This window comes from Oryzias latipes, chromosome 22 (assembly GCF_053564925.1).
Source record: "Oryzias latipes strain Hd-rR chromosome 22, Olatipes_Hd-rR_3.1".
Taxonomy (NCBI): Eukaryota; Metazoa; Chordata; class Actinopteri; order Beloniformes; family Adrianichthyidae; genus Oryzias; species Oryzias latipes.
In genome coordinates, this window is record NC_136258.1 from 20,709,859 (window position 1) to 20,781,947 (window position 72,089).

The 72,089-nt window shown below is 37.7% G+C and overlaps 1 protein-coding gene and 2 long non-coding RNA genes across 5 annotated transcripts; 1 reads left to right on the top strand and 2 right to left on the bottom strand.

The window, feature by feature from the left end:
- Positions 1-13,984: 13,984 nt before the first annotated feature.
- On the bottom strand, positions 13,985-14,365 carry LOC105356920 (uncharacterized). Its single transcript, XR_910965.3, has 2 exons — positions 14,243-14,365; positions 13,985-14,164 (listed from the first exon to the last, which is right to left on the bottom strand). It is a non-coding gene; the product is annotated as an uncharacterized LOC105356920 (long non-coding RNA).
- Positions 14,366-26,795: 12,430 nt separating this feature from the next.
- Positions 26,796-30,287, bottom strand: LOC144989000 (uncharacterized). The gene is made up of 3 exons (XR_013653119.1): positions 30,176-30,287; positions 27,014-27,068; positions 26,796-26,915 (listed from the first exon to the last, which is right to left on the bottom strand). It is a non-coding gene; the product is annotated as an uncharacterized LOC144989000 (long non-coding RNA).
- A 1,906-nt stretch (positions 30,288-32,193) lies between these two features.
- On the top strand, positions 32,194-53,661 carry ppp2r5ca (protein phosphatase 2, regulatory subunit B', gamma a). 3 transcript variants are annotated; one of them, XM_023951437.2, is made up of 16 exons: positions 32,194-32,235; positions 32,316-32,357; positions 33,438-33,588; positions 43,397-43,596; positions 45,978-46,088; positions 46,227-46,319; positions 46,415-46,545; positions 46,628-46,687; positions 46,838-46,946; positions 47,192-47,245; positions 47,368-47,538; positions 47,858-47,985; positions 49,852-49,953; positions 50,084-50,156; positions 51,227-51,343; positions 51,667-53,661. In XM_023951437.2, the coding sequence occupies exons 1-16, from the start codon at positions 32,209-32,211 to the stop codon at positions 51,799-51,801; spliced, it is 1,704 nt and encodes a 567-aa protein (XP_023807205.1). In that variant the 5' UTR covers positions 32,194-32,208; the 3' UTR covers positions 51,802-53,661. The 3 variants fall into 3 exon arrangements, with proteins under 3 accessions (XP_023807205.1, XP_023807207.1, XP_011488603.3); XM_023951439.2 differs by lacking the exons at positions 32,194-32,235; positions 32,316-32,357; positions 33,438-33,588 and adding an exon at positions 38,030-38,548; XM_011490301.4 differs by lacking the exons at positions 32,194-32,235; positions 32,316-32,357; positions 33,438-33,588; positions 51,227-51,343 and adding an exon at positions 38,192-38,548.
- The last annotated feature ends 18,428 nt before the right edge of the window (positions 53,662-72,089 follow it).

Consider the following 72,089-nt stretch of genomic DNA (forward strand, 5'->3'; position numbering starts at 1 on the left):
ACTAACAAAATGGTTTTTTAAACAGAATTTTAAAAATTCAGAAAGTTGTTTTTAAGTTTCCTACAAGTTTCCTTCAATGTTTGGCACTTGTTGGTTGCTTTTATTTCTTTCTCCTGTCTAGTTCATCCAAAACCAGCTTAACTGAAGTTTCAAAACTGCAGATCACTCCATGTTAACAAGTTTATTATTTAGTCTTTTTCCCTTCAGATAGTTCTGGCATGTTGAGCTTTGTAGCTTTGCCAGCAATGAAGTCAATGGTGGTGAAGGAAATAAAAACTTCTTTAGACTCCTTACACATTTATCAAGAACAAAATATCAAACTATTTTCTTCAATAACCAACTCCAAATAATTGCACAATACAAAACCATAATATGTATATACCTGTCAAAAGTGCCCCATAAAGTGCTAAAGACAAAACATCATAGTTGGAAATGATACACAAAGCACATGTTCATCTTGAGCGCAAAAAAGAAAATCTTTTCACATGGCAAAGGTTGAATTTACTTTCTGAGTGGTAATTCTATTGCAGGACAAACCCCTGACTAACTAAGATATACACTATCGGCCACTTTATTAGGTCCAGCTTGCTAGTACTGTGTTGGACCCCTTTTTGCCTTCAGAACTGCCTTAATACTTTGTAGCATAGATTCAATAAAGTACTATAAAGATTCATCAGAAAGTTTGGTCCGCATTTACATGATAGCATTTCTGCAGATTTGTCGGCTGCTCATCCATGATGCCAATCTCCCGTTCCGCCACATCCCAGAGGTGCTCTATTGGGTTGAGATCTGGTTACCATTTGAGTCCAGTGAACTCATTGTCATGTTCAAAAAACCAAACTGAGATGATTCCAGCTTTATGGCATGGCGCCTTTTCCTGCTGGAAGTAGCCATCGGAAGATGGGTAAACTGTGGTCATAAATAATAATAATAAACTTTATTTGTATAGCACCTTTCGAGATAAAAATCACAAAGTGCTTCTGAGTAAAACATGATAAAACACAGTAAAACATGGTAGAACACAGACTAAAGGAATTAAGAAAAAGCTATTTTAAAAAGATAGGTTTTTAGCTGCTTTTTAAAAGAAAACTCAGAGTCTGCAGATATGAGGCTGAGGGGAAGGGAGTTCCAGAGGTATGGAGCCACTGCTGCAAAGGCTCTGTCACCATCATAAAGCGATGGACATGGTCAGCAACAATACTCAGGTAGGTTGTGGTGTTGTTACGAAGCTCAGATGGGGCCCAAATAACATATCCCCCACACCACCGCAAGCCTGAACCATTGATACAAGGCAGGATAGATCAATGCCTTTATGTTGTTGACGCCAAATTCTGACCCTACCATCTGAATGTTGCAGCAGAAATGGAGATTTATCAGACTAAGTAACGTTTTTCCTATCTTCTCTTGTCCATTTTGGGTAGCTTCAGCTTCCTGTTCTTAGCTGGCAGGTGTGGCACTCAGTGTGGTCTCAGTGGGGTGCTGCTGTAGTCCATCAGCCTCAAGGTTGGACTTGTTGTGTGTCCAGAGATGCTCTTCTGCAGACCTCGGTTGTAACCATTTCTTTAATGTTACTGTTTCATTTCTATCAGCTGGATTCAATCTGGCCATTCTCCACTGAACTCTGGCATCAATTAGGCATTTCCGCGCACAGAATTGCTCCTCACTGGATTATTTTCGGACTATTCCCTGTAAACCCTAAAGATGGTTGCGGGATAAAATCCTCCTAGATCAGCAGTTTCTGAAGTACTAATACTAACCTGTCTGGCACCAACAACCATGCCACGTTCAAAGTCACTTAAATCACTTTTCTTCATCCTGGATTGAGTTGCGCCATGTGATTGGCTGATTAGCGAGCAGTTGGACAAGTGCCTTATTGGCCAGTGAGTGTACATTAACATATACATAATGCCAGAGGAAAGTGTATGGTACTGCACAACGTTGTAGCTGTGTGTATAGGTTGCCTCCTATCTTGTGTTACTGACCCTAGATCAAAAGAAAATCCCCATACCATCACAGTTGTAACACTCAGCATTAAATGAGAGTATTTACAAAAAAATTAATCAGGGATCTACTTCTTTAACTGAATGTGATTGATTCTTTTTCTCCATTTATACAAAACAACTCCAACACAATGAGGTTTCCCAGGTAATTATGATATATTGAAATATATACATATATTTACAACATCACCTTTAGTAGAAACCACCACCCAACTAGAACCAGTCTTTTTCTTATTTACATAGTACTTTAAAGTTTCTTTGGCGTCTTTTGTCCCTCTGGACAAAGCAGTCTCAAAGATAGTGGGGCCTGTGACGCTCCGTCCGCCTTCTGATGGTCAACGACTTCTTACCGGATCAGCTGTGATGGAAATCGTGAGACTTTCTGGTGAAGGAAGACCTTAGGAAGTGTGGCAGAAAGTTCCGGTATATTCCTCACCTTTTTTAATCCATAGAACCATCCGTTGCTTTAATCCATCCTTCAAGCGGCAGTCAAACATCACCCCAGCCAGTTTGGTCCCCTTCCTCGCCTTGGCTCCATCTTTCTCTCTTTTGTGCTGTCATTAGCTGTCATCAGCCACACACCTGAATAACCGGAAGTCACCAGCAGGAAGTCTCTTGGCTGCCATATTTGTAGTCCACAAAAACATAATCCAAAACCAAATACAAATCAAACTATTATAATGTGCTAACCTGGAAACTTAACAATGACATACTGGACCATTAATATTGGTGGATAATTTGGAAAGTATTTACTGTTTTTTATCCCAACAGCGAAATGACAATCCTATATTTGTGTGGCAATGCTACATAGGCCCCCCCTCCAGCTGATGGCTAATCGGGATTTGCTCCATGATACTTTTTCAAGTTTACTACATGTGCCACATCTTCTCTTTGTGAGTCACCTATACATACTTTATAATTAATAGGTCCCAGTTTTCTTATACATGTTGCTGGCCCTTCTCACTTAGGCGCTGGCTTTGCTGATAGTTATCTGTTGCTTTGGATAATGGATGTGACCAGACCTAGACTAAGTCACCCGTTGGGAAGTGCGCATCTTTCCTACGGTTATTATAGTACTTAGCTTGTCTTTTCTGGTGCAACCCCATTCTCCTTTTAACCTCTTCCGCCATCGTCTACTGTCCTTCAACCAGAGAGTATGCCAATCTCTGATCAGGAGATTGCGGTTTGTGGATGAGTCTCTCCAGTGGTCCGTGGATAGTTCTTCCTAAGGCCCGCTCTGCAGGTGTCTTTCTGGTGGTCTGTTGACATGCTGCATTTATGGCGAAGTGGAATTCCGGAATACATTGGTCCCACGTGGTATGATACTGTCCAACAACTGAGGCAATCATGGTCTTTATGGTTTTGTTGCAATGTTTTGTGAGAATGGTCTGAGGATGATAACTAGTGGTCAATTTAGGAATGACCACCCCTGTGGTACACAGTTCTTTGATGAGATGATTAGTGAATTGGGGACCCTGGTCTGAGACCAGGTATTTCGGTACCCCCTGGTGGGTAAAAATATCCTTCAGGATTTTGATTAGACGAGGTGTTCTAGCATCTTTCAAAGGGAACATTTCAACCAATTTGGTGTAATAGTCCACCACCACCACCAACATAGTATTAGAGTTTTTGCTTCTGGTAAATGGACCCATGATGTCGATTCCCAGCATTTCTCCTGGACTGTGCACTGAGGTGGACTGCATTAATCCAGCTGGGTTGATTTTATCAGCCTTCATACTTTCACACATGTGACATTTCTTGGTGTACTCCCACACATCCTTTCTTATGCCGGGCCACCAAGCAACCTCCAAAACTCGCAACAGGGTTTTTAACTGTCCAAGATGTCCCCCTAGAGCAGGGGTCGGGAACCTTTTTGGCCAAGAGAGCCATAAATGCCACATATTTTGAAATGTAATTTCGAAAGAGCCATACAATAATGTAGTGTCCCTTCCCCACACTGAGGCACGGAGACTTAACCTCTTTTAAAGTTCTTTATTCCGATTACTGCAGACCGCAACAAACGCCGTTCAATTAATTCAGCAACTCCTGAATCTCTCCCGCCGACACGAGAGAGCTTCTCCCAACTTTATATTCCCCTGCTCCCGCTCCAGCCCTCCCATTTCCTTATTCGGCCCATAGCTGAACCCCATTGGTCCAAACTACCTAACAACAGGCTGAGCGACAGAACTGAGGGCCAATCAGATCTCTGCTTGACGCGTTCAATGAACTCCAGAACTTTTAACGCGGCCCAACAGCCATCCAACTCAGTCCGCGACAATTTGTTTAAAACTAAATATACAAGTGAATGTGTGCATTTGATTTAATTTCAACATTTTTAAAGTACAATAAGTCTGTGGATTCTTTTTAATATTGTTATTCTGTTGCTAATAAATGATGAGTATTTCTCGTGGTAGTTTTGCTGATGGTCTAGTCTGGTTGATACGTGGTGAGTTTCTGCTTCATGCAGGCGTTGAGACTTTAAACGTCATCGTAGGTCTGAATGTTCTGTAGATGTGAGAAAGACTGCTCACATGCAGACGGGGAGCCAAACACACACTCACACGCTGCAGTGAGTGACGGGAAGCGGGTTTTACGTTTTTACAATCCCTGCGCGATTCACCTGCTGCCTGTCCCCACAACACCTCAGCCCCACCCTCTGCTTTCTCCCTCACACATCCCGTCCCCGCATCTGCGCGCTCTTTCTCAGAGACGGGAGCGCGTAGTTTTAGGCACGGCAATTCACAGGTTTCCAGCTGGTACAAACTCTGTGAAATAATAGATAATAGTAACTGATAGCGCTGGCGCAGATTTCTCTCTCTAAGCACTGCTACAACTGCACGCCTCTGGCATCGCATCGCGCCCGAGAAGGACTGGTCTAATGAAAAAAAAAAAAAACTATAATTAAACATTTGTCTGCGAGCCACATGTGACCATCAAAAGAGCCATATATGGCTCGCGAGCCATAGGTTCCCGACCCCTGCCCTAGAGGGTTCTTGTGGAAATATGTGAGAAATTCTGCTCTCAGTGACTTTGGAACTACCAACTGGTACTTCATGCCTTGGTCTTTCCGAGGAGCCCGCCGATAAAACACTCCTTGACAGGTCTCAAAACCTATGCGGCCTGGAGGAGAATGGTTAAGGTGGGACTGGCATAGGTCACATACAGTAGGGTCTTTATTTTGTTCTTGTGTGATATCAGATAAATTTGTAGGCAAGTCTGAGGAAACTTTACCAGAAACTGTTGACCATTTTATGGTTAACTGTTGGAGTGATTTAGGACATTCTGTGTGAAATGATGATGATGCAGCAGTATTAGCAGTAGTCCAACACGAAGGAAGTTCATCAGGCTGCAAAGCATAGTAGAGATGAACACCCGGCAGAGATGAATGAACATTAGAGTCAGTATTTACAGAAGGAGAGTCTTTGGGAGGAATGAATGCATAAAATACATATCCACGGTCTGTTTTCAGGCCGTAAGTGTTTTTGGCAAGATTAAGAAGGGCTCCAGACTTTGTGAGAAAATCCAGACCAAGAATCAGAGGGAAGGCCAGATGTCCATCATCCATTATATGCATGTCCAAAGGCCATTGTCCTCCATGCAACTCAACCCTGATGGTTTTCTTCCCCAAAGCCTGGTGAATTGTTCCGTCTGCCATTACAAAGTTCGTTCTTTCCCCCTGTTGACCTGACTCCTTCTTGTGAGCGATGGTTCTCCATAAACCGTCTCTGATTAGGGTATAAGTGCTACCAGTGTCTAACACAGCCTCACACCTCACACCTCTTATGGTAATGGGAACCACCAAAAGTCTTGGGTCCCGGTCTCTGCGATGGCTCGGCTGTCCTAAGGTGACACCAACAGTCCCTTTTGATGTTGTCTTTTTATCAGTTGGTCTTCTTGTTGGTCGGTCTGAGCTAGAATGCACCTTCTGCCAGTAATCTCTAACTCCGGTACAGTCTTTCTCCACCATAGATCCTATTTTCACCAGCTGGGAAACTGATGACACTGTACCACGTAGACATCCAGCGACCTTTGGATTTATGTTATTTAAGATTCGACGCACTATTTCTTCTTCGGACATGTCTGGTTTCCACTTCAGGCATAATGCTCTGTAATCATAAGCAAAATCCCTTATACGAAATGAAATGAAATATCTTTATTTGTCATTGTACATGTACAACGAAATTACAGTGCAATTTTTTTCCGGTGGAATAAAAAGTCAAGTAAGAGTAGAAAACTAAAAACTGCGAAATAAGACAATATAAGAAAGATATGTTAAAAAATATACAACAAAATATAAAAGGAGGTTACACCTTCTCCGGTTATTGCACACTTCCCTAATAAATAAACTTTACTTAGCAGCGTTACACTGATCAGGCTGTTGGATGGTTACTCTTAGTTTCTCTTCCACCTCGTTCATGTAATCAGTGGGGAGAAAAGCAGACAGAAAGGCTTCCTTAAAGGTTAACCAGTCAAGTACATCAGCTTTTGTGGCTTTCCACCAACTCAGAGCTGGCCCTTTTAAAACAGCAGAAAGGGTGCCTAATAGCTCATTATTGGGTAAAGGTCTAAGATCCAGGTAGTTCTCACATTGCTCGATAAAGCTTAGTGCATCATAATCAGTTTTGTCGCCAAATGTAGGGAAATCCAACCGAACAGGAGGTTTGGTGTAATATGGGGTTGCACCAGATAGACGTGAAAGCTGTGAGTAGTTTGGAGTGGATGGAACAACGGGACTTGCTGGAGTGGAAGTGGCTATGGTTCTCTGGGCTACAGGAGAATTAACAGTTTCAAGTGACTTTATTTGCTGTCTCCAACGCTCATCACGACGTAGCATACAGTTTACAATATCCTTTTCAAACCGCTCAACACTAGTTGTAAAAGCTTTCTCTAGTTTGGCAAAGCTAGCTTCCACATAATCTCTGAAATGGGTTTCTCTGTTGAGGGAGCTGGTCAAAGAGTCCCTGAATCTGTCCTCCAATTCTTTTATGTTATCTCTTAAAGATAACACCTCCTGCTTTAAATCAACATCCCCCAGTTGTTCTTGCTGTCCCCCTTGGTTAGTTAATGTAATGTTAGCTCCTTCAGACACAACCCTTTGCTCCTCATCATTTAACTCAGCATCATCATGCATAGACAACTCATCCTCATTTTGTAAATAAAGAGAACTTAATAAAGATGATATTTCCCCAGCTGAATTTGACCGATGAGTGACAAAAGGTCCAGCAGTAAAATCTGGATCTACAGCAGACATAGCATTTGGTGAAATCCTGGTTGGCAACATTTCATCATGACTTTGTTTCTGTGAAGTTGCCATTTTAAATAAATACAAATGCCCCCAAAAAAATCAAACAACACATTCACTACATTACAAATAAGTCCCCATACTGGCCACCATATGTAACACTCAGCATTAAATGAGAGTATTTACAAAAAAATTAATCAGGGATCTACTTCTTTAACTGAATGTGATTGATTCTTTTTCTCCATTTATACAAAACAACTCCAACACAATGAGGTTTCCCAGGTAATTATGATATATTGAAATATATACATATATTTACAACATCACCTTTAGTAGAAACCACCACCCAACTAGAACCAGTCTTTTTCTTATTTACATAGTACTTTAAAGTTTCTTTGGCGTCTTTTGTCCCTCTGGACAAAGCAGTCTCAAAGATAGTGGGGCCTGTGACGCTCCGTCCGCCTTCTGATGGTCAACGACTTCTTACCGGATCAGCTGTGATGGAAATCGTGAGACTTTCTGGTGAAGGAAGACCTTAGGAAGTGTGGCAGAAAGTTCCGGTATATTCCTCAGCTTTTTTAATCCATAGAACCATCCGTTGCTTTAATCCATCCTTCAAGCGGCAGTCAAACATCACCCCAGCCAGTTTGTTTCTCCTTCCTCGCCTTGGCTCCATCTTTCTCTCTTTTGTGCTGTCATTAGCTGTCATCAGCCACACACCTGAGTAACCGGAAGTCACCAGCAGGAAGTCTCTTGGCTGCCATATTTGTAGTCCACAAAAACATAATCCAAAACCAAATACAAATCAAACTATTATAATGTGCTAACCTGGAAACTTAACAATGACATACTGGACCATTAATATTGGTGGATAATTTGGAAAGTATTTACTGTTTTTTATCCCAACAGCGAAATGACAATCCTATATTTGTGTGGCAATGCTACACAGTTCCTCCTCTATGTTTCACATATGAGACCCACAGTGGAGCCATCATTTCACCTTTTTGACAATATTCAAAATATTCTGCATAATAACGCACAGCCTTTTAATATTTCTTCCATAACACCTTTTTCCAATCTCCAATAGGTGTGTGTTTCCTTGCCCAGAGAAATGTCTTTGTCTTATTCTGTCTAATGCCTTTTCTTGCTGCAACTTGTTCTGCCAAGCCCACAGCTCCATGTCTTCTCTTCAGAGTTAAAACACAGTCAAGCTGTTGTTGTACCATGAGATATCTATCACATAAAATCTTGGCCTGTGATTTAGTTGTGACTTTAGGTTTCCCAAACTTCTTCCTGTCAGTTCAGCAGTTTCTGATGATGATGGAAACTTTTCTCACTGATACCATGACTTTCTTTGTAGTAAGAAAAACCCACACTTTTTTTTGTTATCATGTTCTGTTGCTCTTCCACTATTATTTGCCTTTTTCTGGCCCTTTTTGGAAAGAAAGTACACTACTTTTAACAATCCAATGCTGCTCAAGTGTTGCTCATGATGATTTGGTACCACAGTGTGTTCCAGTACTGCTCTTTTGCAGTCAGAGAAGACCAGAGTCATGAAGAAAAGTTATAACCTATAGAAATGACCAGCTCTGAATGGTTGATCAGCTTCTGCTGTTACAGAACAGCTTTCAATTTTGAATCCATTTTATGGTTCTTAGAAAAGAACCTTTGTGTGACATTCTGAAATGTACACTGTAATTCACCTAACAATTGGACTTTACCATCCTGTACTGGAAATAAAAAACCACTAGGATATTTGAAGTGTTCTGAAACTTTTAAAATCTTGTGCAAATTTTGATTTTAATGTTAAATCAACCACAATGAAATGCTGGATCAAACTTGTTTAATATATTTTTAGAATACTAATGCATTCAAAAAAAGACAATTTATGTCAATAGCATTTTTTGGAACAAAAAAAAACAATTCATTTTAATTCAATTTTATATTTGAATAGCCCAATATTAACACAGTAGTTTTTTCAATGGGCTTCATATCAATAATTGTATAAGAACATGAAATAAGTCATAAATTTAATAGGTAATTACTAAACTAAACAGAATAAGCTAACACACAGAGAAAAGTTTGACAACAACCAAGAAGTCAATGTGACAATCAAAGCACATTTGACATTTGTATTTAAATCAAGCACAGATGCTGAAACAAACAAAAGACATATATTTATCACTTTAAAGTAAACTGTGATGAGATGAAGGCAGTGATGGTAACTGCAGCTGCTATAGATTAGCTTCAACGTAAACCCACACTGAAGCTTGTGCGTCAATCGTCAACACAGGACAGACATTTCGTGCAGCTTCAGTTACAGAAAGCTGTTGTGACTCATGTCCTCTCAGAAACAACAAAGTTGCAAAGCCATCATGTCTGTAGTAAGAAAAAATACTATGGACCAATTTACAGACATTCCAATTTGGACTCCCTCAAAGTGAAACACATGCAAAAAACTTCACAAACACAATCTAAATCAAACACAAAAAATAAATACTTTCCAATCTTTTGGCATAAGTGTCTTTTTATAAATCTTTTCAAGTTAATTGATGCTATTTCAATACGAATAAATGGTAGAATGTTTGTCTGTAAACACAGCCTGCAACTCAAGCTGTAAAAATAGTATTATGTGTTTACACTGGTTTAAAAAACTGCTTCTAGATTATTTTGTTGCCAGTATCAAAACACAATTTACTGCCAAAACTGCAGAATTTTTCTCCATCTGGCCTTTGAGCTCCCTGGCAAGAGTCAAATTCTTTAAATAAATTTCTGTAGGTGGGAAGAAAAAGTTGGAATCCAATCTTGTAAGTCTAGATCAACTTAAGTGACATTTTGTGACATTAGGTAGTCTTGAGAAGTGGAACCAAAAGGTCAGGATGCACTTAACCTTGTGCAGTGGCAGCTGTCGCATCCTGCTTCTTATAACTGAGTAAAGGCAATAGAGTCAGCACCCGTCCCACAAACAAACTGATCTGCAGAGATGCAGAATGAATGTTGCAATTACTCTTCTTCTTTAAAGTTTTATTAGGATTTGCTAAATTCAGAAACAGAAATTTGGAGAACAAACTGAGAGCAAATCAGCTGAAGCATGATTTACAATGAAAAACATTCAAACTAAAGTCCCAGTGTGATACTTTAGGACCCCTTTAAAATTTTGGAGGAGCTTTCTGTCCCTGGAAGTACTTAAATATCATATGTTTGGTTTTAATGAGCTGATGCTTAATGAAACATTATTAACTGCCAGAAATATTAGAATTTTTATAAAATGTTACTCAGAAAATTGAAAGTTCATAAATAATTTGTTCACAAAGTTTAAAGTGTTCACATTTATCTGAAGCTACTCAGTCAAATTTTACCGAGCTAATGTTTTAAGAACAGAAAAGGGTAAAGTTTATAAATATATGTCACAGACATTTATTTTTTGTGCTTGTAAAAATGCAAATGTAAATGTATGCATCTAAACATTTATGCATTAGTCTACTTGCCCCATCACCACCTCTGCAGGCTTATTCACTGCTGGACCTTTGATCCTAATGACATGAATAAATGAAAAACTGTTTTAAAAAAAGTCACCATAAATTAGGAAGTGATATGTAACAAATCTATTTTAAGCCTGTAATAATAAGACAAATACATTGTCAAAAAAATTAGATTCTGAATGTGTCTTTTAAAGACAGTTGTTATAAAAAAAATCAATGCTAAACAACAATTGAAGGTAAAGAAAGAAAGAAAAGCTGATAACTTTGACATGAAGACAACAAAACCATGAAACTAACCACCAAACTAAACCTTTCTTTTATGTCAAATTGTACTTTTAAATGAGGTTTTCCAACATGATTCAAGTATAAATAAATAAGTATGAATACCCAGGCTTTTCTGACACAGATTCTGCAGCTGCAGGAGTCAAACCTGCCTTCATGTCTGTCTGCCTTTGGACATTATTGAGTCCTGAGGCAGAGTGTGGACATGTGCAAGTCCTACCATTGGGCACATGAGGAAACTGCAAGTTTAAATAAGTGTACAACTCATACATTATGCACATAGCTGTAAGGTAGCTGATGTTTAAATATGAAAAAAAATTCTTGCAGTTGTTTGACATTTTGTTTTGATGTGTCAAACAAAACCTCTAAGATTGACAAAGCAGACGAATATTAACATTTTGAGTAAATGACATCCAGTTCGCATTAAATTAATACTGTATAAGATAAGTACCTGTTTTATTTCCTCATGTGGGAGAAAATGCAGATGTTTTCCCCCAGTAGCCTAGGGAAAAGTACGTTTTTTAACTTTAATGAAGCTTTCTTTATAAAAATAAAATACATTTTTAAAAAGCGCCTTCATGCGTCTTAGCTCAAAGTACCGGTACTTTACAATTACAAACAGACAAAAGACACAAAAAAAGATAAAAGATTAACACCCACCAACCCACCTCTTTGCCCCCCCCCCCCTTCACACGTTCGGCCCACGACCCGACACACAATGCAAACAGGCACGAAAAACGTCAGTAACAATAAAAAGACGTATGGCTCGGCTCTGCTGTTGGGAAACAATATACTGTATCAGGAATCTCTTCTATCAGGAGCCAGCTAAGCCACATAACATCCCCACAGCGCCAGACAACAACAGGGTCCACTCTACAGTGGTTAGGTGTTGGACCCCAGCCGAGCACTGCAGCAACAACCCCAGACCAAACCAGCAAACTCTAGTACAAAAAATACCTACCGGTATATGGAAAGATGAATGAATAAGTCCTGCACACAGAGGACTTTTACAAAAATTTTTTACTTTGGGCGAAAGTGGCTCAGGTGGTTGAGCAGGTCAGCCAATGATCGAAGGATTGGTGGTTTGATCCCCACTCCCTCCAGCCAAATGTTGTTGTGTCTATGGGCAAGACTCTTCATCTTCCCTGCCTCCACTGGTGTGTGAATGCGTATGAATGTCCCGATGATAGGTGCACGCTGGCATCCACACCTCTGTCAGTCTGCCCCCGGGCAGCTGTGGCTACATCTATAACTTACTATCACCAAGCATGAATGAGGACTAAATGAATAATGGATACACATTATTAGCACTTTGAGCATCTGGAAAAATCTAATCAAAAATTATTATTGTAATGATCTACATTTGAGCTGTGTAAATGGATGTAATGTGAACTATTGTAAAATAGTTTAATGGAGCTTTAAGCTTTAATGGACAAATTTTAATTTCATAAAGGCCAGGGTGGACTTAAGGCAGATATAATGTTGTATTTAATGTGAAAGTGAGCTGTATTCATACTAAAAATAGTTAAATATCTAATCTAACTATCCATCCATTCTTTTTTATTAACCTGCTATGTCCCTTCCAGGGTCATGGGGTTGCTGGAGCCTGTCCCAGAGGCTGTTGGGCAAAGGCAGGGTACACCCTGGACAGGTTGCCAGTCTGCCACAGAAATGCTTTCATGACATCAAGTATCCTTCTTTTGTCTATCCAAGGGTAGCAGGCTGGAAAGAAAAAAAAAAGAAGTAAATAAACTACGCAGTTCAAGAGGTGGGGGTTCTGTGAACAATTTGCTCAAATTGTGGTTAACATACACAAACTTTAAAGCCTCCCTGCACCCACTGCTCTCAGTGCAACACACACGCAAATTAATTAGCACTAACATGGAGATTAATTTTTATTTTAAGTCCAAATTCTTCCATGGAACCGATCAAAGTCCAAAAACAAGGTTACGGAAAACCTTTTCTTTATTATAATTAATAAAATACATGAATACAAAAGTCACTTGGTGAGAAAATCTGTTTCTATTAGTAAAAGATGGAGATGAAATAAATTAGTATTAACCAAAAAATGTTCTAATCTAAACAGTAATCTTTTGCCTTTTTCTCTCCCAATGTGTGCAGACAAAACACATTTAAAAAACAAAGATTTCATTTCATGCTTAAACATGTATGAACACCACTCTAGCAAAAAAAAACACGCCAGAGACCTGCGAGACAGCAAACCTCTGCTTCACAGCACACTCAACCAAAAACACAATAACCTCAAATGTACTTGTTCCATTATAGTACCTGACATTTAGTTCTTAACCTTCTGCATTTAAATAAACAGTTTGGAGATTACCAACATCAGTGCATGGGAGAGCAAGCATGAAAAGAAAAACAGATTGGTTAAACAGGGAGGAAAACAGAAAGAGAAACAGAAGAGCTGCGCTGTTAAGCTCAGCACCCTGGCTGGCAGACTGAGGCGCTAAAAACACAATAAACAGCTGCAGGGGCAGAACGGAAAAGTGAGTAAATGAGCTTAAAGACTAAACACAGCTCAAAGCTCCTGCCTTTTTTTCCCTCCTTAAATCATTTTCAAGTCATTGCTTTCACCAGAGTATGAAACAGCCTGAACAGCAATGATACACAGCGATCGCTGTTTGATTATAGAGCGGCTGTGTTAGGTTTGTGGGACTCAAAAAAATGTATTTAGTTAAAATAAGCCACTAAATCAGGTTTAGGCTCTTATCAAGACAGTTATGTTGCTCTGAAAAAGCTAAACAACTGTTTTGTTTGGCTGATTTATCAACATTTGTTGATTTTTTAACATGATTACACATTTTGCGTTGACACTTGTAGTGTAGACACTTGCTGCAATATAAACTGCTAAACTGTAAAACAGGCAATAATACTGAACAAAATAGGATACATGTCATAGTGACGATGACAAGGCAGACCCAGATGCTGGAACCCGGAAGTAAACTCAGGCTAGGAGATCAAGTGAAAGAGTTTAATGGATTCACAATCCCAGAGTTCAGGAAAACAGCGTGGACCTGAGGTGAGTATATGTGGCGTGGAAACCAGAGCTTCGCGCCAGAATGTCTTGGGACTTCGTGGCCTGAGCGGAGGAGACGAGGAGAGAACAGGATACCAGCTGCACCCGTGGTGAGGAGGACCTGAAGGAGCACAAAAGAGGTAAGTTCAAGGCTTAGACTTGAATAGGCGTAACTTGACCTTGAGCCAGACGTAAGCACCGGAGAGTGTATAACGGACTGGCGTCGAATGGTGGGATGGATCTCCTTAAGAAGGACAGCAGGTGATGAGATGATGAGAGGCAGCTGGTTCCAATGAGCAGAGTAGGGAGGGGGAAGGCAACCGACCGAGGCACCGTGACAATACACGGAAAACCACTTTTTATGGATTATTTTTGTCAATTTTTATGCATTTAGCCCCAAAAATTCTAAATTGTAACAGGTGTTCTTAGAAGAAAACAATTGATTTTTATGTAAAGTATGCAAAAGAGACTACCGGTGTGGGTACCGGATGTTCTCGGGTTGCCGGATGTTCTCGGGGTCCTTCGGGGTCCTTCGACCAATGATGACGTCACACTATTTGATTGGCTGTAAGTTGCCACGACCAATGAGTTAACGTCGCTAAGTTTTTTTTAAAAACTTTATTGACAATTGCGGTATCATACATTAACAATGACATTAACGTTAACAACGAACAATAACGATGTAATCCATATTGCCTCGAAGATCAGTCACCATTGCCAAATATAACATATTGACATAGAAAATAAAGAATAGAGGGGAAAAAAAGAAACAATGAACATAACACACAAATAAATAAAAACACAAGTAAAATAAAATGAAGGAACATAGAAAAAATCTAAGTAGTCTAATACTAGTTAAGTTAGGGGTACTCGTGAAGTTTTTATTTCTGAACAAAACTAAGCAATTTCAAGCCATTCTTCTTTTTCATATAATGAAGTGATTGAAAGCAAAAACAGAGCTCTTTATTAAATGTTGTAAAAGTGGTTTGGTCTTCAAAACTTGACCTCACCAAGATGGCGGTGCTCTCCTCCCATGAGGAACCACGTGATGTCTCCTCTAGTGATATAATTCATTGGAAGGACCCCGAAGGACCCCGAGAACATCCGGCAACCCGAGAACATCCGGTACCTACACCGGCGCTGTACTTTTTGGACTATAAGTCATTTCAGAGTACAGGTCGTAGACAAGATGCTAACTAAACTCTTTCACTTCAAATGACTAAATCCATTAAATTCTTCACCGTCCGTGTTGCTTTTGAACAACTCAGCAGAGGTGGGCACGTCTTCTTCTACATTACTGCAAATACTGATACTCACACCTGCAGTGCCCTTTAGCAGTTAATGGTAGAATGACGAGCATAAGACCATTTGTTTTAAAAAAAAAATCACATATAAATCACACAGCCGGCCAAACTATGCAAATAAACACGAGTTATGATTCCTAAAATACAATAACATTTCTTTGTATGGGGATTGGTGAGTAACTTAAATCACTGTCGCTAAAACATGTGTGAAAAGTTCTAAGCTGAGCTGAATACCCAAATACAAAATTGCCATGGAGACATGGATAATATTAACCCATTTGGATATTATATTTGTTTGCCGCATCAAAAATCCAAAAAGAAAAAGAAGTAAGGGAGAGGTGAAAATGTAAGGCAACAATTAGATTTTTTTTAAATTGCATGTATATTCATTGTTGGAAGTCAGTATTTCCAATGCAGTTCTATGGGTTGATGATGATATAAAACAATAATACTTTTTCCAATTTTTTTTTACTTCATTGTAACAAAAATAAGCTCTGTCAGAGGAAATGTAATGATGACAGTTTTGATAACAGTCTTATCAAAATAAAAGTCCAGTTTCACAAAGATGGACAACAAAAGCCACATATTTAATGAGGTTAACGAGACCTATCTATATAGTCTGAGTATGAGTAAAATTTAATTTATTCACATGCATAAAACTTACCTCCAGTTTTTTTATGTATTTGCGATCTATTTGTTTCTTTCGACTGTAAGAGTCATCCATTCTGCTACAATCTAGAGACCTTGCCTTTTCATTTTAAAGAACTTTAATTGCAGGATAGCAAAATATAAAGATACTACTTTTTTTTTTTTTTTTTAAACAAAAAAAGGTGAGCGTATCTCTCAGCTGATGTGAAGTGTGTATGGTACCAGAGAGGAAAACAGAAACACTGGCGGTGGGATGGTCAGCACAGCTTCCTGAATACTGAATGTGTCTGTGTTCAAACACGCAGCTGAACTGTGCTGTGCTCCACAACATGGTCTCAGTTCAGAAGGGAGTTGGCTCAAAGTTGTTTTTTACATCTCAGAGAAGGTTCACACTCGACTCAGATTTTCTCCTGTGCTTCCTTCTTTTTGTCTTTTACTGGATGAATCGTTCATCCCTTGACAGGAGGAACAGTCGTCACTAGTTTCAACATCCTGCATAGAAGTTCACTAAGTTACTCTTCTGCACAATGTGCATCACAATCAGCTGCAGCATCCTTTATCCAAAAACAAAATAGTCCTTTTCCTGCCGGCAATTCGACAAATTCAGTAGGTTCTCCTCATGGCAGCCACGTAGTTACTGTTGGGTCATTCCAAACAGTTAAGATCCTTTCTGAGCATGAGCCAAAATGTTGATGGACGCCAAATGAAAGTGAAGAGCTACGCTGCAAAAAGAGGTAGCCTAAAGAACACTAAACTTAAGAAAATCACTAGAAAGCACTTACATTTTCTTTCCATGCAAGCATTTTTGATGAAGAAGAAATCTTACACTGAGATATCAAATTCTAGAAACAATGAGTTCCCAACAAGCATTCAAAAAGGGAAAAATAAGCAAATACATTTCTTAGAATGACTTCAAATTACTTAAACAGCCCAGTATTTTTTGCAAGTTCTAAACAAATGGTTTGTATTTTTTGAGATTTTATGTACCTAACTGTAGTTCATTTTGATTAAAGTGACCCAAAAAAACTAGAGTAATAAGTGGAAATCACTCATTTTAGAACAAAATGTGAAAAAAAAGGAATCAACCTTATAAGTTAGCCCGTCTCAACAAATCCTCATAAAATCAAACCAGCAGCTGTTCTTAGAACATACATTTACATTTTTGCTTCCAAATTCATGGCAAAGAATGCCAGTTTAACTTATCAGCATGTATTATCCTTAATACCCAACCATAAATTATTGTGGTTCATATAAGCTTCAGTTAATAAATACAATTACATTTTAATGCCATGAAATGTTTTTCTGCATTTTTTGTGTCACTCAAATAAAACAACAATACTTCCAGCAGAACAATGATCAAAACTTTGCAGTCAAGAACATGCAAACTTCTAACAGAAGGATGGTTGGCATTCACTTCTTAAATCGAGCTATTTGAGTTTTATTTAAGTCTTGAATCATCAAGAGTTTGGAGCAAAGAGATTTTGACTATTTTTAATAATACATTTTGTTATAAATTATAGACTGTAATGATTTAGAAAAGCTTGGAAAGATGTGGAGCAACTTAAACAAATTAAAACCTGGTAAAAATATCTTGAATGTCTTGAATGAATGGTGAAATACAGCAAGACGTAAAAGTAGCAACAAACCAAAAAAAACAGTATAAAACCGAACCTAATGAATTTTAAATCAACAAAAAAAAACAAAAAGTAAAAAAAAACTTGTCACGTTTTTCTTAAATAGGATGACTTGCCCTCATTTCCTTTACATTTACAGTTTGTGAATGTAATTTTGAAAGCTCTACTTTATTATTCAGCTTGAATTTGAAACCTTTACTGTAAAAAAAGGTAATCTGTTGGGACATATGGTATCATCAAGACTATTTTATTTCCCTTTTCTCTGAAAAAGCTCCACGTCCAAGATTAGATACATCCAGGCTCACATATGAGCAGCTATAAATCAGCAAATACCTAGACTAAAAAGCTCTTTTTCGGCTGTTGAGCTTTGCCACGGTGAAAAGATGGTGATAGACTTTTAAAGCCAGGTGATAGCAGAGACAGCACACAAGGAATAAAGAGATATATACCCCTGCTATAACCAATCATCTGAGGGCTGTTAAACTTTTGTGACAAATTTCTAATATCCTCTGCCAACAGTCAGGTGTAAAGGTTAGATCGAGAGTGACTTTTTTTTTCAAGGTACATCACCTTTTTGATTTGAAGCTGCCTTGGAGTTTTGCCCATTAGTTATAGCCTTGCAGGCTTGCATCGTCATGCCATAATTAGCCTGTAGCCTCAGACAAAGCATAAGAAAAGGGCAGAGTGCTATAGAAAACCATAGGTGCTCAAAGCCATTTGGACTCTGAGGTTTTACCAATTAGCAAAATCATGACAGGAGGTTAAAAAAAAGACTTTAGGGAAAGCAGATTCAGAAGAGTCACCGCGGAGGAACAGATTAGCCTTTCAACTCATTGCTCATATACTTTTCTGTTTCCACAGCCAGGGCAAGAAGGGTGGATTGTCCTGGAGAAGAGAAAAGGAATATGGCCTCCTCAAACATGTTAAAAGATGTTTTTTCCCTTATTATAAGTGAAAGAATCTGCTGATAGAACTAGTAGAATTTGTCTTGGTATCATTTCTTTAAAGAAGTTGTGATGTCCTGCTCTTTCAAGAAAAATTTTAATTTTAATATTAGCCATATACACTCATATTAAGGTATATTGTTCTGATTTTTGAAGTATTATATCTTAAAATAAAGCCTTAGGTACATGTCTGTGCATATGGTCATACAGTCAAACTATCCTCATTAGACAAATTAAAATACACATTTTCGGATAAAGTTGTCAAAATTCTAAAAAAAAACTAGCTTCATCAGAGATATTTCCAAAAATAAGACGTTTTTAAGCTCATTTGACTCCAAAATATATTTAAACGCCTCAGCAAATTATTATATCTTATTGAAAAGTTACTAAGTTAGTTTTGTTTTATATCAAGTGTGAAAAGATATTTAAAGTAGAAACCAGGCAAAAATACTTGATATTTTGTGGTTTTGCCGGGAAATACCTAAAGCACTTGAGGGTAAACATGAAGATGTTCAATGAGCAAACTGACACACAAAAACTGTATTTGAAATAACAAAGGTGGTTGCTATAGTAACCAACAACACTAATTTCACAGGAGAAGCTCCTTGAAGAGAAAATTCAAGGTATTAGTTTTTTAGGACAAGAAAGGCAGGTGGAGGATAAAAGAGACTTACAAATGAAATACACACAAACACACACATTGTCTGCTACGGTCAGTGATCCATCTGTACCTGAACATATGAACCACAGTTGAACCTAAACAGAATGAGGCACAGCAATCATCTGTGCTCAGTCAAGAATTCATTACTTAAATGATTGAAAACAGATGTTTTCAAAGTCTCTGGATGGAAGAACCCAGCCTTGACCCCAAAGTATGAAAAGCCAACAGAAGTGAGCTAGATTAACAGTAGTTTGGTCCTGAAACGAACGCCACACACACAAATGTTGACATGAGAATGAAATAAAATGTTTCGCTGCTCAATAATAGCAGAAGATCTGTCAACAAGGAGTGATGAGAATACAAAGATCCATTTTTAGTGGACGTGTCCTTTAATGTTACACAATTGCATCAAAGAAGAGGACACACAGCAGTGGTGGAGCTGGAATATTTCATATGGAAGGGTAGGAAGGGGGCTGAAGGCTTTGGAAGGGAGGCAAAAAATGCTATGGTCAAGATGAGCAGATCGTTTAGCAAACACAATACAGCAACTTAGCAAATAATAATTCAAAATTTCATTAAAAAATGAAAATATTTTTGTCTATACTGATATGAATATTGGTCAAAAATTGGGGAGCAAGTGGGATGTTGGGGGGGGGGGGGGGGGGGCAAATATGTCATCATTGATTTCCAGAAATAAAAACATAAAAATTTGAACATTTTACAAAGACTATTTACTACTCTACTGTGTTCAGATGTTTTCACATGAAAAAGTGTTCAAGCGCACTGCATGGTTGTCTATTTTCACCAGTTTAGTGAGCATCCATGGACACTATTTTTTGTTTTTTTGCTGAGATTTCTTGGAAATTTCTAGAGAAGATTCAGACAACTTTACAACACAGCAAACCCAGTTCACGAAATAGTGAAGGAATTTGGACACAATCAGAAGTTAAAGTTATTAAGTATTAAAAATGTAACATATGCATTTTTATTGTGCGGATCTAGTGGAATCGGTTCCTTATTTTCCACTCAAACTGGCATACAAAGCAGCGTGTACATCTCCAGCAGCTTAGTTGTGTTGAGATCCTCCTATGCTGTTCAGTGACAGCTCCAATCAAAACTTCACAGCTCCCACACCTTTCTGAAAGCTTATCCAAGGCTGGAGGAAGTCTACAACACTAAGAACCAAATCTTCCTCACATCAATTCACTCTTTCTTCTGAGCAATCCCAAAGAGTTTGCTGTCATGATAAGACTTGTGAAGAGCCGTGCCGGAGCAGAAAGTTGTCCACGAATCACATTAATCATTAATTTTTTGGTTTTCAAAACAGAATCTGGATTAGTAGTGCTGTTTATTGTTTTTCCAAATACATTTAAAAAATAATTTTCTTTTCTAAAAACAAAAATGAGACATTTCTGTACAAAAAAGAGCATTTTCACTTTAGGATGCCCCTCAGGCTGATGAATCTGACTGAGTGAGCAGGGAAGGTTGACGATTTTCACTTCTTTGCAGGTTAAACCTTCCAAAAATATCACAGGTTTTGCTGAGTTTTGCTAAGCTCTAACCACTGAAGAAAATTGCCAACTCTCACAAATCCATCCCTCCACCATATTTACTGGAGAGACATTCCTTCTTAGGTTTAGCACCGAGGTTTTTATTTTGCTTGCGGAAAATGCCCAGAACTTTATCACTTATTCTTGTTACACCATCTCAGCCCCCTGATTTCTAATGTAATTTTAGACTGTTTGAGGGAACCATGAATTGGCAGGATAGCAATCGGAAAAATACTTTTTGAAATCAGTTTTTATAGCAGTTACGTGAGAGCTACCAATACTCCAAAGAAGATGTTTGGGTGAAAAGAACATAATGTTTGAGCATTTTGACTGAATTATTTAAATGTAGAATTGCAGAAAGACAAGAATACATCATTGATTTTGTTGTGTAATAATCCCTGTTTATGTAAAACAATACTAATATTTCCATTTTACTTAGTTGCTACTGAATTTATTTGACAAAATTTGCACAAAAGATTTTTTAACTATTATTTGAAAAGTAATGGCTTAAAATTTTCACTCAGAGGCCTGATGTCATATTTAGATTTTCTTCTATGGTATTTATTTGAACTTCATATCTGGTGCTGCAGCCTCTCCAGACACGGAGAGGGATTTTTTTGTTCTGTCATGGTCAAAAACATTTATAGGTCAAGTTAGATGGTATCAAGTTTGAAGCAGAAGAACAGCCTTTTATCAACGTTGGAAAGCTGGCCTTTATGTCAGTTTCTGTCTCCGTCCGCCTGTATTCCAAGATTAGCGCAGGGCTGCAGGCCGGTCTTTTGACCCCAGCAACTCCCTGGCAGAGTGGAACGGAACAGAGGCAGAAAGTGAATGCAGGGGATAGAGTGAGGAGGAGATAGAGATGGAGAAATATGACTGTGACTGAGCTTTGAGAGAGTCAGAGGTGCAGGAAGGAGTGGCCTCTGACCGGCTGAAGGACAGGAAGATACTTCATTTCAGGAGGACGCCTTTCAGTCAGACTTTATCTTTCATGAAATGTGGAGTATGAAATGGAGAATCTTTAACCTGCAAAGACACTGTTACACACAGATTTCCTCACTCAGCTTGGTTAAAAGCATGAAACTTGGGGACAAAATGAGCTGAACAGATGAGGCTATTAACTCCAAATGAAGATAAATCAAGCAAAATGTTTAGTCTCACAAAAGTAAAGTTTTTTAAGCAGTTAAACAAAGGGCTCAAACCTGAAGCTCTTCGCTTTGGTGCAAGACACCTAAATTACAAAAAGATCAAGGAGCCTAATGAAGAAATCCTCAATAACATTAGAGTGACTATCTTTAGTTGTGACTAAAACTTTAATCTTGCGCATGGAGGACAGTTTAAGTAATATCTGCATTCAAATTTCGTAAATGCATGTGATGCAAGCTATCGTCTCAACTTTTTCTCATCATGGACTAAGTCATTATGCTTGTGCTGGAGTGATGATTTGTTCATTTTGATCATTTTCTTGCACTTCTCAGTGATAATATTTATTCCTGAAAATAGCACAGTCTTTGTACAGCATGTGCATCAGATATTTAGCAGAACTGCTCATCCTCTACTACTATCCAACTGGGGAGGTGCCAATTTTGGACAGTGTTCGTTTATAATAATTTTAAAATCAATGAACTGGCACTGAACAAATCCTTTTGTTTCCAGTTTTTTTTCTTCCTTCTAGCCAATAAGAGGAAAAACAGTAAGAAAAAAAGTGGATTAACCCACCAACAGGCAAATGAGTTGCAGCCAGCAGTGTGACGGCTGCTGGCTGGCTGTGACACAATCTAATGGATGCTGCACTCTTGGGGCAGCACTCGATTAGTCCATCCGAGGCTGCTGCAACAAACTTGATTGCCTTTGGCCTTTACCCTTTCTACTGAAAGAGCGAGTGCCAGCCAGCCACACAGGCAGAGGGCAACGCACAGTGTGAACTCTTCCAGACGGCTTTGAGATGAAGAGGCTGAAATAATAGCCTTAACTTAAAGAAAAGAGCTGTATTTAAGCACAATATAAAACATTAGTTGTTTTTCAATATTATTTCACTCTCAACTGTATTTTTATAAAAAACTAATTGTTGTGGCTATGTAGAGTGAATTTATTATCAAGTCTTTTGTCAATCTAAATCAATGCCAGACTTCTCTGTTCTTTTTTAAAAGCTCCAACAACCTACTCAACAGAATTTCCATAAAAAAGGTAAGCCCATTGAAGGGTTTAAACCCAGCCTTGGAGCAGCATGTCTAACCTCCTCCAGTATCTGAATGCTGACGAAGAAATAGCTCACTAAAAGGGATGTATTTTTATTTGCAAGGTCAGAAATTGTTTTGCATGCTGTGATTGTGTTATGTCTGCATTTAACCTTTATCAGTCTTCACAGATTAAGTTGTAGCTGTGACCAGAACTACAATGAGCTCGATCTCAAGCCTGGACATCTCCCTGCCTCTAAAGGAGGCACTCTTATCAGACGTTTCTCCACAATCCAAGCTGGATATCAAACAATCTGACTCCTTTTAATGTAGAGAGTGATGCCACTTCTAGATTTCCCCAAATATGAGCTCCCTGTGGCTGAGAGTGAACTTCCAGACTTGGCTCCTTAGACGCCGTGTCACACAGCCACTACGTATGTTTTGTACATATTGCGAGAATAAAAATTGTTATACGTGAGAAAAAGTGAGAAAGGTTGTGATCTATACGTGAAATTTTAACCCTGTCAAAACCTCAACAGAAGCATGAATAAACCACGCAAAGAACACGTAAATCAACATAAAACATGAACCGTGTGAGTTTATTGCGCTGTTTATATACATTAATGATTAGTGCGTCAATGACGTAATTTTAACATGCCCTGTATACACAATAGAAAAGTGTGTGTCTGTTCGACATACGTGGAAACCCACAGATTTTCAAATGCATCTTAGAAAAATTGCGCACAACTGTGTGAGATTTAGGTAAGATTTAGATAAGGATTGAGTATAAAACTATGTAAAATATGCTTAAACTATATAATTCTCAACTGGATTGAGCAGCTCAAAACCGAATTCACGCACAGACCAGTCGGCTGAAACCCCTCGATGGACTTCTGCTCACATGGATGACTGACAAACACAAGAAACACTTATGAATTATTTGTATCATGCATGTATGGCAAAAGACCAAAATTTCATATGTGGAAAATGCGTCAATTGGAGAACAGCAGGCTGGAGAACAATTGTTTGTCCTTTCTGACTCCCAGTTGGCCTGAACGATGCAAAAATAACCTAGACTTAAGGATGCCACTGTTTTACACTCTTACCCGTTTTACTAGAATTTAAATAGAAAAGGGGAAAAGGAGTGATTAGCTTTGATGTGATTTTCAAAATAATAAATAGCAGTTTGTCTCAAAGAATCATTTAGATGTGTCCGATTTACCTCTTTTCTCCGTAGGATACAGTCTTTTCATTCCGTTTTAAAAAAAGCAGACATAAAGCAGAGAAATTCCACATTTATAAAGTTATATATTAGGAAAATCAAGCATATTAAATAGTAATCACATCAAATCTGCACCATACTAAATACCTGAGTGTCCTAATGATCAGTCACGAAAGCTCCAAAAAGTGCTGATAGTTGCAGGACAGAAGGCTGGCATCTAAAAAATCATGGACCAGAACAACCAGAAGGACTTAAGATCTGCAGACAAAAAAAAGTTCCAAAAGAAAACATTTTATTCAAAAAGAAAACATTTTTTAAAAGCTTGGACCTTTCAACTGAGACATCCAAACAAGAGTTCCAGAGAAATGGCATTCTTGTACTTAAAAAGAAAAGGGAAGACCTCCCTCTAAAAGCCTTTTTGGTACACAGAAAATCCCTTTATGTATTGAAGACGCTCCATACTCTCGGATGGTGCATTTGAACTTTGTTCAGAAATATAAGTTTCTAAAAATAGAATAACATATTAAAAATAATTTCAAGTGCTTTCTTAAACTACTTTGTATTTATTCAGCATGAGCATAAGAACTACAAAAGCAAATATTTTATGCACGAAATTATTTGATTGAAGATCATCCTTTGTTTATTGAATGCAATACACTTCCATAGTTTTTGATTATAGAAGTTGAGTATTTATTTCCATGATGTTAGTGGCACAAAAAATAAACAATATAAAAAGGAAACAATAAGGAAAAATAAAAAAGGTTTTTTGCATTATAAGATGTTCTGTAACAACTATATTTGTATGTATTTGCAGCACTAAAAGAAACTATTTGTCAACTGACATTATTACATTATAAGACTGCATACTTATCTGTCATTTTTGCTGTCATACTATCAAGTTTTTCTTTTTTAAAGTTCGACTTATTTCATGTGAAGTCGAGAAAGGTTTTAAGTTCAGAGATAAAAAGCTGAAGCTTTAACATCTCTGTAAAAAGGCTAAAAAAGTACAAATCAAAGGGGTTGAGCTCAGGGATAAGCACTCCTGGGAACACCAAGTATTTGTGCCTTGTCTGATAACAGTGTCAGCTCCAAGCCCAAGTGTATGAGCTGATTTTTGATGGAATCACAGAAAAGCAGTGGGTTACAGAATAAAAAGGGCACGGCTGGTGACATCCAGAAAGCATCGCCTTGGAGAGGTTGGAATCCCAGAGGGGATCTTTGTGAAGCAGGTGTTTCTTCAAGCCCATCAAACCGGCTCTTCCGGGGCGAGGAGAGGGCGACAGGTTGAGAGGAACGAGGAAGAGTGAAAGCACTTCATCATGCTGAGCATCTCTGTATACACTTTAAAGATTACAGCGTTCAGAAGGAACAGTGGAGTGCACAAACTTTCTCCCCCAACTGAAGTGACCCAGGCCAAAACCTTTTTATTCCAATCTATTAAAATAGAAATTACTTTTTTCTGGTTTTATTATTCATGCAGTAGAGTTGCTTACATTTTATTGAAGGCACACCCCCCGTTCAGTATTGCTCTCTGGTTCGGTCTTACCTTACAGAGAATAAATCAAAGCTTTCCTGCATCATTAATCTGACAAGTACAGCAGCTGCTAAAGCCTCAACTCAATTAATAACACTTCATAGCAACGCAGTGACAGGCAAACTAATCTCATCAGAGCAGATTTCATTCATCCTCTAAATAAATCTTTTTCTGTTGTCACCGTCAGGTTGGTGTCGTAAAATCTTCATGCAAATGGTCCACAGTTCCTTCATCTCCACTTTTCTCACACTTGATTTAATCAGGAAAGTCTTTCGCCGTTCACAATCACTTCGTGACACTTTGTGTGTGTTTTTTTTTGAAGAACTTTCATTAGTTACAAAAATAAATAAATAAAAATCTTAAAAACTCTTTCAAATGTTTGTAAAGAGCTACATAACTGCAGTTCTGTGGTGAATCGTTACTTTAGATTCGTGCATGTATATCTAATTATCCTGCATCTGATTTGGATTCAGGCTAAGAAGCTAAAAGAGGTTCAATTTAGCAAAATTAGAGCCACTATGTTCATCAACGCACTTGTTTCATCCTTCTCACTGCACTGCTCTGCTGGGAATAAAACGTTATTGTGAAAACAACGTTTAGTTCCACCAACTTCCAAGAGGTTGAATATAATCCCAGCAATAGAACTGAACACCAATAATCACTAGTTTTAGCATTATATGCTATAAAGATCCATCAATTAACCAAAATCAATCAACTTTGTTCCTGGGCTGCACGATGACGCAGTGGTTAGCGCTCTTACCTCATAGCAATAAGGCTCTGGTTCAAATCCATGCATGAGTTTTCTCTGGAGGACTCCAGCTTCCTCCCACAGACACATTGCATCATAGGTTAAATGATTATTCCTGTCATGACTGACAATGAGAAGAACAGACTCAGACGCTGAAACACGGAAAGATCACGCTCGAGAGTTTAGGCAGTGAATGATTTTAATGTTCTTGGCGATGGATGAGCGGATCAGTGGGGGGAAAGTTCTGGAGGAGTCCGTGATGAGGGGAGATCCAGTAGGTAAGTACACCTCCCTTTGTCTTGAGATTTTAGTGATGAATTGAGTGTGGACCTGGCGGATCACTGACGGACTGTGGCTCGAGGTCGTGGCGTGGCATGGAGGTCTTGATGTTGCGGTGGCTTGAAGGATCTTGACGAGAGTTGGACCCAGGCAGGCACTTGGTGGATGTAGCTTGTCCAACAGACAGGAAGGGTAACTTGAGTAACGGGTTCAGAGACAACGAGAGTTTCATAAAACAAACGAGGAACACATGAGACCAGGTACTTCACCATAGTTGGCAACGAATTGGCGAGGAATTCTGGAAACCGCCGGCCATCTGATATACTGCGGGGGTTGTGTTTCCAGTAAAAAAAAAAAGAGAGAGAAAAGATCAAATTGTAAATCTGAGCATCACAAAGGGGTCATTAAAATATCCAAGGGAATCGTCATTGCTGTTGCTATTGGCAGTGACACATTTACCTTCCACTTAATATTCTTTTTCATTTGGTCGAGGAATATTGACCCCAAACAAGCAGCTATTTTAACGGTATATGTCCAGGGGCCTCATTTATAAACGTTGCGTACGCACAAAAGAAGGTGTCCGCCACTCTCTGCGCAATAATTGAGATTTATAAAAAGCAAACTTGACGGGAAAATGTGCGGTCCTTCACGCAAGCTCTGACCCAGGCGTGCGCACAAAAACGGGTGAAATGAGAAACGGCGACACCGTCGGTAGATGGAAGAAACACGTGAAAGTGAAAATGACAATACTGCCTCTCATAAATAACATGAAGACTTCACAAAGCAAGTCTTACAATTAACAGCCTACAGGAACACCCGTTTGATCGATCAACAGTCAGACAAACAAAAAAATCAAACGAAAATTACAACAGAAATTCAAATGAATACATATTTGCAGAAAGAAAAGTGAAATATGTTCTGCAATATTGGCATGTTGTGCAATTCATCCTCATAAATAATATGGTTAACAGAACGGAATAATGTACAAAACTGATATGCTAGTTAATGTGTCCGTCTGGCGGAGCAGATATAAGTGCAATTAGACTGACAGACAGACAGACAGACAGACAGACAGACAGACAGACAGACAGACAGACAGACAGACAGACGGACATATTAATTGTCGACTGGGGAAAGTTGTTTTCATAGTAAAACATTTCTTCATAAGCTACGGGATTAGGGTATTCATGCATGTGCCTTTAGTTTGTTTTATTTTTGATAAAACAATGTATGGCGTATGTCTCAACCATTCAGAAAGCAACAAGAAATAACATTTGCGCTGATCGATTTCCCATTTCCACGTCGATTATTACCGACATCTGTAGCTTGTCAGATGTAATTAAATGGAGGGAAATAAAATGCCCCATCACAACGCGTAATGACGCACAATGGCTGATCTTGCGCTCTTAGAAGATGTGGCAAATGGAAGAATTCGGAGTGAACGCATCTTTAGATAGCAAGAATACTTGCTGGCAATCAAGGACGAGTGACTTATGAGCCGGTTCCGACTTCCTCGAGCCGTCCTGTTGGACCTCTGCGGGCTTTTGGGGGTGTGTCACCCGGTGCATCTGGAGCGTCGGTGTTCCCCCAGCGCCTCAGTCACCACTCCACTCCACGTGGCAGACACACTCTGGCGATGCAGCGCCAGACGTTTTTCTTGCCTCGACTTTGATGTCCGACCATTTCTTTTTTATTTCGGCCACGGTCCGAGGTTGTGAGGCAACAGCATTTACGGCGTCTGCCACCGTTTGCCACTCACGTGCCTCTTTGGCATTAGTAATGCCCACACTGTGCCCTCCAAACAACACTTTCTCCTCTTTTCCACCTCACCAACGATAACTTCTACTTCACATTGAGTGAAGTTACGTTTTTTTGATTTCCTCTCGGTGTTTGCCATGGTTTCGCAATCACTGAATATTAATTTGTGGGCGTTTCACGGACTATTTATGGGCAACTATGGGCGTGTCATGAAGCCGCAAAAGCTGCGCTGCATTTAGAATTGGTTGTGATTTATTAAGGGAAAGATGCGTAGGATGTGCGTGCGCACGGTTTTATAAATCCGAATATTTCTGTGCGTACGCACATCCTATGTTTCATCCGTACGCCACTTCTGAATTCTGAAATCCTACGCAAAGTTTTACAAATGAGGCCCCAGGTGATTAGCTCCACTCTTAGAGAGTTGTGAAATCAAACCAAATCATTTGCTGGGTTGTTAACCCTGACCTGATTTTCAGGTGAACCAAGATTCGCCCGATCAATCTGGTTCCGATGAGCCCTCAGACTTGGCAAGTAAAACAGACTAACTGGTACAGAGCAAACAGTGCAGTGTAAAGGCACAGTAAGTTAAACTTCTCTGAAATGGCATCAAAAACAGTCATGTCTCAAATAACAATACTTTATGCACTTTTCAAAACAGCAGTTTTTTTTTTGTTTTTTTTCCAGTGCTTGTCTTACATGTGCCTTTAAAAAAGCCTCCTGGGATTACCTTGCAGGTGTTGCTTGTTCCCTTTATCTTCATGTAAATTTGATCCTTTTTTTAGATAGAGGATAAAACACCTCTTTTATAATACTTTTCTGTAACAAAAATTCCAAGTGTTGCCCAAGAAGGGCTCAAGTAAAATTACAATTTAGAATGAATCTTTTGTATAGAAAAAGTAACTTTTCATAATGCAATAAAAGGTTGTGGGTGACAAGTTGTCTACCTGTGTGTTATCAGCGATGATTGTGCAGCTGCCACATTGTGCGGTGATTACAGCAAGCTAAGCTACCTCCAGGCTCGCTTTTGTTCTCTAGTTCTGACAAGCTGCATCATTTCTGCCTCCCTTTGCCCTTTTTTTCTGAATCTCTCCTGGAAAAATAAACAATCTCACGTCGAGCAGTTCCACTCATTAGTCCCACTGGCTGAACAGCATTCGTCTTTAAAAAAAAAAAAAAAAAAAAAGACCCATGTTGTGGCAGTTTTCACTTCACCAACCATGCTACACAGCATCTGTGTAAAAATAGCCTTTAGCCAAAGTTGGAAAATTTTCACTGAAGTGCATCCCAAGAAAAAAAGCCGCCTGATGAATAACAAACAGAAAGAGACAATGAATATGAATGAAGGCTAGCCCTCTGGGCAGGCTTTTGTGAACACAATATTTGATTAATTTATTTAAATACAAGAGAAAAAGAAATATTCCCCCATGACTTTGCTTTTCTTCATTTCATGATCCGCCTGTAAAACACTCGTTTTCTGTCCCACACGTTCACCCCCCCCCCCCCCCTCTCCAACACCACCCCGCATGCTGTTGCATTTAGTGTTGCTGCAGCAGGAAATGAAGGGACCCATATCATACTGCAATAACACTGAAGTTCTGATTGTGGATAAAGGGTGAAATGGAAACACAATGAGTCAGAGAACAGAGCACTCTCACAACTTGATCAATACCCACCGGTGTGCTTCCTCGACAGCCAGAATAGCAAACAATCCTCCTCTGTTTATAGCCCACACAGGCAGTCTTCGCCGGTGTTGATCCGCACCGCCACCTCCTCCCATCACATGAGATGATGGGAGTACAGGTATGCCTCTTTTGCGTCTGCTTTTCATCAGGAAGATGAAGAAAAATATAAGGTTGCCAGAAGAATTTAAATCTAGAAAGTTACAATATACATTTCTTTTTTACTTACTTATTCATTTTACTAATAAAAACCCTTTACTTTACCAGCTTAACCCTTGTGCTATCCTAGGCACTTTAACATTGGGAGTTGGGTCATCTAGACCCACTAGACAGTGCACTGAACCTTTTTTCTTCAATGATTTGTGATCTTCACTGGTGTCCAAGGATTACATGAAATCTTTCCACCTTTATCCACCTTTGTCATGGTAGGGAGAACACGTCAATGTAAGGGTGGGGTCATCTAAGATAACACAAGGGTTACAAGTATCAACATATAGAACTGTAAAAAAAGATACTTGCAGGGAAGTCTTCCAGGTACCAAGATTTACTTTTTAAACAAAACATAGTGATACAAGACTGCCACCTTCTGGGCATTAAAAAAATAAGAAGAAAAGTTTTGGAAAAAACACCATTTTAGTGGGTCAGAATTCATTTTTTGAAAACATTTTTATTTTATGTTATTAAACGACATTTACGCATATTTTATTCATGCATTTACATTTTTTTAAATAGCATCAGAAAAGAAAATACATTAAAAAATGTACTTTATTTTCAATAAATAATCTTAAACATATTTGCAAAGCTTTAGTTTGCTGTTTTATTCAATTCAACTGTTTTGGTGTTTTTTTTTTTTACAGCTGAACGCTTTTAAGTGTGCTGTAATGTTCCATACCGACCAAAAGGGGGAGGCATTGAGCACAAAGGACAATTGATTAGTTGGACTGTCAGAAGATTTCCTCAAAAACAACACTACAAGAGCCTTCCTTTTCACGTTTAAACCCTTGTTTGGTCTTTAAGAAGCAGGTTCCCTCAAAGGAACCCTCTTTTAGAATCATTTAAAGGAAGAAAATGTCGACCAAAATGGACACCGGTTTTAAAAAAATGCATTGAAACAACCCTCAGCGCAACCTTTGGAGCCACACTGCCCTCTTGTGGATGAAAGTGCGCATTGCCACAGTAGTTTTGTAAACCGCTTGAATGGTTCTCAGAAGCGCAGAAGCAGCTCTTAGGGTAAGTGGGGGGTTTGTCCCGGGCATTGTCTGGTATGTTCCTGGTGTTTCCTTGAAACATGCCGTAACACCTGGCGCGCGAGCGGCCGCAGCGTAAGCACCTTAACCCGGACTGGGTCACATGGTGCACCGATGGACAGTTTCATCCTCGAAAGCCTCATCAGTACCGCGGTGAAGTTAGTTTTGACAGACATCCAGCGCTGATCCCCAGTGGTGTCTCTTGGGGACTGTCAACAAATTAACTAATGCATGATGTGGCAATGTTTTCATATTTCAATGTTTTGCAATGTTTTCATAAGTAAATTTGTTTTTAAGTTAATATTCTGATTTTTTTTCTTCAAAAGCTTCCAAACCATCTGAACAAATGATTCCAAATAAATGCTGAAAATTTTAATGAATTCTTATATTAAAATTCTAGCGGTTTTCATATGAATTCTGGACATTTTTTAATAGCTCCCAAACCATGTGACTCAAAGAGATGAAACAAGCCAAATTGTGGCACTGACATCCCACTTTGTATTGCAATTATAGATGATGAACACTTTATATAGATTTTTTATGTGAAAATGTCACAGGTATTGAATTCTGGCCATTTTTTTTCAATGGCTCCTAAATCATGTTCACTTGGTAATTTGTTGACGGTCCCTAAGAGACACTGCTAAGGATCCGCGCAGGATGTCTGTCGAAGATCCAACCTAAAACTAACTTCACCGCGGTTCGTCCGTATGTAAACGTCTCAGACTGATCGAGAGAGTCTGTGGTCGCAGTTCCACCTCCGCTGGGGACTCACAGCTGAAGATGCCTCACAAGAGCAAAAACGAGAAGGTAACGTGGATTTAGTGGCATTTCTGTCTATTGCTTTTGGATTTCTGTCATTATGTTTTAATAATGTTTCGTTGAATTAGGAGAAATCGGTCAGATCTGGAGGTAAAAATGCAGATGATCAGGTAAGAGCTTGCAAAACTTTTTAAACTAGTTTAAAAAGGGATCTGTTACATAAAAGCAAAATTAAAAAATGTGTGATTATTTATCTTTATTAAAAAAACACAAGTTGCTCTAATTTTCAGTGGCCTGCAGGCTTTTATTTTAGTTTCAGATACAAGTTGTATTTTTATTATCCTTTTTCTAGTGCGACTTTAAATGTCATTTTCTGGATCTTTTTTTGTTGTTGTTGCTTTTTTAACAACTTCCATCCTTTTAATGCCTCATTTGACCTTTTTTGCATTTTTAATTGAAATATTGGTTAAAGTATGCATGCCACCTATCCTCTAAAAGCCCTTTAATGAATTTATTCCTGCTTTGACAACTTCATGTTCTGCTGAAACACATGTGACATGCTGGAGGATCTTATGACTTTCTTTTTTTTTGTAATATTGCACTCCATTGCTATTTCTAGCCAATCATGCTTTGTTTGGCCTCTGAGTACAATACTTAACATTGTCAAGTATTTTTATCCATCTTATCTATGGAGAACACTCAGGCTTTATTTAAAAAAATAATAATATAAACACAGCCGCAGTACTTAAGAAAAAAACAAATAAAATAATGATACAATTTTAAATTATGTCTTTGTTAAAATTGAGGAAAACAATTAAAATATATTAAACTTCAGACATATTTAATGTCAAATCAGGTTTTTTGTCCTTATTGTTAATCCAAACTCTTTCTGCCTTTAAGACAATCAAAGTGTGTGTCAATCAAAAGCATCCTCCATATTTTTCTATTCCTCCTAAATTAATTTATTCTGTCTGCTGAGATCCAATACAAAGAATAAAGCCAACAGATATGCTTCAACGGATGTGATCCGGTTGCTTGAATGACTGAAAATCACTTGATCTGATTCGGAAAAGGAACCTGACCCTTAAACACAACATCCCCCCCTCCTCTCTTCCTCTCTCTTTCATCCTTTTGCTCCCCTGAACCCTGCAGACTCCTTATCACACCTCTTCCTGGACCCCTTCCTTTAGGACTAAGAACTACACTGACCTGCCTTGCTTGTAACAGGAACCCCTTGTGCTGTCCTGCAGGGCTCCGGTAAGAAAGTGCCTCCCCCAGCTCAGCTGATGAGGGTGAAGCAGCCGGGGTCACACTCGGCTCTGAAGAGGGAAAAGAGGTTGAGCACCTCCACTTTCCCCCTCAGTGTTAACAGAGAGCTTCAGAAGCTGCCATCCCTCAGAGGTAAGCCCCCGCACGCTCAACCACCTTATTATCAGAAATTAAAATTGGTTTTCGTGCAGAAAAAAAGAATGGAATCATATTAACAAGTCACAGCTTTGGTGGATCCTCACAGTGCCATTTTTAAACCTTTAGATCTTTACTCTCTACATTATTTATTTTGATCTTTAATGCAAAGGATGTGCAATCAGTTGTCTCTTCATACCTGGGAGAAACTCCTCCTCCAACAAGCTCTCTGATGTACAGTTTTTCTGAGTCAGGCTGAGCTGAGGGCAGCGGTGGAATCTGGGCCATCCAGTAAGAAATGAAAAAAGAAACCCCATAAGACATGCAAGCCGGGAACTCGCTCGTGTTGATTAACAGTCAGGGACCAGCAAAACTGATAAAAACTAAACCAACGGGAAAGAAATGCTCTAAAAAATAGTTTACAAGTCTGAGGGACTGAATTAGCACCACTGATTCTTTTTCCTCAAAGAGACGAGGAGTTCTGAACATTTGCATTAATCTTTTATGGCTTCATTGTTTACACACAGCATTGCAGGCAGGATTTGCCTGAGTGACTTCCTGTAAACTATACCATGCTGTGCTTTGTAGTTTTATGAGAAGAGGCTGAGCAGGTATAGAAATAGCTGCAGGGACACATGTTTGCATTACTGTAATAACAACTCCATGACATTGAAAACTAACATCGATGAGGCCCCTTAGTGGTTGTTCATGACCTGCAAAATGAATAAAGTATGACATGCAGACTTTTGTATAGTTATAAGCTTTGTAATTTGGAATTGATTAATTGTAAGCATTCAACACAAAACATGCAAAATAAGACAAACAAAAGAGATGAAGTCGAAGAAGATGGGATAGGCAACTCCAGGCCTCAAGGGCCGGTGTGTCTGCAGGAGTTCCAGATAGGCTTGCCCTACTCATGAGTGATTACCTGGTTCTGGTGTGTCCGGCCAGTAAGAACAGGCCAGAGCAGGGTGTGTAGGAAAACATGCAGGATAGATAGATAGATAAATAGATAGATAGATAGATAGATAGATAGATAGATAGATAGATAGATAGATAGATAGATAGATAGATAGATAGATAGATAGATAGATAGATAGATAGATAGATAGATAGATAGATAGATAGATAGATAGATAGATAGATAGATAGATAGATAGATAGATAGATAGATAGATAGATAGATAGATAGATAGATAGATAGATAGATAGATAATCCCCCAAGGACAATTCAACTAAAACAAAATAATAATATATAATAATAGACAATAATAAAAAAAACATAAAAAATTAGCATGAAAAATTTCCCTTTTAAAAAGAAAAAGCTAAGATATGTGATACTCTTATCCTAATGAGCATTTTCAGGAGTTTGAATATAGCACTATAATAGAATCTAGTTTTGGATTAATACTTGTTTTATTATGTGGTGCAGATCATACATCTGTCTTCCCTTATGGTCCCACTCTCATCATCCTTTGATCTATTTTCAAAGCATTTCCAGTGGTCCTTTAATTATAATAATGCAGTTTTTATTTAAAAAAAAACATGGTTTTCAAGTACATAATTTCTGCACAGTGGTATTAAAATGGTTAATGGTGTGATTGACATTTTTGCTCCTGATTTACAGCAAATTGAATAAAGACATTCTCACAAATGCAATTTTAAACTTCATTTCCTAATATCTGTCCTCCACCATCAGAAAAATGCCACAAGAACATGGAAAACAAAAAAACAGTTTTATTGGAGTAAGTTATTTAAACAACTTCTGGCCACAGTTCGTGTACCTGAGAGGTAGGCTGAATGAAAACATATTTGTATGATTTAAAAAATGGACATGTGCTTGTAAATGGGTTTTTTTATCCCTAAAAAATATTTGCTTAGACAATTCTGGATCAGTTTGAATTCATTTGGTATTTTAGGGATAACTCTCAATGGAAGCAAGCTAAACCAAACTTAGGTCTTGTAGTGAGTCCTAATTTTAAACTTTTGCCGTGTAGAACTGCTTAAAACACAAAATGATATCTAAAGAGGGGAATAGGATGAGGTAAACTCCCTTCAAATCTGTCTTTAAAATCTTTAAACTATTCTGTTAGTGCAGAAAAGCTGCAGAGCCAACTCATCAATGGTTAGTCAGCAGTCTCCCCTTTTTTTAATTCTGTTTTTTCTTCTTTTTATGAAATCTGACCCCTAGAAATAAAAGACTCTTTTAATATGTTTCACACATACAGATTACAACTGAATGTTTCTTAAAAATCAAACAAAGCCTTTGTACATGTATTTTATATTAATGTACATAAATAAGAAAGAAATTAAGTTCAAAGACAGAATTCCTTTTGATTTGAAGCTCAGATTCATAACATACTATATATTTTTTAAAGCAAATTAAAACATTTATAAACAGGCATGACTTTATTTAGTTAGTTTTCTATATTATTAGATGTTTTATTGTCAAGTAACAGTTTTTGCCAACATCTCATTCTATTTGACTTGATGTTTGCGTTCTGTTAACCGGGTGCAGACAAAATGCTGTCAGTGGGACAACAATGCATGTTTGATGAGGAGGAGGATTAACCAGAATGTTCCGCCAGGTGTTGGTAAAAGATTTAGTGATGGGTTTGGATTTCAAGCCCAAGCGTGGTTCGCCTACGATTTGCTCCCCCCTGCTGGCTGAAAAGAGACGGTTATGTCACAGAAATAAAAGACTTCATTGATTTTAAAGCATATTTATTTTTATTTTTTCTTTAAAATACAATAGAGAAAAACAGTTAACGTAAAAGAGCATGCATCTTTTGTACTGTCTACAGCAGAAGGCAGGATTGTGTGTTGACTGCTGCTTAAAGGTTACAGGAAGGAATATGACCCAACAGAAAGAATTATTGATATTTTAATCATTTTTGCATGATGACTTGTTAGTACTGCATATTATCTAAGCACTGTGTGGTATTTATTTTGTCCCAATTTTGGCTTTAGACTAAAGGTGTTATATTAAGACAGATAAGAAACATTTACACAGGTAGAAAAAAAAACTCTCGAGCTTCTCACAATTATTCAGACTTTTAACGTGTAAACGGCTGTGTCCAGAACAAACTGCTGCAGGTTGTCATGACTATGGAATGGCATCTCTTTTAGAAAAGACTTTGGCCCCTCAGTGAGACTGAGAACTGTGATACACGCTCATTCTTCCGTTTCTCTTGTGTCCTCTTTACTATCTTGTTTCAAATTCTCTTCTTTGTTCGCCTGGCCTGTGATGCCCCCGTGGTTTTATCCCGTCTCTTTTATTATCTGACATAAAAGTGTGTTCCATTTATATGATACAATCATGATAATGCAACATTTAAAGACCCATTCCGATGAAAGTGGGATGTTTGGTTTTTAACATGTTCTTGTGGCATTTTCCTGTTGATGGAGGATATATTTAATGAAAATTATGTTTTAAAATTGATTTAAATGAGTATTTATATGTTTAAATGATTGTGAGCAGATGTAAAAAAAAAAAAAAAAGCTTGTAGGTGTCACGTAGAAGCTGCTACAGCAAGCCACAAGCTCCCTGATCTGCTCCATCCTGATGCATCCACTTGTAGACGACAACATCCGTATAAATCTTTGCTTTCCTGGAGCAGCATTTCGCTCAAAACAGTACAGCTGGATAATATTGCTTGATAAACTTAAGTCTTATGCAGCTCTAATATTGCTAGACATTTTTGTTGCACTGATAATGTTAGGTTAGGGCTATAAACTAGAGATGGATGATGGAAAATGAGGGTAGGCTTACTCCACGCCAACAGTCTAATGAACTACTGCTGCTCTGCAGTAACTATGTCCTGGAAAATGACACAGTTTTTATTTTCATTTTATTTTCCCTAAAAACGGTATCATTACAATTAAATGACCTGTGGAAACGCTTTTACAATAGACCAAAAGATAATCAGAGCGGGACTGTCAGACATTAGATATGCCTGCACTCAGCACTACATTTGTCACATTATTTATTAAGTAAATATTTTGCAGCAGGTTTGTAATTTTTATGCTGAATTTGTCAGATGATCCCTTTCAGAGAAAATGCCGCTTCCGCAGTACATGTGTGCATTTAAGCCCAGCTGATCACTTCCACTTCCTGTTTACTGGTACAGTATTGCTTTACTTGTAGACAATTCCACCCTAATGAAAATGGCTGCATGCAACTAATGCAAATTGCTTATAAAAATATAATAAAATAGACCCAGTGGAGTGAAAACCAAAAAATACACTTTTAATATATGTATGTATTTATTTAATTATTTATTAAATAATGGAAGAGGGTTAAAGCTCTTAAATTCTCTGTTCTTATTCGTACAATTTTTATTTTTTTTTAGTCTCCAAATCCAAAGATTTGAGGCGTTTATGACAGTTTTATTCATGGTCCCTTCATATAGCAAAAAATCCTCACGAAAGCCTCTACAGACTTAACTGAGGCCTCTGTAAGCGCACTTACGAGGTTACATCCAGCTGCTTATCCTAAATCAGATTACAGAGAGGTATCAGCTAATAGCAAAATTGAGGAAAAGATTTAGGACAATCTGATCCGAGATCTGTAGCGGGACCTGCCTCGCTGAGCGCCACCAGAGGCCAGAGAGTGGATAGAAGGAGCTCAAACGAAAATTCCAGTCCTGCCCTTCCCACTCGTTTTCATCTGACCAATCACGTCTCTCCTTCCTAGCAGTCTGTGCCCCTTTTCCTCCAATCAGCGGGCCCCCTGGTTGCTTACATCACTTACTAAGCCTGTTCCCTCCAGCAGCGGAGAGCTTCATTTTCTGATCAGCTTTTGTGTTAAAATGGAGGTTGGCCTCTCGCCCTGAGTCGATCTCCTTCCTGGCCAAGGTTTAAATGTTGAAATGCAATAAATCCGAAGAGAGGATGGTTGTGGACGCACCCAATTCCAACGGGCCTTTTCAACCGGTGGCTCTCTTGCACTTCAGAGGTATGTGGGGACAAAATATTCTTCCTGTGTTGTGCTAGCGAATTAGAGCGAAGTGGTTTCGCTCCTCTCCACCGGTAACTGCTGAATTAGTTCGCGTTCGGACGTTTACGGTCATATCGCTTTTTTCCCTTATATTGAAAACCGTATCGTTTTGTTTTATTAAATCGACATGCTCGCTCTGAGTCTAACGGCACGAAGCCGTGAGAGACGCAAGAGCTGTACAAGAAAAAAAAAATCTGGTTTTACTAGCTAACTGCTCGTTGCCCATCCCCCCGCCGAGCTAGTGATGTCAAAGGAAGTGAGCTCATAGCTAAGAGCTGGGTTTCTCCTCACTTCGTTTACATTTGCAACATTTTTGCACTGTATATGTTTACATTTTGATTTATTATTCTTATTACTATCTTATACACAAGATACGGATTCATAACAACCAATATTAGCTTGTGCACCCCTGGTTGCATCTAGCTAGCCTAGTAGCATCGTTGCTACAATGTAGTTGTCACACTAGTAGTGTGTTGGTAGAACAGGACTCCGGAATCTTCCCCTCTCAACAAAGCACTTATATCGTAATTTCAAAAAACAAAAAACCCCAAATTCATTCAATAGAACGTTGTGGATGCATCTGTCAGCAAATCCTGACATCCCACTTTTTCTCTACGCTGATCAGGAATATTTTAGGATTTTGGGGTTCTTCTTGTCTACAGAATTTTAGTATTGTTCCAAAGGGACATATTACGGTTGTTCTTGGGCTTCAGATCAGTATTAGGAACAACTATTGAGTTCAGTGTTTAGCTCTAAAGATACCAGCCTTGAGTGACAGCGGTGGTGACTAACAATTACATTGGTGTGTTTGCTTTAGCATGTTCAAACAAGCCCCTCCACCACCACTAACATAATCTCAAGATTTCAGATGTGTAGATCAAAATATCATCAAGCTTCAATTTATTAAATCATTTTAATTTCTTAGATAGTTTTTAATCTATAGTTTAGATAAAGAGTTTATGTTTAAATTAAACTTGGATTTTTACCAGTGAGACTAGAGTTTTTGTGGTCCAAAATATGCGTGTCTATATTTTTCGTTTGACATTTATGCATCATTGTTTCATTGAAACCAAATGTCTGTTTTGAAACAGGCGTACAGACTAGGCCTGCAAAAATAAACAATAATGCATTGTTATTGTGATATCTATAAGGGTATTGCAAAAGACAGCGTAAACTGTGATATATGTTCTTCCTAAATGTATTTACACATGCTCCTGACATCTGTTTATTTATCACAAGTCAAATTGTCAGTGGGAGATCACCAATATCGCACAATGCATGTTTTCCTCATATCATGCAGCTTTATACCAGACTGCATGTAAATGGTCTTGTTGCGTGCAATGTACTTCTTTTTAATGCTAAACTTTTGGAAACACGGGAATAAATGTCCTTCACATTCTGAATTTGTTAATATTCTGATAGTGAAACAAGGAAAAATAAAAACAAGGAACATTGTGTCCATCAGATGTAGCTCACATACAATTAATTCTGTGACACATTGTCTCTGCAGAGCTATAAATAGTGCGCTGTCAATATTTGCATTGATCATTAGCGTACCCTCGATAAAGCAGGTTGCCAGTCTAGTTCTGGTTTCAGGCCTGCACTCTTTCACCTAACCTCTTTTTTTTTGAAGGGAAAACTAAAGACGGCAGTTCCAACGTGACCAGTTATTTATTATTTGTTTTGAACAGGGGGGACATTAAGATAAATCTTTTTCTTTGTTCTCCGCAAGACATGGTGTGCTTGTGTGAGGGAGTGCAGGCTTGTTTCTCACCCGAGGCTTCTATGAATTACATTTATAGAAGTCACATTGTGCAAAACATCAATTTCGGGATCCCAACAGTGGGCTTTTTATTTGTTGCACAACAAGCCACAGAGTATTTTAGGAGTACAGAAAGTTTGTAACGCAGACAGACAGCCTTATGTAACAGGAGCAAGTTAAGTCGGACTCTGTCAGAGGTGCAGGGCATGATACCACATTCCCGCTCAGCTGTAAGCCCTCTTTGCAACCAGGAAGAAATGTGTGTGTGTGTGTGTGCTGCAACTTAACACTAACACTTGATTTATTAAGCTTGAACATTTTTACGGAGGACTCTTGTTGAACAAGTGTGTCATCAGCTCGGATGCCAAGTCTTCCTTGACTTTGTGGATAATAGAAGGCTTACTTTTTCTTAGGAATTCCCTGCCTCAAACTGTCATCAAGATAAATTTGCTAAGACCAAACTGACACTGCACAAGCGTATGTGTGTGTCTGAGCCAAGTCTCCATTATGTCTGAGCAGGAGATCTATCCTCTTACCTCAATTCTGCTTTGTTGCAGGAATGTCGTGTGTGTGTACGTGCATGCACGTGTGCGTTTGTACACCCTACTTTTGTGCACCTTGGGCTTTGGCGCTTTCTGTACATTCTCTAGAATGAGGGCATGACTGAGTAGGTTTAGCTGCCTTGTACTTACTCCAAACTGTATTTTGTTTCCCTTCTTCATGTTCTAAGTTGCTGGAATTTCTTTTTTTTATTAAGTTTATTAAGGGTTAGGGTTAGTCAACTATTTATAAAGCTACATTTGTTGTTGCATTTGTTTTGATTTTCAATTCAACTGGGTTGTTTGCTAAATAACAGGTTGTATGAATCCCTGGCATCTTCGATGAGCATGAATGGGGGCCCCCTGATCTCCGGTGAATTTTCCGTGCAGTTTACTGATATGCCTCAGTTCACCCACGTCAGCAAGAGAGAGAGCCTCTGCTCTTTTCTTGATTGATTTATTGTTGCACCTGAAAAACAAATTGCTTCCCCTTTTTTGGTTCTCATAACAATGTCCGTCTGCAAACATTCCAGGTTTCAGCAGCTGAGCTTGTTAACCAACTGATATGAAAATATTTGCATCATTTCAACGATAACACAAATCGAAAAAGTTGTCATTTTCTGTAAAACTTATGTCGCACTTTTCTTCTCAACAATCCAATTTGTATTTTTACTTGCTTGCAATCAGTTCCATTCAAAATGTATGTTGAATTAAAAAAAATACATTATATGCAACTGGTGCTTTGTACCAATGGATGAATAGTTTTCTAGAACAATGAAATAGTATATAAAGTTTTGCTCTCTATTGATGGCCGCAATGTCGTCTGGTATTAAACTCTTTCAGCGCTTTTTTTTGTTAAGCCTGTTGTTTTTTTAAAAAGGTTTTTAACTTATGCTTGTAAGTTAACCAAATCCAACGTATTTCAATTCATTTGTTGTGATATCGGTCATTTTAGTATAAAAATTAAGTGAGTTTTTCAGATTTTGTGTGGCTTTAGACTATTAGACAAATTCTGACTTGCCAAAAATAGGATTTTCTCCAAATGAGTCTTGTGTGTTCAGATAGATCAGTGCAAAGAATTTGTTTAAGAAATCTGGCTATTTGCCCGTTTAGAACAGTAGTTGGCTTACCTCTAGTTTAATCAGTTCAGTTGAGTTTTTTCCTGTGAATTTGCTGTTTTAAATTGCCTGTCAATCTGCATCTGAAAACTCTTAAGTTGTTGTTTAAACTGTATTTCTGATTTGCAAGTTCTGTACTTGTGATGGGGTTTCAGAGCGTCTTAACGCATGTTTGATCTGTAAATGTTGAGTTAATGAACAAATAGGCAAACTAGAACTCTTATTATTGAGGGATTTTTTTTCTTTTTTTTATAATTCTTTGACAATTATTTATTTTTTTCTTTTGGATGGAGTTGTTTATTCTTAATTATTGTTTTTGAGAGCAAGACTGCTAGAGTTTTTTTCTAACAACCACTCAGAAAATTATGGAAAAATATTCACTCTGACCTAAAGTGCACAAGATGCATCAAAAACTTTGACTGTATATCAAAACTGGACTGAAAGACTTTTCCCCCTTCAAGCAGCCAAAATCTCATAGACCTCTGTTGAGAAATAAACAGCTATTACTTAGTCATTATAGATGGTACAGTCACCATTCCTGTTCTGCTACCGTTTTTAACATGTTCTTGCTAATGCTACATTTTTTCATGGTATTTTTTCTTCATTGCTAGTTATTCAAGTTAGAAGCTAACCGATCAGGTGCTTCAATAAAAGTATGTGATCTCACGTTGAATGTTCAAAACGTTTGACAGATTTCTTGTAGCCTAGTTTCAAGTGGCGGCTGTGTGGACTTCCAAACAAGCTCATTCCTGATTGGCTAGAGTCGTTGACATAGAAATGATGACTCATACCGACTCCAACCAATCACTGCTTACTGACGACGTCTGTACTGTGAGAAATGGCGACTGAATTGACTTCTTTTTCTATTGGTGACATCACGCTCACTCGGTCCAGGTCTTATATACAGTCACTGGTCTCAAACTGCATACTGTAATAATGATGGTGTTCTTGTTTGTGACTGCACAACAGGATCAAGTGAGAGTTTTTTTTTGTCCAGTAAATTCCAATCAACAATCTCTTTCATTGTGATGTCAGAGGCGTCTTTGCTTGTCCTCATGATCATTTTAACCAGGCGAAGGTTTAAGTTTAACGTTCTGTCAGTCTTCTTTATCCTTTATATGATTTGTTTACATAGTTGGCCACTAGATGCAGAGATAAATGTCATCCGTCTGTGTTATCTACGTGGACACATTTGTAGTATTCATGTTATTTCTGTTTCTGTTTCTGTTCTAGTTTTTTTTGCACCTTGTTGTGTTTGAAATTGTGTGTGAGAAATCTTTTCCTAAATTCTCAGCTGCCATGTCACGGCTTCTTTCAGTTGTCCCTTTCTTCGTCTTAGTTCCTTCACTTTTAACTGACCTCACATTTTCCCACTCTTTTTGTCTAGATGTGGCCCCTGCGGAACAAGAGAAGCTCTTCATCCAGAAGCTGCGGCAGTGCTGCGTTCTCTTTGACTTCCTTTCCGACCCTTTGAGTGACCTGAAATGGAAGGAAGTGAAGCGAGCGGCCCTGAGCGAAATGGTTGAGTACATCACCCACAACAGGAATGTCATCACAGAACCCATCTACCCTGAGGTCGTGCACATGGTCAGTAAAGCAGGAGGGACTTTAAAGTTTGCTGTTAAGCTGAAAGAGATGGTTGGGAATGTTTGGACATTTATGGAGGGGTCTAAAACATTTGGCAGAGAAATAGAAAATGAGCAGAGTTATGGTCAAATGCTTTAGTCTACCCTTCTATAAATTCCATCTCACAATACTTCTCTTTTTTTGAATTATGTCTAACTTGAGATACAGGTGTAACTAATCTGATTTGCTTTGTTTAAATGTTTATATTTAATTTAATTTACGATTACTTTTTTTTCACATGGGTGGAAAGTGATTCAAAAACCATTTTCTATTCTCTGAAACTGGATTTTCAAATACAATGACTTATTTTTCAGAGATATTAATTGTTTCTTGCTTCAGATGTCAGTTTGTCAGACGTAAGTTTTGCTTATAGTCTGTGTTAAAAAAAAAAAAAGTTCTGCAGTTGGTTGTTAATGCTTCATGTGTGTCACATCAACAGTAAATGCTCTGCTTAGCTTTGATGGACCGTCATGCATATTTTCAGTAAGTGTGAGCGTGTTGCAGCCTGCAGCATCCATCAATGATCATTTGGTGCTTTATGTTCCCGCTAATCAGCTTGTCTTTAACATCACAGGCTGAATTTGGATCATCTCACCGATTTAGTGTCTTTATAGTGTGTAGAAGGTAGGGCTGCACGATATGAGGAAAACTAGCGATATGCTATATTAGTGATCAATATTGCAATGACGATATAACTTGCGATACATGAACAAATAGCAAACCAACCAAAAACATCAATTCCATTTCACTGGTAGTTTATTTTAAGTAAGAGTCGACCTACCGGCTTCTTTAATTAATCGAATGAAACTAGTCTACATGGGCTGCGAACATCTAACATAAAAGGGCTTCATCCGATTGGTCAAATGCAGAAATGGAATTATTTGCTTAGCTAAATACTTCAAGCTGCTATGAGATTGTTTTAGCACATTTAAAGTAACCATTCGTTGCAATATACATATTGCACAGCTTGATATCACGATAACAATAAATTTGCGATTTGTTGTGCAGGGCTAGTAGAAGGTAGACTTCACTTTCTGGATTTTAAAGTTAAAGGTTTGGTGTTACCTCTTGGCTTTTGTCTGTTTAGTTTAGTTTAATAATTAACTTTTGAATTCTATGACTTTATGTTCTTTATGATTCATGTTTATTACACAACTACCGGTTTGAAGCCCATTGAGATGCCTATTGTTGTAATACTGGGCTATATGAATAAAATTGAATTGAATTTGTTGAAGAATAGAGAAATACCTTATTTCCGCTGAGCGGTCCGGTCCGGTCCAGTCTGGTATTTTTAGTGTTTTCATTATAGAATGGACCCACAGAGCCAGCCGAACCGTTCCAATATCTGGGCCATGGAAAAATGGAACGGACCGGTTAGAGCGTAGCTACTGTTTAGACCTGTTGATTTGGCTGAATTATGACAAAAGAAAGCAGCTGTATTCGTCTTTGCAGCCTACAATCTTCTTTCGATCAACATTCAATGCTTTTTATATGTGAAGTTTCAAAAGCCAAGCAGGAAAAATGAGATGCTGGGCGACCTCCTTTGTTGTTGCACCGTGACGTGTAAACACTCACCTGAATTACTTGGACCATTCCAAACCGGACCGAATTGAACCACTCAGTGGAAACGAGGCTAATGTGTACTAAGTTTACCATGAAATCTTCACGTTATTCATTTTGCTTGAAAAAAAAGTCTCAGAAAAATACAAGGTAGTGCTTTATTTTTTAACAGCTGCAGGCACTACTTCTATTTTTGGAAGGACGTTTAGAAATAAACACTAGTGCTGGACCTGTGTAATTACTGTATTAGGTTTGCAGACAGATTTATTTATGGGAAAATTCGCTTCTAACAGAAGACTAATAAAGTTTTGCTTAATGTTAAAACTGTTGGTCAAAGTCAGACAAAACTTGTTTTGGAATGAAATTTTGAACCAAATTTGAACAAATCAAATGTTAAATTTATGAACCAAAACTGAAGGATTCAAATCTTTTAAGAGTGGTATCTATACTGGAGGAAATTACTGTGAGAACTCTGGATCTAATGGGTGGTCATGTAATGAGTTAAATATTGAATCAAGACCCAGCTTATGCTGGATATCTACCTTATACTTTTTCATTCCACACAAGGCTCACTGTGTTTTCGTCGGCCACCTGCACCGTCTCATGATTTGCCTGGCAGGGAACAGCTGCCCACAAAGGAGTCAGTTGACACTGAGACATTGGAAACACTAGACACGTGCATAAATCCTTGAAGAGTCCTTTTGCAAGAGAAAAAAAAAATGTTGACCTTTCACCTATAAAGAAAAGATGACTAAGATCCAGCATGATGGTGTGTCTTTCAGTTTGCTGTGAACATGTTCAGGACGTTGCCTCCTTCATCCAACCCCACCGGAGCAGAGTTTGATCCTGAGGAAGATGAGCCAACGCTCGAAGCGGCCTGGCCCCACCTCCAGGTTAATGATTAGCCACTTGCAGCACTGTACAACTATGAAGAACAAAAGATTTTATTCATATCTCTTGATTAAATAATTACAAAAACTCTTTTTCCATCCACTCTGCTGTCTAAGTTCCTCTGTTTTTCTCTGTTCCAGCTCGTCTATGAATTTTTTCTTAGGTTTTTAGAAGCGCCCGATTTCCAGCCAAACATAGCGAAGAAGTACATCGATCAGAAATTTGTTATGCAGGTACTTGTCCTTTCAAAGCCTTCAAGCATCCATCTCTTTTTCTGCATTTGCATGTGAGAAGATCTTAAAACATCTTCACTTTTGATGCCTTGCAGCTTCTAGAACTATTTGACAGCGAGGATCCTCGAGAGAGGGACTTCCTGAAAACCACTCTCCATAGGATCTATGGGAAGTTTCTGGGACTGAGAGCGTATATCAGAAAACAGATCAATAACATTTTCTATAGGTTAGTGCTCGTCTCGGTGTTTGGCAACAAAATAGTCATTCAGGTCAGTTTATTTTCACTCAACAAGACTCTGTTTTCTCAGATTTATATATGAGACGGAGCACCATAATGGAATAGCTGAACTACTAGAAATACTTGGGAGGTAAGAGATTTTAAGGTTTTCAATGAACTGTGGAAGCTCCTCTGACGTGCGGGATTTAGTCATTTATTTACCAGTTCTGAACTGTGAAATCTCACTAAATACGAGTGACATCGATTGCATTTTTCAAATAATTACTTCTGTGTGTTCCAGTATAATCAACGGATTTGCCTTACCACTAAAAGAGGAGCACAAGATTTTCCTGTTAAAAGTTTTATTGCCTCTGCACAAAGTCAAATCACTCAGTGTCTACCACCCACAGGTATGGCTTCTGTTTTATACTTCCAGCCGATCTTTTTGAGATTTCGTGTTTGGCGTTGCTGAAAAGTGCAGCTTGGAAATGGCTCGCAGCAGTTTCACATGAGAGGTCGCCTTAGTGCTGCCTCACTTTCAAGCTGCAGAAAAAAAAGCATGTTTAAGCTCGTCCTCAGCTTTGATTTTTGCATTTTTATGTTGATTTTCAGATGTTTTGCCCCTTTACTGATTGAATGTGGTGCTTTTTTGCAGCTGGCCTACTGCGTCGTGCAGTTTTTAGAAAAAGACAGTACTCTAACAGAACCGGTATGTCCTCATTTAAAAACAAAACAAAAAAAAAACTCTTCTTTTTTTTGTTTGTGCATGTGCTATGTGCTTTTTCCCCACATAATAAGAACCATCCTACCTATTCCTGGTCATCCCAACAGGTCGTGATGGCTTTACTAAAGTACTGGCCAAAGACTCACAGTCCCAAGGAGGTGATGTTTCTTAATGAGCTGGAGGAGATCCTGGACGTCATCGAGCCCTCAGAGTTTGTGAAGGTGCAGGAGCCTCTCTTCAGACAGCTGGCAAAGTGTGTGTCCAGTCCACACTTCCAGGTACACCCCCGGACGATCAGACGAGCTTCAGCTGGGAAATCTGTGTTTTCCTGTTCAGGATATTTTGAGATTTTGTGCTTAAATTAGATATGTACTCACTGCATTTACATTTCCTGGCCCCTCCAGAACTATAGAAAGGTGAGAATGGTGTAAAAAAAACGATCTCATCTTTTTGGTTTACTATATATATCTTGAAGCACCTTTATTGATTTTAGGCATCTGTTGAAAAGCTAACATTTTCATTACAATTTGTTTATTTTTATAATTAATAGAAAAGTAAACCAAAGTTGTATCTCATTTATTTGTCTGACTTCTTTAGGTGGCAGAACGAGCTTTGTATTACTGGAACAACGAGTACATCATGAGCCTCATCAGCGACAACGCAGCAAAGATTCTGCCCATAATGTTTCCCGCTCTGTACCGCAACTCAAAGACGCACTGGAACAAGTGAGTCCTTTCTGCACGCCCTCTGTGTGGACGTCCACCAAAGTTTACTCCACACTTGACCTTGAACGTCACACCTCTTTGACACAATGCGACAAAATACTTCACATGGTGTTTTCAAGGGTGTGTTTCTCACGTTTAACAGCCTGCGAGGTCTTTCGTCAGAGCATGCAAGGCTGCTCAGAACGACACTGAATAAATATTAAGCAAGTGCAGCGGCCTCTCATTTATCACGGGAGTTGCGTCCTAAAGTGAAATCTGCAAAGTAGTATTCTTTAATTTTTATAGCGATCCAACCGACCACAAAACTTAAGGTTTGGATCTTGCTATGGTTTTAGAGAGGCGGATCAGATCAGTAAAAAGTGGGGAAAAAAAACCAACAGGACGAAATAACAATAAAAGCTTACAGTTTATCTTTTAAAAAGCTTTAAAACGTGTACATGTAATAAAACCGTATACTTCAAAGCACACACACACATTTATAAACATATAAAATATATATCACTTCAAAACTTTTTCTCATGGAGGCCTAATTATAATAAACAAAACTCTTAATGATATATTTGAACTCAAGATATTCATATAAATAAAATACTACTCAAGGGGTTGTGTCCAAATTCCTTCTCTACTCACTATATAGTGCATTCTCCATTTGGAAGTGCTGTCCGAATCTACAATTCCAAAATCAAGTGCCCTTGAAACTTCCCAGAAGTCTCTGCGACAAACCAGTGTGCATGGCTGCTCACTAGATTAGTGAATATAGACCACAATGCATTGCATCCGAACAACTTTTGCCAAAAAATGTATTTTAAAAAAAAAACTATCAATGTTTTTATCTTCAAAAGAGAGTGGACTCATAAATGATCATTGCAAAGCGCTCATATCAGTTAGATTTTAATTTCGTGAAATCGATGACATCATATTTGCCGTTTTAAAATAAGGAAACAAAAAAAGTAGTGAGCATGGTGTGCTAATTACTTTTAAAATCCAGAGCACTACATAGTCCCGCACTATATAGTTTTTTTTAGGGGTTAGGGTGGGAGTTCAGACATAGCAAAGATGCTTGTATATATAAAAACAAAGTGCATTATGGGGCATTGCATTAAAAAAAAAAAAAGTAAAGCAAGCCTGAATTTATAACTTTATATTCTTTCACTGTGTCCCCCGCTGCTATATGACTCCCACTGGAGACAGACGGAGCAGCGTCTTTTTCCTGCGTCAGTGCCATGACAGCAAGTCTTCAGACTGGGTCACAGACACAGACGTACAGTTGAAAGCCGCTATCATTCAGGCGCATCTCCTCCAAGTCTTCCACATAGTGATGAGATCGGGAAACGCGTTTGACTGTAGCTCCTCCCACACGCAGCAGCAGCAGCAGGTCTATGAACACAGTTTTGGACTTTGACACATGTCAAAAAAAAAGTGGCCAATTTAAATTTGACGCGCTAATCATGTTTGACGTGAATTAAAAGAGTAAAGTGCTCTGACCTTTCTCTCTTTTTCTAAACTCTCAAAATTAAAACCTTCATATTAAAATAAGTCTGGTATTATAGAATGAAAACAATGAACTCATTGGGATACAAATGTATGGGCATTTGGCAAACTGTGGGACTCTGTACGGAGATTGATTGACAATGGTCTACAGCCAATCATGACATGATATTAAAAAATGCATTGAAAAATAATCATCGAAAAGTGAACCGTGATTTAGCAAAGGACAAATGTGTTAAAAATGAATATAACATTTTTAGCTGCATAGCTTTTTAAAGATTCCACTTGGATTTTGTTTGTTGGACTAAACTGGTCAACGTTTCTCATGGTTTCTCAATACATTATATCTCATAATATATTATGTATTCTTTTTGACAGGACCATCCACGGCCTCATCTACAACGCTCTGAAGCTTTTCATGGAGATGAATCAGAAACTCTTTGATGATTGCACACAGCAGTTTAGGGCAGAAAAAAACAAGTACGGCTCCTCTTCATTCTCTGTAATTGTTGTATTAAATCAATCGGCCGCATCTCTTCAGTTAAAATGCTTCGCAGGACGTCAAATGAGTTGAAAAGGAAAATAAGCAAAGTTTGGTTTTGTTCAACAGAGAAAAAGCTAAATCAAAGGAACGCGAAGAAGCTTGGATGAAGATCGAGAACCTCGCTAAATCAAACCCACAGGTAAGCCGAGGAACACTTTTACCCATCTCTTTGTGTAATTGAAGTATTTTACCGTGTACACAAATGTACTCCTTCTTAAAGTAGAGCATTTCTTTCCTTACATTTTAAGACATGTAAATAAAATAATAGTGTTATAAATATGTAACCACACAAAAATGTCAGAAAAATACATTTGGTTTTTCTTAATTACCAGTGGGGACCAACATTAGAAAAAAGAAGCGTCCACAAAGTAGCACACTAATGTGAATAACAAAGAGTCTTTAACACAGTGCAGAGAAATCTTGCAGGCTTCTGGTCAGTACACGCTCTGGCGGTTCTAAACCCTTCAAAGCGTTTCAGGCGGTGTGAGCGTTTGCGTTCTCAACATTCACACTTGTCTCACGTGCAAAAGTAAAAAAAGAAAATGAAACAGAAAATGATCTCAAACTCACATTTTATTAAATGAGGTAAACTTCCCAATCGTAATCCATTCTGGCATTTAGTGACGTTCTGATGTAAATTATATATTTGTATATAAATTCATAAACATGGATACACAGTGGCTCTTTTTTACATTAGAAAATGTAATTTAACTAATTTTAGTTGTTTATAATCTTGTTGAAACATCACAATCTGTAGTTAATATATATATATATATATATATATATATATATATATATATATATATATATATATATATATATATATATATATATATATATATCGTCATTCAGTAAAAGTTAAACACAAAACTTGAAAATCCAATTATTTGCAAATATTTCAAACGCGAATTTTCACGATTTATGATAACTCTTGGTCTGTTTTGAACTCATCCCAGAAGATGCAACAAATGACCCAAAAGCCTTAATAAAAATGGAAAATGTCGATTTTGAGAGAACCCGTTTTTATCATCCATCACGTATGATCCCGAAATGTTTGGTTAAAGTTCAGCTTCCCGACTGCAAATAATCAGAAGAACAAAACATTTGTCTGACTTCCTCCTTGCATGCATGCAACTGAAAGTTTCTTCTCCACCTTCTTTCCCCATTTTCCTTTTTGTTGTTGTTTTCTTTCTTTTTTTTCAAACATAGTTCTTTGTATATGTTGATTCCTCTGACCTCAATAGTCCTGTAGCAATGGAGACGGATGTCCCTTTGATAGAAGATGTTCAGAGGTTAAAAAAGACAGTTGAGGAGGGCGCAACTCAGGTAAACCTGACTTTCTCTCTGTCTTGGCTTCCTTTTGCATTGGCGCTTTTGTGTTTGACAGTAAAACATGCCGATTACATACATTTGCTGTTACTTTAGTCTCAATCCTAATTCAATAATTATATTTAAATGAGCAAACCAGCCCAAATTTTCCTTCATTTCCTCTTTATTTTAAACTACTTCCTGTTGCACATGGCTGTAAAAGCTTTTTTTTTTTTTTTTTACCAGTCGATTATATAAGTCTTGTCTGCAGTTCAGTTTTTGTGTATCTTATGCTACACAGCTAGAAGTGATTGGTTCCCCTTTTGCTTTCTGTCCTGCAGCCGCAGCATGAGCAGCGGAAAGAGCGGGCGATGGTGCGGCGCAAGTCTGAGTTGCCTCAGGATATTTACACCACAAAAGCCTTGGAGTCCCACCGCAGAGCTGAAGAAATGTTAAACACCCACGACGGGCTCTAGGTCCCCTCCACCAAAAAAAACTGCCCCTCTTAGGCTCTACGGCAATAGGACATCTTTGCCCTGTGCTTCAAAATACCAGGCTGGGCTTTCCATCCTTCTTCCCACCTCCAGTTGTCCTAGAATTCTTAGTTCTTGTTCATTCCTGCAGGAAACATGTCTGAAGCTCCTTTTGATTTTTCTGCATTCTCAGGTTCTTTTTAGTCGGCGATGAGTGTGTCTGTGTGTCTTTGCAACATACTGTGTCATTATTTATTCTATTCCTCGAATCTCCATCGCTCCTGCTTTTCTCCTGCGATCTGAGGGTCCAGACAGCACAACACTGGTTCTTTAGTCATACCAGCATGTTCTCAAACAAACTGAACGCAGGAACCTTAACATAGGAACTGTTTGATTCACCGTCTATGGATCGTTACTTGGTGTTGTCTGGGTTTCTATCAAAGGGAACATGAAAGACCCAGTTTTTGAAAATGCTTGTTAGCCGTTTGCTTTATTCTCTCAATGCCAAGACCTGCTTTATGATTAGATTTTTTCTTTCTTGGTGGCTCTTAAAATGCACATCTGCCTTTTTTTCTTTTTTCCCCCCATCTTTTTGTCTTCACCTGAAGACCAAATTGGGGGCCTGTCACTAGCCTTGCAATGTCCAGGGAAAATGGCGAGGAAAGGTCAAAGTGTCCCGTGGAAGCGTAGACTCTTTCCATGTTTTGTTGTGCCATACGCCGCTTCCTTATGTTTGTTTTACAGCAATATCTGAAAAGCAGAGCAGTGGCAGTTCAAACAATGGTACTTCCTAAACTTGGTGGTCTAAAAACAAAGCTCATCATTTAGTTTAACGTTTGCTCGGGACTGGGAGCAGCGCAGTGAGGTGTTCTGGGTAATGAGCCAGGTTTAGACACAGCCACAGATGAGACGGGAGATCTCTGACCCGACACTGTGTTTAGTGAAGCTACATCACTTCTGTTGCATCTTCTCTTTGCTTTTTTGGTTACATGGTTACATTTGTAGTTACTGAACGGTTTAAAATCTGATCAAGGTGAGATTTTAAACAGAAAACAAGTCGAACAACATTCAGTTTTTCAAAAGGTTTTTCACTTTAACTAAAAAATACAAATACTTTTTCCACTAAGTACCATTGTGTGAACCGAGGAAGTTTGCCAGATTTCTTGAACTATCACATGTTGTATTTCTTTGTCGTCAGTGGAAGTTAAAAGCATGAATGCCATGTTTTGATTTATTTTCTTTCCTTTGTTTTTTTGCTTTTGTTTTTTTTCTTTTGGCCATTTAAAACAACCAGTTTGAAACCACTGGGCAGAAAATGGCTACAAAAAAAATGCCATAATGCTGAAAATAAAGACATCGTGACTTGGCTTGTTAACTGTATTAATACTGTATTTGCTTGAACGCAGAAAAAGAAAAAAAAGAGTAAAAAAAGGATGTAAATTTTAAAAATCCCATGTTAAACATGTACCTTTTATCCTGGAGGAATGCCATTCACCAAGCCGATTCTTCTCGTCAAGATCATCGCATTTATAAAAACAGTCCTGCTTGCTAGGAGAGAGAATATATTTTAATTTTACGAGTCTGAGATGTTAGAAGTTTCCTTTTAGAGTTGAGAAGTCATTTATGATAATAAGAGATGATTAAAAAAATAATTGGTGGCTTGTTCTTTGCAGGTCTTTTAATTTTAACAAATAATTTCCACAACATGTTAACTTAAAGTGTCCTTTTTGTATGTGACCTGTATTATATGGTTCATTTAATATTGTACATATGATTTAACTTGTTTCATGTAGTGATTATATATCTAGTTTAATTTTGTAAAAAGTGTTCCTCTGTACAGAATAAACTTCAATAGCAAGTTAAGCTCAGTTTGTCTTCTAGTTTCTCTGATTAAGTAAAGTATGACACATGTATTTTTAATTTAAAAGCAGATTTCTTTTTATTTGAAACAGTCAAAATGTATTTAAATCTACTCAAATCTGACATTTCTAGTACATTTTTGTTGAACAGAACAGTAGAAGCCTGGGTAGAAAAAAAAAGATTTTTACTTTGGTTTATGTTTTTAATTGTCATAGAGATTTCTGCCTTTGTCAACAATGATTTGCTGTGGGTTGTGGGAAAACCTTCTCCGACTGTCTCAGCTACAGCTGCAGAACTTTCCAAACCTTAATGTTTAACAGCGGGGACGATCAAAAGGTTAAAGTTATGATGAAAAGGTTTTAATCTTTAAGTAGTATTTCGGCTTTTGAAAAGTCCAGACATGGGTGCATCAATCGGACTCTGATGGACTTTGATCTTCAGATAGTTTGGGACCACGAGGGGGCGCAAAATGACTGGTTTCTTTTGTTTAGGGAGGTTTGTCTTCAGTCCTGCAGATCTTCTAATTTATGAATATTTTCCAGCTGCTTTTACAAAAGCAGATTTGATGTGGTCTTCTAGCTTTTACTCGACTGCTTCTCTGATTTTCTTTGGAAACCTCTTTCCGAAGTCCATGTTTGGTGTGGTGCACAACACATCCGACAGCACAGCGAGCCTTTAAAAAAACTGACTAAAAATCTTAAGATCTGTGATGCTACTTTTTTACCTGTTTTAATCATTCTGTTGAACAGAAATTCAAAATCAGTGTCGGTTTCTTCTACATCCGTATTCGAGGCCCCATCATTTGTCCAGGACCTTTGAGAAACGATGTGAAAACAGAGCAAAAGAGATTACATGTTTACAGCCAGAAATCCATCCATTTTCCATAAACTGCTTGATCCCTTTTTGGGGTCATAGGTTGCTGGATTCTATCCCACCGACGGTTGGACGAGGTGCATCCCGGACAGGTGCGTCCAGAAATGCAAATGCTCCATAACAAAACTATTCTCCTCAGGTTGGGGATGGTCTTAACCCTGCCCCGTTTTGGAATTGGGGCCTGTGTTAATGTAATGTAATATCTTCATTTTAAACATACTTCCAGATCCATAGTTCAAATAAAAAATATCTATAAACAGTTGGTTCATGATTTAGCACTAAGCTGCTTTTCGACACTAGAGGGTGGTAGGAGACCAAAAAATGTAAAAAGCCAAGCTTCTGGACTTTAGACTACCAGAGATTTCAATATGGCAGCAAAACATTTTAACTCTGAATACTCTCAGTAAAAAGTACTTTATGTAAATATACTACAAGTATACTTGGTGTATACTAAAAGTGAACCAGTATATTTTACTTTAAACATACTCTTTATTGTAGGCTTAAAATGTTCAAATGTATTCTTAAAAAGTATTCAGTTAGTATACCTACAACGCTACACATACATGGTCAACAGTAGACTAACTTTATTTGTACTCAAGTATACTTGATAAAATTTACTACAAGTTTACTACTTTTTGTTAAGGCTATGATTAAATAAACTTTTTTTTTAATGACAAGGCACAACATTTGTTTTCCTATAAAATCTGACAAATAGCATTAGTTTTAAAATAAAAGCCTGTCTTTTTCATAAATTAGGAACAAACGTTTTATACGGATATTTGAGTGTGTAGATGTATGTGTTTGTGCAGAAATATGCAGTATTTTTTAAATATTTTAGTGGAAAACTTTGAACATCTGTTGTTTTTTTCTACTTTTTGTTGTTAATCCCAGAACATTTCCCTCTTCACCCTTCCATCCACTGAAAGGAACACACGATCACGATACCCTCAACTACTAACAAAGGGGGTTAATACAATTGTACACCTTGTGTGTTTAAATAATACATGAAAGGATAAAATCTGTTTCTATTCAAAAGGCTCAGTTTCTATCTGTTCAGCCTCTGAATTGGACAAGTAAAAAAAAAAGAACATTAATAATAATATCTAGCATGGCCTTCCAGAACCCCCTTCTGCTGCAGCAACCTATAATCCCTGTATGTTCACATATCACTAAATCTGTCGCTCACTTAATATGGAAAAGTTTTTCCCCTTACTCAGGAACAACAATAATAAAAAATTGTATTAATTCTAAATGGAGAAATTGCATAGTTGCACAGCAGACAGTGAGGTTGTAGAAAAAAAAGGTGTACAACTTCAAGATCAGGAAACAATCTTGCGTTAAGTTCATCCAAAAAAATGTTAAAAATCAATAAATAAATCCCAAAGCGCTTCAACAGAGTTCTTGCTGAAACTTCGATCTCTCCTGGTTTAGAGTTACAGGGCAGTTTGATGCAATATTTTTAAAGTTTAGTTTTTGACACTCTGTTGTCTGCACTGGTCCTTGGGTCCTTGTTCCAAAACAGGGGCAAATTATTATTATTCCTCCGCCATGCCAAACAGTTATACAGGGTTTTTTAAGGTTTTTTAAGGTTTTTTTTTTTTTCTTAATCTTTTTGGAACATCTGGACCAAAGCTTGATGATTCTGTGTTATTTGGATGAAAAAAGATTCTAGGCAAGTCCTCTAGAAAAGCACAACTTTCTTTTAAGTTGCTCAGAGCAACATTAATTTGAAAGCTTCATTTAGAAGCAATTTAAGTTGTACCTTTTTTTTTGTACATATTATTTTTGTAAAAACAAACGTAATAAATTGCTTTATGATATATTTTGTTCTGTTTGTGAAAGATTGTTAATGTGCAAATCCCCTTTACCGGGAGAATCGGTGCAGTAAGGGGGATTAAGAGTTTCCTTCTTTTTTTTTTTTTTTTTTGCAAATTCTGAATGGATTACTTCCTGTTTCCTGTTTTTATTTTTTGGCTCAGTGTTCCTGTGACAGTTGGCTGCAGTAGCTTATCTCCAGGTGCAATGATAGCATTAAATGCCAATATTACTAAGAATAAAAGTGCAGCCCCAAAGGGATTTGAGAGTGTGGGGGGGGGGGGGGGGGGTATTAAACAAATGAATTTATTTATAGAGAAAAAAAATTATTTAGACCAAAAGAATGAATAAAAATAAAATAGAGATTTGTTGTTTCAGCACAAAATTTCCTGACTTTTTATGGGATTGTTCTGAGTTAGGACTTATTGAGAAATAATGACATCAGGTTAATTTTGAAAACCTTTTTCTCTCTTTTGTTCAAATGTTTTTGAGACTTAAATACAAGCTTTGATATACAAAATCAAATCAAAGAAAAGAAAAAAACAAATTAATAAAGACACAAAAATGGGTGTAAAAATTGGGGTGTATTTTCTTGCTTTGCATGGGCTCAGTCTTAGGTTTATTTTTTCCTGAAACTTAGAAATTGTTTGAGTTTTCAATAAAATCATAACCAAAGAACAAAAAAAAGAGAAAAAAAAATATTCAATGTTTGGTACACCGTCTAGGAATACTTTGAGAAGTTGAATCACCTCATGGTTTCTGTTCTGCAATAACATCCAGCCGCTCTGGGAGTGGTTTGAATGAAAGAAAACAGGGGCGGATCTACAGGGGGAAGAGGGGGCATCAGCCCCTCTGCCTCAAGACCCTTTCCAAAACCTTATTTTAAAACTACGTTACCTGCAAACAACAAATCCCCTCTAAGTAAATAAGTTTAAATCAAAATGTAAATGATCAAACTCTTTCAACTGGGTTAATTTGGCCGATCTGTCTGCATGGGATACAATTGTTTTCACAACTGTTTTCTAATGGCAGCAGTGTAGATCCAGAACAAAATAATTGCCAGGGCATGCAATGTACGTGATTAGGATTTGTGGTTGGCTTACTAGGAAAACGGACACAAACATCAGCAATTACTTAGGGATTTAAAAACTACATTATTGCCCTTGAAAGATGGATCAAGGAGCACAACAGTTTGGAGACCTGCAGAAAAAGAGAACCAAACTTTTCACAAAAGAAATGTCCAAAATTAAAAAGTCACTTTGAAAAAAAGAATAAAACAGAAACATGTTCAATACCCCATTTTTTAAAAGTAATTTCTGTTTCTTTGTCTCATTCCATAAACATTTAAATGAGTAGAAAAGATGTGTTCTCTTTGCTACTTCTAATTTTATAAACTTCTTCTTGGAACTGTGGCCATTTGTGCGTAAAGTTTAAGATTATGCAAAATTTTGTCACCAAACAGTGCATGCAAACTTTCTTCATGTTTGAGCAAAATCTATCTGTTTGAAAAAGTTTCTCCCATCAATGTCAAACCTGCATCAATGGACAGCACTCCTAGAGGGAGCAGCTGTAAGGTAAAAAAGAAGAAGAAAATCTTGACAAAGACAAAGACTGAGACAAAGACATACTCTGGACAGATAATCTTACATCACTCTTTGAATTCTACATGGCAAAAATGAAGCCATGGAGAAAACAAGCACAAGTTTTCTCCGTGTTAATATGCACAAATATGAGCTCTAACATCTCCTAAAAAAATTATATGTCACAAATATTAAGTAGAATTAAATTTTTTAAAAAAAATATTCAGTAACCAGCTTGTACCTTAGTTAATTGTTAGCTTCAAGATGATTGTTATTTACATGGGAGTAAATGGAGGTTTGCAACCTGCTCCCAGTGGTCATTTGAGGAACTGCAACATGTGCTACTTCCTGGTTTATATCAAGTTTGGAAAGAGAAAGTGGGGGATTGGGAAACGAGATTAGTAATATATCAGCAAAGGAAATGGATGGAAGGAAAAATGAGAGCAAATGCCTAGATTTCTTTTCATATTTGAGGATAACAGCATGGATATGTTGGAAAAATGAATGCAGCATCAGCCTTAATTCTCACTGATCCAGATAAGACAAGAGCATGCTGACTAAAAACCCCACAGCAGCTCTTTGGCTTGTGTTTTACAGTCTTCTGTTGCCAAGCTGTCCTCACCTGCCCTGCCTTACTCACAAAAGGCTCAGAGCCAAAACTCACAGACTGCTAAAGGGGAACACAGCAACCATCTGGAGAACATAGCAGGCTGCCAGAAACCGCTACTCATAGAGGGAAAAAAACACAGCATTTTTCACTGATATTTTTATCTTAACATAAAGAAATACAGCTTACTGCTATGTCATTATTTTTGACAGTAAAATTAATTGTGTAAAGGGATTTTGTGCACTTTAATTTGAAACAAAAACGAATATAGAACTTAATGTTAACATATACGCAATATAATACAAAGATAAAGGATAAAGTCTTGATTTTTCTTGCCTAATAGACATTTATTAACTCACCCAGAGTGACAGCATATCATGTTTCTAAAGGGTGAGCCCCATTCACAAGGTTTAATCTATAAGGTATGGTTTTCTCTCACGCACTCCAAGCGGCACTGGATAATACCAGCATGCATCTGTAGATTAGATGCACTCTGTGCTGGAATGAAGTAATCCTGTAGCCTAGAGAAAGCAGTGGGAAACATATATTGGAATTACATACATCATCCACCTCTTACTGGCTCTCGGAATGAAGTAAAATTATTCTTTTGGATTAACACAAACATAATATGTTTATTTGGCAGTGATTAGTTGAACGTTGTGTGATGATGGTGGAATCCCAAAGAATATTTCATAAACTCCTTTCTTGTAGCACCTTCGGATGATTTTCATTCAATTCTATTCTTAATTTTAATATCTTTTTTCGTCTTATCTGAAGTAAACAGACTTTCTTCCTAAAAATGGAATTGAAAATTCCTTGAAATCATAGCAAACCCATCTGCTGAGTCTAAAAGTGTTTTGTGTAAATGTTTTCATTTTTCTAAGATTGATTGTGTACACATAAAAAAGTTTATCATTTGTGAAAAGTCTGACTTTGTAGAATAATGGATTCACATTTAGAATGACGTCAAGTATTTTTCCAGAATGATGTGGAGCAACAATAATGGCTGCAAACATTTGCTGATTTCTTTCCTTTACTAATTTTAAGAAACTGACAAAGAATTGACAAAGCCTTTTGGATAAGAGGTGAAACTTCTTCAACTTTAAAAAATGAAGTCCAGATGACAACCTTTAAACCTACTATGATGGAATCAACCTGGATGAATGAGAGTCTTTATCGACAATTCTAAGAAAACATAATTCAAGGATCCAGACCACAAAAGGGCCAAAACTTCTGCTTTTGTAGATGTAGTCGACTTTTTGATTATTCCTTTTTTTCTTAAGTGCTTCTGTAAGCAAAACTTGGCTCGTACATTTTATACACATTTCTTAGAAATTGATAATAGAGGATTTAGAATTTAAAACACTACTTCTGCATTTTTGTCTCAGTTAACTAAACATTTCAATGTACCAGATTAATACAAATTGGATCATAAAAAAGTTTTATTAGTGGCAAAGTGAACTACTGCTTTTGCTTTTCTTTTCCTTTAATAGTGCTTGTAAAAATTCTCATTTAGGCTTTGAAACTGGGTAAAAAATATAAAGGAGTGTTTTAAAACCAGTGTGGCAAAGCTTTTGCATTTGCCTCAGGTATTTTTGATAGAAATATATTTTTCAGACATTTATTTCTCATTTGTTTACATTTCTTTTATTTTTAGGAATAAAAAAAAACAAATAAACATGAGTGCATTCTATTTACAGCATAATTAGTTTTAGCTCTAATGCCAAACATTTTTTTTATTGAATATGACAAAAGCTAATGAGTTATGCTTTGAAATCAGGGGCTTTTACCAACATTGCTTCTCTTGCATTTGAGTTTTTTATTTTGAACCGCAAGAGTTTCTGTTCTTAACGCCGCAAATGCCTTTTTTTTTCTTTCCTTTTTTGACTTTTAATACAATAAAATCCAATTATTATTATTTATTTTTTTAACAGTCTAGTTGATTTAACCCTTGTGCTATCCTATGGGGTCCAGATGACCCGATCCTTACATTGACGTGTTCTCCCTACCATGACAAAGGTGGATAAAGGTGGAAAGGTTTCATGTAATCCATGGACACCAGTGAAGATCACAAATGTCTAGTGGGTCTAGATGACCCAATTCCCAATGTTAAAGTGCCTAGGATAGCACAAGGGTTAAAGATCAGGAGCCTCGGAAACCAACTGTGAGAATTTTCTTTTATCTGAGTTGAAGTTCAGCCTCTTACCAACAGGGGGAGGTGTAACTGCAGGCATCTCAGTTTAGGCACAGGCTAAATCTGATATGAGACTTGGAGGAAAGGGCAGATGAGGTGAGCTTTGGGGTGACGACCGTGTCCTAAAGCGCCATCACACTCACAGCAGGATAATCTAATCAGGTGCTTCAGACACTCAACTGGCTCTCTGTCTATCACAGACTTTCTTGGAATAAAGAGCGGCTCATCCCTCGTCTTCAAGTGATGTGCCCCATCTCATTAACTTCAATCAGCTAAGGTTTGAAAACAACTCATTAACAGGGCAAGCTATTTAGTACTCTTGGCACCTAATAGATTTCATAAAGGTTTTCTTTATCTTTAGGTGAAAATATTCACAATTTTCAGTTTTTCTTCTTTAAATCATACATTTGCTTGAAACGCAATCCTAAAATTTAGCAAAAGGCGCATTCCGAAAGTGAAAAAAAAAAATGCACATTCAGTAAGAATCCTATAGTACAGAGAGGCAATGTCATTATGCTGTCAGCAAAGAGAGAACAAGTTGTACTAAAAATGTTTAGCCAACAAGCCACAGTACAATAAATGAGCTTTTAAAAAATGTGCTCTGACTTTTTCCTGCAAGACCTAAAATTACACTTCAAACAGCCAGGAAAGACCAAAGAAGATAAATGAACCACTTAAAAAGACATTAACATTATAGCATTGATGACAAAACCTAATCAGTCACACAAAAATTACCAGTAAAAGATATTCGCTAAACTGGTCTTGGCGTTGTCAGTGACGGAAATTCATTAAATTGCTCCAATTGCTATAGGCTACAGTGAAGATTTGTAGTGAGCTTTACATTCCAATGGTAATATAAGAAAAAAACAGAATCAATACTTTTCTTTATATATGTATATATATATTTATTCATTTATTTTTCTTCTAATTTTTGGCAAAACGTTGAGACGATTCTGCAGATAAATCTGCTTTGTAATCATCTGATTTAGCTTCTTTCGATATTATATGTAGCAGAAACTGTCCTGCATTCTCCTCATCATTGAAGATTCCTGAAGCTTCTTCAGATCCTTGCTTCCTGTTGACCTCTCCTTAACCATCACTGGACAAGCCTGAGCTCCAGCACACGTTCCTTAGGCCTCCACGTGTCTCACATGTCTGCTTCATCAATGTCCGGTCTGGAGATAAAACAGAACGTTGAAGGGACACTTCCTTCTGTAATCATATGGAAGCTGGCAAACTTTACAAGGAGGAAACATCTGAGGGCATCTCATGTGTACGTGCACTGCTTTGTGGATATTGCTTGAATATAGGAAGGTATCGGCTTTCATCTCCAACATAATAAGAAGGCAAGCTGTTCACACTGACACCACATGATGGTATAATGAGCATGTTTGTAGAATTATATACATCTGCATCCTACATGGCGTAACCTACTGATCATTTCAGTTTGGGAGTGTACGTTGAACTGAAAGCTGGAGTCCTTCTGCTGTTAAGATGAAAAGTTTGTCTTTTATCAGCTGTGAAGGGGTACCATTTCCTTTTTTTACGAGTAAAATGTCCTGAAGAGTTTGATTTGAGGTGTTTAACGATGAGAAGGATGGAAAGTTCATTTATGGCCCAACTGTCTTTCCTTGGCGGGTGTATATGGTTATTAAATGTGTACGTGTCTCTTTGAAGAGGCGGAGGTTTGTTGAGAAAACCTTTCAAACAACATGCATACACAACTCAGGCTGCTGGAATGCTGGCAATAGTCTGCCATAATAACAGAGAATGTATACTGTGGATGTTTGTGTGCTGAAACGGTGCCACAACACAAACAGGAACATACATTAAACTATTATGGCCACTTAAGAATGGCTGGCAGTTTACAGTTTATTGGGCAGAAGTCTAAAACAAACAAAGCTTTTGGGTGGCATGAAGACTCCGAGGAACTGATTATATTTCCTTCACAGCGCAACAATTGCAAATTTGGTAATTTGATGATTTACAAAAACAGTCAACCCATTAAGTTGAAAGTAATTACGTGCTTAGTTGAAACATTTTATATGGGCTCATTTAAAGTCCCACTTCAATCATCTTTTGATCTACTTTCAAAGCGTTCCCAGTGGTCTTTTAATTATGATTATGCAGTTTTTTTTGGCCAAAATCTGTCTTGTTTTTTAAGGTCATAGTTTCTGCAGAGTGTCAGAGGTTCATTAGAAATTCACCTCTGAGTTGTGGTTTGGCCCATTGACAAAAAGCAACCCCGCCCACTTTCCCATCTGAATAGAGCTGAGCAGAGACCTTGTGGCCTGCCGAGTGTACTTTCTATGCACTTTTTCAAACTGCATTTTTTCATCTGCTCCTGATTCAATGAAAAATTGATTTGAGTAAAGAAATACTAAAAAATTTAATTTTAAGCTTAATTTTCCTTAATATATGTTCTCTATCATGAGAAAAATGCCATAAGAACCCTATTTCCATATAAGTGGGTCGTTAAATATCCTCAAGAATACACGAGATCTGCGCTGAAGTCAAACGTACACATCCTTATAATTCCGAGCTATGTATAAACAACAGAATGACATACCTTTACAACTTTAAATTAATGCAAATGTGGTTTGTTGTGATTTGAAGAAGCAGGCCATCGTTACCATGATTTCTTTTTTAATTTGCATATCCCAGGTTTTCACTTACAGCAACAACAATAACTTCACAAAGTTGTGAACATTTTTTCTTTTTTAATATCTATGGTCTAAAAACTCAAAATGAATCCATAAAGACCCACTTTGAGGAACTTTGTTTTTGGTGTTTTTAACATGTTCTTGCTGCATTTTTCTGTTGATGGAGGACATACATAAAAGAAAATTAAGATTGAAATTGTATTTCTAAGTATTTCTTTATTTAAATTGTTGTGAATTTGAAGCAGACAGAAAAGGTTGAAAAACCTTGTATTTGTGACACAGAAAATACATTGGGTAGGCCACAAGCTCCCTGCTCCCCACCATTCTGATGCAGCCACTTGCAGACAAAAAGATCAATTTCCTCTGTTTTCTTCGTCCGAGCTGGCATCAGGCTCCAAACTCTACGGCTGGACAGCTTCAATATTGCTCATCTTTTTTTTTGTATCGCTAATGTTAGGTTGGGGGTGTCAGGGGCTACAAGCTAACTCAGTAACAGGAAGGGAAAGGGGGCGGGGTTGCTCCATGCCAACAGCAAATTTCTGCCCTGCAGAAAATATGCCCTAGAAAACAACACAGGTTTATTTTTTCTATTTTGGCCAAAAATTGTATAATTATAATTAAAAGACCTCTGGGAATGCTTTAATAAAAGATAAAAAGATCAACGGAGTGGGTCTTTTTTGGCCGCAAAATTTTATTCAGAAAATCAAATATGTTGTGTTTTTTAAAGTCACAAATACGGTGGCCCAGAAGGGTCACAACACAACACATTAACTTTATACACAACACACTAACTTTACACACAACACATTAACTTTACACACAACACACTAACTTTACACACAACACACTAACTTTATACACAACAAACTAACTTTACACACAACACACTAACTTTACACACAACACATTAACACACAACACAATAACTCACAACACAATAGCTCACAACACAACATATTAACTCACAACACAACACATTAACTTTACACACAACACATTAACTTAACACACAACACATTAACTCACAACACAACACAATAACTCACAACACAACACAATAACTCACAACACAACACAATAACTCACAACACAACACATTAACTCACAACACAACACATTAACTCATGGCCTAGAAGGGTCACAACACAACACATTAACTTACCTCACAACACATTAACTCACAACGGAAGTAAAGCAGGAATTGAAGTGCTTTTATTCTGAAATTTCTACTGGGCTGAGCAGCTAACTACCTAACAGAAAGTAATGTCACAGTGAGCTGTGGAGGGAGCATGTTATTGCTACAAGAGAAGCTAGCAGCAGTGTTGCCAGAAACGTTGTCTGCACTACGGTTCTCCTTCCTCTAAACACACACAATATGAACGCACACTCCTCCCTCCGCTCTGACACCCCCCTCTGTCGCTGCACACGCGCTCCTCTCCTCTCTTTTTTTCCACTCCGTCCTGTGTGTTGGGGACTGCACGTGCCTGTGTGAGAAGACGGAGCGGAAAAAAGGAGAGGAGAGGAATGCGCATGCAGCGACAGAGGGGGGTGTCAGAGCGGAGGGAGGAGTGTGCGTTCATATTGTGTGTGTTTAGAGGAAGGAGAACCGTAGTAAAGACAAAGTTTCTGGCAACACTGCTGCTAGCTTCTCTTGTAGCAATAACATGCTCCCTCCACAGCTCACTGTGACATTACTTTCTGTTAGGTAGTTAGCTGCTCAGCCCAGTAGAAATTTCAGAATAAAAGCACTTCAATTGCTGCTTTACTTCCGTTGTGAGTTAATGTGTTGTGAGGTAAGTTAATGTGTTGTGTTGTGACCCTTCTGGGCCATGAGTTAATGTGTTGTGTTGTGAGTTAATGTGTTGTGTTGTGAGTTATTGTGTTGTGTTGTGAGTTAATGTGTTGTGTTGTGAGTTAATGTGTTGTGTTGTGAGTTTATGTGTTGTGTTGTGAGTTAATGTGTTGTGTTCTGAGTTATTGTGTTGTGTTGTGAGTTAATGTGTTGTGTTGTGAGTTAATGTGTTGTGTGTTATTGTGTTGTGTTGAGTTAATGTGTTGTGTTGTGAGTTAATGTGTTGTGTTGTGAGCTATTGTGTTGTGTTGTGAGTTATTGTGTTGTGTGTTAAGTTAATGTGTTGTGTGTAAAGTTAGTGTGTTGTGTGTAAAGTTAGTTTGTTGTGTATAAAGTTAATGTGTTGTGTGTAAAGTTAATGTGTTGTGTGTAAAGTTAGTGTGTTGTGTATAAAGTTAATGTGTTGTGTTGTGAACCTTCTGGGCCACTGTACACAAATGACTGGAGTCAGTTGACTCCCCGATTGCTGTTGCAATTCTGTCTTAATCCAAATGACGCTGAGAGCCACTAAGACTGCATGGATTAATGACATCCTCATTGCTTTCCTTGCCAGCATACAGTAATTATGAATTTTAAACGAGGACATACGTTTGGTGGGATTAAAACAAGATTAGTCTGCTTAAACTGAAATTATTTTACATGTCTGACAAACAAATTTGATCTTATTTTAACATTTGTCATAGTTTGCCACACCATTCAAATGTTGATTATTAAACTGCTGATACACAAACCGAGATTTTTTTTTGCTTTATATAAAGAAAATCTTTCTTTAAGTCTTTACTTTCCCTCAAATGCAAAAATCCATAAATCCTCAATGCTAAGCGCTGGAAGATGTGTGGTGCCTCCAAATTCAAATTAAGTTCACAGCAGCAAAGCCGCCTCTCTATGCAATGGAGCCATCACCAGAACAGCGGGGGTATTGAACAGACATTCACTCTAATTATAAATCAACCTCCTGCTTCCTCTGCTCAGATTGCTCACAGCCGTCTCTCTCCTTTTTTCTCTCCATCTCTTTCTCTGCTTCGCCCACGTCTGACCCGCAGCCAAATACTTTGGTTCATCCAAGGTAAATCTGCTCTGGATAAACAATCACCACTGTAAAGGATGCACTGTAGACTGGGATTTTGAAATGTTCTGTCAAACAAAGCAGAAATTAAACATGTTTTGACATTTATCAAGCATTTGATTGCGTTTGACCATGCATATCAAAGCTACTTTATCTCAGGAAACCTTATAAAGAAAGACCAAGCATGCTAATCTTTTACATTCTGCTCATTGAAATGCTTGGAAATTCAAAAAACTCATCAACTATAACCTCAAATGTTGCAGGCTTTTCCTAATTTTGCAACTGATAAAAATGTCCTTTTTTAATAAATAGCAGAAACAGTTTTCATGTTTTAAATTTCCATATTAAAAAACATTATATGTTAATGAAAGACATTACACATTGTAAATGTATGTGCAGATATGTTCTAGCCTAGTAAATCACAAAATACTATAAAAATTGAAGCACTTATTTAGGAGTAAAGTAGGTTGCTCTATAACATGAGAAGAAAAAATAAATTTTATATGTTTCTAATAAAACTACAAAGTAGCATATTTATGCATTTATATTTATATAACTACAAAAAGGGTTCATGCTGTTACGAATGTTGTTCAGGCACTAACAAATGGCATAAAAGTAATTTGTTACTTGTACAACCTTCTACGTTAACACTTGAACAAAAATGAATATTAGTACAACTTTATGAAGTAGTACCTCTGCACACTTTATAAACTCCCATATCTGCAACTAAAATATCTCAATTAAAAAAATCAAGGCAGCTTAATTAATATTACGTTTTTATTGATGAGTCAAACTCAAAGTTTTTGTTTACAAGAATTCATAGCACATGCTAAAAAGAGAAATATTTACAGAGAGGAGGAAAATCTATGTTGTTATACTTATTATGATTGTTCATGTTGTTTATATTATATTACATTAAAATGAACTGTTGAAACTACAAAACTTTGAAAGTAAAAATTAGATTACAGACAGAGAATTAAAAATAAAACATTTAGGAAGTAAAGAATGCTAAATACATTGAAGTATAATGTGCCCTTAAAGCAGCCATCTTTTCTGAGCATGATGATTGTCTGAGCTAATACACCACAACCGTGTTTGTCAAAATGTTCCCTTTCAACAAACAATACAGCTTTAAAATAATTGTGTGTTTAGACCAGACTTATTGATTATATTTCCTGGTTCTGGTTAGCACGGCTGCTGCTCTTTCAATGCCGTGAAGTTGTCAGGTTAAGAAAACTTGACCTTCTGTTCCAATTGTGCAGATTCTTTTTTTGTGCTTCTGATAAGAATACTTCAAGGTTGATTCATGCACTACAAGAAACCAGACTCTTTTTTTTCTCTCATAAATATTAAGACAGAGTTGCGATCTTTCGCATTTCACATGAGGTTCAAGAGCAGAACTCCTGTAAAGTCCTCATATGGTTCTCCCACTGCATCACATGTGACATATGGTCTGCTCTGCAACAGCCAAAACTGTTAGTTGACTAAAAAAGACAAAAATCACTTGTTCATATCAGACAAAGACGTTGTGCTGTTTGTGGAAGGGGGTTTAAAAAAAAATAAAGATGGTCCTTGTAGACATGTTCCATGTTGGATCGTGCTTTTTGGCCCCTCTCATCTCCCTTTCAAAGCACTCTTCTTCCCCACGCTCACACTAAATGTTCAACCAAACACACTATAATTGTCTTTTGATAAACAAGACACAAAGTTCAGCTAGGATGATGTCAAAATCCAGCAGCAAAAAGTCAATTTTTGGAAATAAAATGTATTTTAGATAGGACATTTGACTACTTTTGGTGGTTATCTTTTTAATATTATGTTGTCACAAAATTGCTGGTGGCAGCCTCCTTTTTCCAAGTCAAAGTGAGCAATGAAACTATAACCTTAACTCACCACAGTATTAAAGTGGGACTATTTTGTGATCTAATGAGATTCCAGTGACCTGACGCGAAGGTCCTTTTAGAAACTCGGTCAATACCTGGTGGCCTATGCGTGTCTCGTTCTTTGCCAAGGTGATTCAAAAGCTAAATTGTAATCTGTCCTAAATTGCAGAGTCCTAAAATCTTCAAGTCAGTTTTGTCATAGATTCTGATTTAGAAAAACCAGTGTGATGATGGAAGCGTCAGATACATTTGTTGCATTTTTTTTTTGGTATCTGACATAATATCTAAAAGAAACAAGCCCCTATCTTAATATTTGTTTGGTTGCTTTTTACCCTATTTTAGTTATACGAGCTTGTCAGTCTTTGGATAGAAAAGTGGCTTTAGCCAATAATGCTGTAAGCTAGCTAAGCCTTCGGAATCTTCGTGAATCAAATTGACCCTATGAAACTCCGCTCTATAGTAAACAAGCGATTAATTTAAAACTGAAGCATGGACACTAAACCTACCAAGTTCAACGGATATGCAATGTAATCCAAGCATGGTGGGTTGTTTCCCCCGGAAATCCGGTAGGGATTTAACAGACGTCACGTGCATGTGTTTGGTACTATCTTTTTTCGCAGTCCCAACCTCATCGTAGGGGAAAATGAGTCCGGAGGACTGTTGGCAGCCTAGCATTGTGGTGGCTGAGCTTAGGAAGGATTTAGACACTACTACTTAGCAGCTCTTAACCTCACTGACCCTTTTCAGGACTAATACAAATCCTGTTGTGCTAGAGAATTACACTAAGCCCTTGCTTTGACCCCAGGCTCCTGTAAGCACAGAAACTGGAACATTAACTCTAGTTTTCAGCTCTCAGCTGCCTAACTGATTGAGTTAACCATGTATTTGATGTGATTACTAGACCCTTGTATAGCAGGTGATGCTTGGCATGGACTAATTTGGTGTCAATTTCTTTTTGTTATTTCTAAATACAATTACATAGAATTTCTACTGTTTATTTTTTTAAGTACCTTAATTTCATCCTTTTTTGCCACAAATTAATTTCCTTTTGCGTTTAATGTCCAAATCTCATTTCCACTATATTTTGTCTGGCTCCACAGATTGCACAAATGTTTGCTTCTGATTGCATGCTGCCCATTGTAATAAAGTTTTATTACATTATTTGCTTTTTACTATGGGGCTTAGTTTCAAGTAATGCTCTCAAAGAAGTGCACAGGTCATAGTTTGGCTTTGACAGCTCACCCAACCTACAGCTGTAGCAAAAGTTTCCTTGAAAGCCTCATTATGTGGTATTCATTATCTTATTTGCTATCCAAAACCCTTTTATATGTATTTATTGGTTGTTTGCATGTTGTCCCTGAACTTTGTTTGGGTGCACATACATTTTTATGTCCGTACAAATTCGATGAAAAAAGGCAATAAAGTTTGATCCCGGACAATCCATCCATCTATGTATGTATGCATGTATGTATGTATGTATGTATGTATGTATGTATGTATGTATGTATGTATGTATGTATGTATGTATGTCTGTCTGTCTGTCTGTCTGTCTGTCTGTCTGTCTGTCTGTCTGTCTGTCTGTCTGTCTGTCTGTCTGTCTGTCTGTCTGTCTGTCTGTCTGTCTGTATGTCTGTCTGTATGTATGTATGTAATTAATCAGTTTCCAATGCAAAACCCACAAAAAAAAAAAAATCGACCAATGACCATCTGAATGAAGAAAGTGAAAAACTGGACCAATAAGAATGAAGTGTTTTTTTTATACAAGAAAACTTTAGATGTGCCAATTTCCTCACTTTGCTTCCTACTTGCAATAAAAAAATAAACTGCAGAAACAGGGGCACCTCTGTACCCAGGACCCAACTCTCATTTTCCTTCCCAAGGAATTTAAAACCTACATAAATCAAGACAATCATAAAGAATACAAAACAAAGTTATTGTGAAATACAATTTGTGACACTTTAACCCTGAAAGGCAGAAAACAGTGCATAAAGTCAGCCCCAAAAATGCTCTGGGACACTGTAGCAAAACACCAGAATGACTGTTGTGATGAAGACAACTTCAAGTAATCTTGAGGAGCTGGGAGTTCAAGATTTAAGTGCAGGTGGGAAAGAGTAGGAGGGTAACCTATGGAAGTGCAATGAGGGCTGACACTTGAAACAGAAATCAAAAACTTAAAGTCTCTGTGTTGTTTGGTGAAAGGTGTCATGCAGTTAGACTTTTAGCGTCAATGTTCCTCTGATATTAGATAAAACATTTACTTCAACCACTCAAATCCTCATTAAATGCAGTTTAGATTAAAAAAAAAACATGTTTGGTGTTAAAGAGGAGAAAAAAATAACAAGATGGGAGAAAAGAACTAAAATAAAAAAATAGTTAAGATTTGAAATCTTACAAATTAAATTAGTTTTAGGCAACTGTTGTTAATTTACGATTATCTTATAATGATCCGCACATTATATTTAATAACTAATGATTTGTCAATAAATATTTAACATTTTCCTATTCTTTAATATCCATAATGTTCTACGCTGGAATAGTTGTGAATGTATTCTCAGTTATGAAAAATAATAATAAGGTGTAGTACAAAATAACACTTTGATTTCAAAATCGATATACTTCAAATGCCTGCCTCTAACACTAGACGGGAGCTTACTGAGTTCATTTAAATATAACAGGCAAAAACAGGAAAACTTCTTCCTCTGTTATTTATTAGCTTCAACTGTTGCATACGTTTTCAAAAAGATGTAGATCTGAAAACTGAGTGTTGTTTTATGTGAAGTGACTCAGAAAAGCGGTAAGGGTTTTTCTTCTTCTTTTTTTTGCTTCTTCCAGTAAAATCATCTTGATTAGTCCCAAGCCTCGACTGGAAATGTGTCACATCTCGTCTAGAGTAAGATGAGACACGGCTGAAGCACCAGCGAATCACAAACGCATGCTCCCCTTCGAGCATGTCTCGTTTTCTTCCTGTCAACTTTTGCTCCAGATTAAGGTCATCTGTTGGACCTATACTCAAAACTCACTAAATTATAACAGATACAGTTCATATACGTACCTGTTTTATTGCTTCAAGAAAGGTTAAAAATGAAAGCAGAAAAAATTATTTGACTGAAAAACATTGGAGAGCACAGAGTGGAGGAGGCGGCTGTTGTGGAGCAGGAAGTAACAAAGACCAGTAAGGAGGAACTGAGGATGAGCATGGAGAGGGGGAAAAGGGGCGTGGCTGTTGGTCCTGACAATTACCTGTGCAGGTACGGGGAGTTTTTAGGAGAGTTGGTGGTAGAGTTTCTGACTGGGGTGCTTTGACATCTTAGAGGGTGAGAGGACCCTTGAGGACAGGGGGATATTTGGATTGGTGATCATTTTTAAGAACATGGAAGATATGCAGAGCTGTGGAAACTACAGGAGAATAAGGTTAATGAGTCACAGAATAGAGTCATGGGAAAGAGCCGTGGTAGCTGAAGTCAGAAATTAGTATTTGTGAGCAACAGTATGGCTTCACGCCAAAGAAGAGAACCACAGATGGACTAAAGTGAGGAGGATGCTCCCGGAGAAGTACAGAGAAGGCCAGAAGGAGCTGTACTGTATCTTCAAACATCTAGATCAGGGGTCAGAAACTTGAGTCCCATGATTAATGAAAAAAAAATAGTTTTTTTTTTTTTCATTTTAAAAGTAGCTGTAAAATTAAACTTACAAGGGATATTTTCTCTATTTGAACAAATTCAAAGATTTTAAGTGTGCTTTATGGTTAAAAAAAATACATTAAGCGTGACTTAATTAGATCCGATTTAATTTTAGCTCATTAAACATAAATTTCTGGCTGAGATGCACCAAAATTGGCAAAAAGAAATAGGTGTATTTTTTATTATTAATGCTGATATCACACTACTTACTTCTACAG

Coding starts and splice junctions, on each gene's coding strand:
- ppp2r5ca (XM_023951437.2), top strand. CDS start 32,209: ATGCCTCACAAGAGCAAAAACGAGAAG. Junction 32,236..32,315: donor ACAAGAGCAAAAACGAGAAG/GTAACGTGGATT, acceptor TCGTTGAATTAG/GAGAAATCGGTCAGATCTGG. Junction 49,954..50,083: donor TTTAGGGCAGAAAAAAACAA/GTACGGCTCCTC, acceptor TTTGTTCAACAG/AGAAAAAGCTAAATCAAAGG.